This window comes from Populus alba, chromosome 15 (assembly GCF_005239225.2).
Source record: "Populus alba chromosome 15, ASM523922v2, whole genome shotgun sequence".
Classification (NCBI taxonomy): Eukaryota; Viridiplantae; Streptophyta; class Magnoliopsida; order Malpighiales; family Salicaceae; genus Populus; species Populus alba.
This window is the reverse complement of record NC_133298.1, coordinates 12343113-12415201: the sequence shown is the minus strand read 5'-3', so window position 1 is coordinate 12415201 and position 72089 is coordinate 12343113. Positions and strand designations below refer to the sequence as shown.

At 31.5% G+C, this 72089-nt stretch overlaps 6 protein-coding genes and 1 pseudogene across 6 annotated transcripts; 3 read left to right on the top strand and 4 right to left on the bottom strand.

Annotated features, from left to right (window-relative positions):
* Positions 1–5232: 5232 nt before the first annotated feature.
* Positions 5233–6573, bottom strand: LOC118033424 (uncharacterized). The gene is made up of 3 exons (XM_035038409.2): positions 6154–6573; positions 5953–6038; positions 5233–5659 (listed from the first exon to the last, which is right to left on the bottom strand). The coding sequence occupies exons 1-3, from the start codon at positions 6458–6460 to the stop codon at positions 5363–5365; spliced, it is 690 nt and encodes a 229-aa protein (XP_034894300.1). The 5' UTR covers positions 6461–6573; the 3' UTR covers positions 5233–5362.
* A 7561-nt stretch (positions 6574–14134) lies between these two features.
* Positions 14135–16557, bottom strand: LOC118033421 (uncharacterized). The gene is made up of 3 exons (XM_035038407.2): positions 15177–16557; positions 14963–15081; positions 14135–14879 (listed from the first exon to the last, which is right to left on the bottom strand). The coding sequence occupies exons 1-3, from the start codon at positions 16275–16277 to the stop codon at positions 14546–14548; spliced, it is 1554 nt and encodes a 517-aa protein (XP_034894298.1). The 5' UTR covers positions 16278–16557; the 3' UTR covers positions 14135–14545.
* A 13044-nt stretch (positions 16558–29601) lies between these two features.
* On the top strand, positions 29602–34106 carry LOC118033419 (uncharacterized). Its single transcript, XM_035038404.2, has 3 exons — positions 29602–30934; positions 31286–31422; positions 32994–34106. The coding sequence occupies exons 1-3, from the start codon at positions 30270–30272 to the stop codon at positions 33878–33880; spliced, it is 1689 nt and encodes a 562-aa protein (XP_034894295.1). The 5' UTR covers positions 29602–30269; the 3' UTR covers positions 33881–34106.
* A 3134-nt stretch (positions 34107–37240) lies between these two features.
* On the bottom strand, positions 37241–39569 carry LOC118033426 (probable UDP-arabinopyranose mutase 1; annotated as a pseudogene).
* A 9307-nt stretch (positions 39570–48876) lies between these two features.
* On the top strand, positions 48877–51605 carry LOC118033427 (COBRA-like protein 4). Its single transcript, XM_035038412.2, has 6 exons — positions 48877–49104; positions 49203–49282; positions 49424–49880; positions 50154–50301; positions 50613–50890; positions 51124–51605. Exons 1-6 carry the CDS (start codon positions 49035–49037, stop codon positions 51408–51410), a joined length of 1320 nt encoding a protein of 439 aa, XP_034894303.1. The 5' UTR covers positions 48877–49034; the 3' UTR covers positions 51411–51605.
* A 1150-nt stretch (positions 51606–52755) lies between these two features.
* Positions 52756–55553, top strand: LOC118033429 (COBRA-like protein 4). The gene is made up of 6 exons (XM_035038414.1): positions 52756–52959; positions 53085–53164; positions 53760–54216; positions 54308–54455; positions 54635–54912; positions 55016–55553. The coding sequence occupies exons 1-6, from the start codon at positions 52845–52847 to the stop codon at positions 55297–55299; spliced, it is 1362 nt and encodes a 453-aa protein (XP_034894305.1). The 5' UTR covers positions 52756–52844; the 3' UTR covers positions 55300–55553.
* A 178-nt stretch (positions 55554–55731) lies between these two features.
* Positions 55732–58850, bottom strand: LOC118033428 (protein COBRA). Its single transcript, XM_035038413.2, has 6 exons — positions 58575–58850; positions 58026–58105; positions 57414–57870; positions 56837–57002; positions 56432–56709; positions 55732–56338 (listed from the first exon to the last, which is right to left on the bottom strand). The coding sequence occupies exons 1-6, from the start codon at positions 58675–58677 to the stop codon at positions 56046–56048; spliced, it is 1377 nt and encodes a 458-aa protein (XP_034894304.1). The 5' UTR covers positions 58678–58850; the 3' UTR covers positions 55732–56045.
* Positions 58851–72089: the final 13239 nt, after the last annotated feature.

Below are 72089 nucleotides of genomic sequence, written 5' to 3'. Positions count from 1 at the left end.
TATGAAGGATAATTTTTAAGTTAAGTCATGCTTGCATATCATCAACATCATTTCTAGTTTATGCTTTTAAGTTTATATGATTGCTCGTATTTTTTATGTTGTTCTAAATAATTGACTTGTAGGTTGTGTTCACTTATGTGCTATGTTGCATTCCTGCCATAGATCAAAATTATTTGTTACCATCTTCTTCACTTCAACTTCAACAAAACCCTAAAAAACAAAGGCTTCATGGGCTTCTTGGTCTTTCAGTTTTTAATAGTAAAATAACTAAATTACTCCTAATAGAAAAAAAAATCCTAAAGTTATTGTTATGATCTTTTCTATATTTTCATTATGTTTTTTTTTTTTTGTAATTATCACGTGGGCTAAAGGGTGATTTGGTAATTTAGCAAATTTAAATATTATTAAAAAATGGTTGTCGCATGCATTACACATGTCAACATGTGGGTGTGTTCGTGGGTTTCGAGTGGCGTGTATAGCTTTGCCGATTGGCCAAACACCAGATTTCAAAGCAGTATTGGAAAGTGACACGATCAAAAGATTGATGCCTTCTCCCAAGTGTAGGAGTGTTGAAGTAATAAATAACCCGGCAAGACTAGGGTCGAACCACAAGGAGGTTAACTATATAAATTATAAATAATAATAATAATAATAATTAAGAAGAAGAATAATAAGTTGAAGAGGACTTTGAGATGTTTGATTAATGTGAGGATTAAACAATGATAAAAACAAATATCAACGTTAGAGGATCTACTAATGGTATTTCAAACAAGTATAGTATAAACTCTTATTATTCAACTGGAAACCACACACAAAGAAGTTTCCAATCGGATGATTTGTCATTAATAGCTCATTATAAATTGTTAACATGATTATATTAATTATCTTATTTAAGTAACACCAAACTTTTAAATATTGTCAGGAATTCATGATGCTAACTTATATTAACAACAAATCAAGTTTCTTTCATAACATAAATGTAGGTTATACCATACGGTTGGGCTATGAGAGTGTCAAGCATTTATTGTACCAAGTGTTATACAACACAAATCTAGATTAATCATTCAACAAGCAAGGTATTAAAAATTAGTAAGATAAAAAGATAAAACATGTTAATATTAAACATTAAGGTCCATGTTGAGTTTACATTATACTTATTCTTACACAATTAGTGTAACCTTTTCACCTTAACATAATAAACTTAGCTAAACATAATGAAGAAGAGAAACATAAATAAACAAAATAAGAACATAAATAAGATACAAGTTAACTAAATAAAGGAAATGAAATGAAAAGCATAAACAAGATATTAATGAAAGCAAAACTTAAGAATTACAAAAAATATAAAGAGAGAAAGCAGGAGCAAGTTCTTGATCTGAACAATCAAGCCCTAAATGCATGGCAAATGCCTCCTTTTATAGGAAAAAATTTGAAACTATTGATTTGATGACTAATTGTTGAGTGGGTGGCCAACTCTTGACTTGGTGAAAATTCTTATCTTCTTGTCTGAACAAAACGTCATTGATAACATCAGAACTGGAACCAACTGTACTCATGAAAGTTATAGGAAATTATCTTATCTTTCCAAGGAAAAATAATTAAGGTCATTTAGACTTCTAGAACTCAAGATATGGGTTGAACACTGAACAGTGTCTGAGCTGCAAGACAGATTCGGACTTCTCCGTTGTTGCTATAATTTGGACTTGAAAACAACATTTTTAAATATTAGACTCCACATGAAAGTTGTAGGCCTATGTATTACCTTTCCATCCATTTAAAGAAAATCTAAATTCAAGATCTACAGCTCTAGATATGACCCAATTACAGAACAGTGTTCTAGTTTGGACTGCACCAACATCTCTTTTAAGTTTGGCCATCTCTTTGTCCTTTCAATTTCAGTATTTAAACTCATCAATCAATTCTTTCATTTATGTGATAGGCCTGCATTTAAGATGAACATTTACCATAAATTAAAGGTTCTTACATTATTAGATATGTTATTATAAAATATGCTTTAGTTAAGGAGTTATTGATACTTCAAGTGCAAAATAAAGATAAAAAACCTTTATAAAAATGCACTTTTAAGTACTAATTAGAAAGTGCCCAGCATCACCTCCATGCTTGAGCGACATTTGTGAACAACAGACCACTGGTTTCTCACCGATGACCTTTTCTTCTTTTATTTTTCTTCCCCCCCTCTCTCTCTCTTGATTCCCATGCCTTTTAACTTAGTTTTTCTTTGAATTTAGTCCCTGTTATTTTGTTTAATATTTTTTTTATTTGAATTAATTTATAGAATTAAAATATTTTTTTAATTTCATCCTTATTTAAAATTTTCATCTATCAAACTTGGTCCCTATTCTTCTAATTACTATTTTTTAGTTTTTTATTTTATTTTCTTGATTTATTTTATTTAATCCCTTATTGTTTTATTTCATTTAATTTCTTTATTAGATTTGATCCTCATTCTTCTGATTGCTATTTATTTTGTTTTTTTAATTCTGGATAGCTAGGAATTTTGCATCATGACTTTTTGGGCTTGCCTTTTATGGGGTAATCCAGTCTCATGAGCTAAGAGACAAGTTTCGAAGGTTAACCTAATTTAACTTTGATTTTTTATTATGTTTTTTTTTTCATTTTCATCATTCAATATTATATTGATGGGCCTTCAACTTCATGAGTTTTTTTACTTTTTTTTCTATAAAGTTATTCTTATTGAGCAGGAACATGGTTTTTGAAGATTAACCTAATTTAACTTTGGTCTTTTATTATGTTTTTTAATATATTTTTTTCAATTTTATCATTCAATATCTTATTTTTGGTGACACGATCAAAAGATTGATGTCTTATAGTAGGTGCATGAGTGTTGAAGTAATAAATAACCCGACAAGACCGGGGTCGAACCACGTGAAGGTAAACTATATAAAATTATAAACAACAAATGAAAAGGAGTTGAAGAGAACTTTTGAGATGTGATATTGATGTGAGTATTGATCAAATATAAAAACAATTGTCAAGGTTAAAGGATCCACTAATAGTATTAGAAATAAGTATAGTATAAACTTTTTTTATTAATTGATTAGAAACCACACAAAAGAGGTTCCAATCGGATAATTTATCCTTAATTCATTATAATTTTTTAACATGATAATATTACTTATCTTATCTTAGTAACACCATAGTTTTAAATATTGTCAGGAATTTATGAAGTTAACTTATGTTAACAACAAATCAAGTTCCTTTCATAGCACAGGTGTAGGTTATACCATACAGTTGGCTATAAAAGTGCCAAGCATTTGTTGTTCCAAGTGTTATACAACACAAATCTAGATTAACCATTTAACAAACAAGGTATTAAGAATTAATAAGATAAAAAGATAAGACATGTTAATAACAAACTTTCTTGGATATAAACATTGAAGTCCATGTTGAGTTTATATTATACCTATTCTAACATCATTAATGTACCATTTTCACCTTGATATAATAAATTTAGCTAAACCTAATGAAGAAGAAAAATATAAATAAACTAGATAAGAACATAGTTATGATAAAAAGCATACACAAGAGATTAATGAAAGCAAAACTTAAACATTACAAAAATACAAAGAAAGAGAGCAAGAATATGATCTTGATCTGAAAACCAAGATGTCTAAATGCATAACAAATACCTCTTTTTATAGGCCAAAATTTGGAACTATTGATTTGATAACTAATTGTTGAGTGGATAGCCACCTTTTGACTTGGTAACAATCTTTATCTTCTTGTTTGCAGAAAACGTCATTACTAACATCAGAATTAGAACATATAGTCTTTATAAAAGTTCTAGGAAATTATCTCAACTTTCCAAAAAAAATAAGAATGAGGTCATTTGGACTTCTAGAACTCGAGATATAGGCTGAACACTAAACAATGTATGGATTGTAGGACAAATCTAGACTTCTTTTTTAATGCTAAGATTTGGACTTCCAAATGGCAGAATTGAGTCTTGGACTCTCATGAATATTTTAGGACTATGTCTTAACTCTCTAGCCATATAAACCAAACTGAAATCCAAGATCTACAACTCTAGATATGACCCAATGACTGAACAATGTTTCAATTTGAATTGAATCAGCATCTCTTTTCTAAACTTAGCCTTTTCATTGTCATTTCACTTTTAATAGTTTATCACATCAATCAATCTTTTGAATTGTGAGATATGCCTGCATTTAAAATCAGCATTTACCATAAATTAAAGCTATCTTATATTATCAGACTTGTTATTATAAAACATGCTCTAGTTAAGGAGTTATTGATACTTCAAGTGCAAAATAATGATATAAAACCTTGATAAAAATACACTTTTAAGTACTAATTAGTTAGGCCTTCAACTTCATGAGTTTTTTCGCTTTCATGTCTATGATGTTTTTCCAATCTCATATCCCTAATCATAGATTGGTCGAGTTAGCCCGAGTTAAGTAGATTTTTTTTTTCATTTTTAATTATTTTGTTTCCTGATGAGTTGACCTCCATTTTTTTATATAGTTTTTTTTTTCTTTTTTAATTTTTCTTTTCGTTCATCCTTCACTGTTTGCTTTGTTGGTGATTGAGTTTTGGTTATATTTTTTATTTTTCTCTTTATAATATTGTTTTGTTCTCATTTAATGTATGTTTTGTTATCAAATACGATCATTGAGATTTTTTTAAAAATATTTATAGGTGTCTTTTCATAACATTGAAAAACACTTTTTTTTATTGATCATTGTTGTTGACTTTTTATTTTACAATTATATTATTAAATTAATCAATTTGAATTTATTTGCATCAATGATCCGGATCTCAAATTTTTCTTACTCTTTTAAGAATGATAAACATTTTTTTTATGTTAAGAAAAATTTAACCCGACCCAATGCAAAGGACAATTATCTAGTGTAATACTATGCTTTATTATTGTTATGGCATGCTTTATCATTTTGCTAACTAGCACGAGTAAAAAAAGAAGAAAAAATAACATATGTTCATGTGTTGCGTTATTGGAAACGACGTATTCTATATATTGTATTGCAACTTCAAATTTTTTTGAAGTGCTGATAACAATGTAAATTGTATATTCAATTGTTTAAAAGAATGTCTAATATATATTTGAACATTTAACATTTAAGAAGAAGATTGTGATGTTCTCAACAATTCAACCAATATATATATATATATATATATATATATATATATATATATATATATATATATATATTTTAACTTTTAGACTGTGCAGTTGCAAACAACACAACCTATATAAATGCCCCCTGAATTCATCGAACCGGCTTCCCAGAATCGATTATCTTAATAATCATACGAAAGCAGGAAAGGAAGTGAAATAAATCTAAGCCAAAAGCCAAAAGTTTTTATGACGCTTGGTGGTGATCAAATAACCTCCAAGTTTTTTGCCCTTCCTCCTCACTGCAATTGTCATGCAGGAAGCATTTTGGATGCAATACCCCACCGCCCCAGAGCCGCCGCCGCCGCGGTTCCCCTTCCCTGCCCATCTCTTAATAAGGCGCCACATTATCGATCGTTTTCTTTGCCCCATCACAAGCAGTGATACGCTTCGTTGTTTTGCTTCTTCCACTATTATCGGACCCCTTTCTTTACCCTCATGCATAGCCACCTCCACCTGCACCTGCATTCATACAAAATAATTGAAATCAGCAAACTTTATGAATTTCTATTTAATGTTGTTAAGGCAGCAAGACACTCTTTTTTTATACATTTTTCAATAATTTTAATCACTTTTCCCATATTAGCACAAACTAAATATATATTCTAATATTTGGTATAAAAAAGTTATTATGGTTGGCAGTTGGCACTAACGATGGTGCCCCTTGGAAGGGCTTCATTGACTTTAATGTCATGCTGTCTTTTGTGGACTTAAGAACTTAAGCTTAAAATTAATTGAATGTCATTGTCACTTACCCCTGGCCTTCTCCTTTGACACATATTTTTCATGGAGTGAAGCGTCTCTTGAGACCTCAGATTAAGCTTCAAGCTAGATTCAGGGCCTGAATTAAAAAATAAATTACCTAATCATCAGTATGATTGCTACGGTAGTCGATCCGTTTGATTAGTCTCATCAATTCAGTACGTAGCTATAGTTAATTACTAGAGTAATCTGACCTTGTTTGGATGACTTAGAAACATAAAGAAGAACAATGGTATCTTGGTTCTGAACCGTGTGCGACAGCGCCCATTCAAGAGCACCCATGGCTTCACGGCTTGTATCGACTACCACCATAACCTTGTTGCCATTTCCAAAACCATCACCACAAAAGCTCTCCTTGCCACTGCCCAAAAACTCCATTTTTGAATCACCTTCACTGGAACTAGAGGTGGGTTTGGACCCAAGGGAGGGAGAACGGATCCCAACACGAGCGATGGATCGACCAACACTAAACTTTGTTAGTCTCCGACGTGACGGAGCCATGTTGCACTGAGCAGAATTTTGGGTGGGAAACTGAGCAATATATATTGAGAGGAGCAGTGCTAGCTAGCCTACCTACTTGCAAGCATGTCTTTTTCCTCGGGGCGTCGATAGTTTTGACATACAACTTCTTCTTCATTAATCAAATTTCTTGTCTGTTTCTTTTCTTTTCCAAGTGAGGTGGCCTCGTCTTCTACGTGCTAACCATTACCAGGCTAGCACATGGACATGGGCTCCATCACCATAAGTTACTTGTTGAATTATAGGATGATATCTTAAGCGGTTCCACACTTTGGAAGACAAATCCAATCATAAATATATCGACGATAAATTCCTTGGCCTGTTACATGCATTGTCACTAATTCTTGCAATCATTGAGGTTAGGACGAGATGCATATTCTATGCAGTACTTCCCTCTTGCAATCACTAAGCGGGATTGGTGGAGATGCACCAGGAGAAAAAATTAAATAAAAGTTGGGTGGAGATGCACCAGGAGATATCTAGTACTTCCGGCCTCTTGCAATCACTAAGCGGTTCAAGTAACAAAAAGTATAAATATATCTATTAAAACATGTTTTGTTTCATTAATCATATCGAAGTCCCCCCGTTGAGATTGAGTTTTTTTAGCATAACATGAACTTAATATAAATGTATCTCCCATGAAGCAATTTGATCCAACATAGTTAGAATTTAATGTACAAATTAGTTTATCAAGCACACGTGTACAGAAAATTTAATAGAGAAAAATACATCAAATCTTCTCCTATCTCTCTCAAACCAGTTTCTTTCTCTTCTCCTCTCAAAGCTCACGACAAGGGGTCTTCGGTACATAATAAAAAACGCGTGAAGGTCAGCACAAAATTTCATTATACTTCCGACAAATAACAATTATACGGCCATGGAAAGATAGCGGATCGATCACGATGCAAGAATTCTATAGTTATTGGTATCCAAAGTATGCCTGTTATAACAATCGAAGAAATTGTTAGAATATGATGATAACTACGTGTGTCATGATCGACATCATGGACTATTTTCTTTTTCTTTTTCTTAAAATTCCAAGTCTTAAAATGTATTTTAGACTAATAAAATATCTCTTGTATCAAAACAAAAATCTTCAACAACAGGAAAAAAAAACAAAAAGTTCAAGGCAAAGGATGTTCCATCAGGGGAACAGAGAAATTCACACAAGTCAAAGTGGAATATGAACATAACAAAAGTGATCTACATTTCGGGACCGTTGTTAGTTTACAGATTCACATTCAAGTTTCTTAGCTTTATGATCACTGAATGCCAAATTGTCTTTACTGGTCGGGAAGAATTAATGGACTCATCGCCAGCCGGCCCCCACTATCATCATACCGAAATATCTCTGTCGACACAGACCTCTCCTCGACTGAACTACAAATAGCATTCCACTTTGTACCAAAAAAAGGGTTATTGTCTGAGAGAGACAGTACGAGAACATGAAATTAACCTAAGAGATTGCATCTTGAATAACTTGTTTATTTAAACAAAAGCTATGTATCAAATAAAATCATAATTCCTTAATAAAAAAGGATAATAACAATATCTTAAATTGAGCCTCAAGTCAATCACATAATTATGGCCAATTTATGACAAAAAATTAATTCAAAGCCGAGAGAGTATTGTAGAAGTATATATAGAATCGACAAGAAATTACGGCATAAATAATGGGAAGACCCAAAAGAAACCCACTGCTGAATAAGCACTATAGAGGTGGAATCTACAAAAACTAAAGCAAAAAATGAAAATAGAACACCGAAGAAACTCTAGAAACTAGTTTGATTGAACAACGTGGATAACTCTCTCCTGAGAGGGGGCGGTACTGCAAAATATTCTAGTGGAGAGTGAGGATACGTGGAACCTCTACAAAAATGAAACTTGGACATTGAGAAATCCATTGGTTTGGGATGTGTGTAAAAATAAAGATACAACTTTAGGATTGAAAAAACGACACCAACTTTGCCGGTGTAGATAGCTACATAAAATATTTCAAATGAAAACACAAAAGCTTGCTAAATTATATATATATTAGGCTATAGGAGGTGGCCTCGCTACCATGATATAACATAAAAAATATAATGATATAATTTATATTATAGGAGAAACTGAAACCGCAAGAAACTATATCTTGAATAACTTGTGTGTTATTTATACAGGAAGGATATATAGAGGAAATATAATCATAATTTCTATTTAAGAAGGAAGTTCCTAAAATAAATGAAAATAGCAATCTCTTGGATTGAGTCCTAAGTCATCCTGTAATCATTATATAATATTATATCATAAATTAATATATAATGTTTTAACAAATAGAATGATGAGGTACAAAGCGTAGAGTTCAACAAATCTTAAAAGAACAAACAGTCTTTAACCTGTTGCATTAAAAAAAAAAAATACTTTTCTAGGAGCACTAATTATTCTTGAAGCCAAAAATTATGTGCCATGACATCTAAATCTATTCTATTTTTCTTTATTGTATAATCACTAACAACATCACAAACAAAGTTCATCGCTAACAACATCCAGACCAAATTGATGATTTATTGAAAGAAGTCGCCAAACATGCTTGATATTAGCTATTTTAGTCCAAGTTTGAGCCATTTTTATTCTTCGGCCACCCTCCTTAAAAGAAGTATAACAAACATAGGCCCAAGCCAGAGAGAGAGAGAGCAACTTTTCTAAAAGAAGGCAACTAAAATACCCTTAGTCCTCTTAATAATATAGCGAGGGAGAATAAATATAAAAGATCAATAAACCTAGATGAAGACGAGAACTGATTTTATTAGTTAAAGACACCTAACAAAAATAATAGAAGCTAAGGTCCACAGCTTAATCCCGGAAAGAATTTGCTCCATCAAAGGCTTACAATTAGAGTGACTCTGTTTAGTAGATATCAATGGGACACCCAAATATGTTATCGGTAGAGAACACAACCTAAAAGATCCTACAAAGAGGTCTTAAACTCATCATCAACTCCTTATATATATAAAAAAAAAAACCTAGGCTTTTTTCTAGATTTATAACAAGACCAGACAACCCTACAAAATCATCCAAAGCCTTTCTCACAATCCTGACCGAGTCCCTATTTGCCCAACAGTGGATCGTAAGGTCATTAACAAAGCACAATTGAGTAATGACATTATGCTAGCACCATCAGTTATAACAAAACCTCGAGTTTCATGAGGCCTCTTTAAGAATGCCTCCTAAATCTTCTACAGCCAGAACAAATAAATCAAAGACCCTTGGAACATGGAAAGAAACCATGGCTCTCTCCATTCATAGCCACAAATAAATAAACCGTAGACATGCAAACCTTAATCCATCTAACCATGTCACCAGGTACTCCAATAGCTCATAACCCCGTAAGGATGAAACCCTAACTAACCATATCAAAAGCTTTCTTGATGTTAATTTTCAAAGCACATCTAGACATAAAAACTAGCTAAGTGGTAGTTATGCATTAACTTTTGAGTCAACAAGATAGCATCAAATGTTTGGCTTCTCAGAATAAAAGCATTTTGAGTAGGTCCAATAACCTAAAAAAAAAAAACCCTTTAATCTATTTACAATGACTTTAGATATGCATTTATTCATCACGCTACAACATAAGATAGGTCTAAAGTCATTCATAGTGGTTGGAGTTTGAACTTTTAGGACCAAGGCAATCCTAATAACATTAACACATCTAAGCAAAGTAGAGGAATAAAAAAAACACCTCACAACAGTAATTCAGTCTCCACCATTAATGTTCTAACTTCTCTTAAAGAATAAAAAGGTATAACCATCTGGTATAGGAGTTTTATCATTTGGATGAAAAATAAAGATTATTTGATCTCATCATCAGTGATGCGTGACTCCAAAAGAGTAACACTATCATGAGCAATCCTATCAGATAAGAATCGGGAGGCATCCTCTATAATGATTATCGAGCATTAAAAAAGTAGCCCTTAGAAGTAGCGAATTGCCAACTAACCCAAACCTTGCTAATCTTGAGCCCGAGATCTTATCACATCAGTCAACAAATAGATCTTACTCCTCACTTGTCTATATAATGGAGATCTATGAAAAAATTTGGTGTTCTTGACTCTTAAGTTTAACAACTAAATCTGAGACCTCTACTTGTAAAATGCTTCCTCATCCTTACTCAATTAAAAAATCTCTTTTGTAAGCTCTCTCTTTACCCACTAATACTCATCAATTTGAGAAGAACTATCAAGTACAATCTGTGCTATAGTCTATCTAGTATTTGCCTTAATCACATGACTAGTTATGTGGCTAAGTGTTGGTGGTGCAAAGATTTTAACTTAGGCTTTAGTAGTCCAAGTCTATTGGTAAACCTATACATAGGGTTACCATCCATAAAACAAACTACCATGTATTTGCAACTAAACCCAAGAACACCAAATTCTTTCATAGATATCTATTATATAAAGATCTATATAATAAAGATCTCTATTGTAACGAATTGAACAATCATAACATCGTGATCTAAGTAGCCTCTAGGCATGTGTTACCAAGAATCTAATCTAGCTAATTTTTTAATGAAGGAATATGTATATAATGAAGGATACCAACTAATATTTGTTTTTGCTTCTCTCTCTCTCTCTCTCTCTCTCTTTCTCATGAATATGACTATTTTTATAAAAGATATCTAGACTTTCACTTAAGGGGGTGTGTTAGAAAATAACATAAATAATATCTTGGGACCTCACCTAACAACTTAAGTTATTGAATTGAATTGGTTCTTTGACATTCTATTAGGTTTTGTGGTAATTTTGACCAAATCAATGCTATAAATCTTTTGATGCTTTCATCATCCACCAAACTCTGCCTAACCATCTCTTGTAATCAGCACGAGCGGTGCTTAGTTGGATTGGAATTAAGTTATTCCATTGTATCAAGTTTTTTCTTCAAGTTTCAAACATATATCACTATTCATTTTCACGTTGTTCAAATTAATAATAAAAAAAGTCTTTTTAAGTCCCTAAACTCTAAAAATTTAATCAAATAAAACTCTTAAAATAATTATTGAGATCAAATTAATCCTCTATTCCAAGATTCACATGATACCATGTACATTATTTATATTTAAAAATATATGATACAAAATTAAAATTTTTCTTCTATTTGATGAGTTATTAGAAAGCCACATGATAGTTTAAACTTTCTCTTTACATATAATTCTTGATACGTATTGTACTATTCTTTATGATGATGCACGAGTTATCATTTGGAATTGAAAGTCAAATATAGAATATCATGAGTTATTTGTAAAATGGTCTATTTGATCAAAATTTAAAAAGTTAGGGATTGAAAAAAATTATTAGTTGATTCGATATTGAAACTTCAAAATAAACATTGATATAATTGAAACATCAGGGAGAAAAATTGATTTAACCTCAAACATTAAAGGGTAAATTAAAATGAATCTAAGCAAAATAAGTTTATTTTTTTCCTAACAGAGAAGCGCAATAAAGAAAACTAATACTCGAGATCCTAATTTAATGGATTGATGATTTTTTTGTCTAATTACACAAGACCAATTCCCTAGATGCTTAAACTAGATTTTATATAGTGGACATTCAAATCAACTTGGTGTTCACACCCACTCACATGTACATGCTCATGAACATAAAGAGAACCAAACTATTTCGAAGACCAGCTAGCAAAACAAGGTGTTTAGAGGAACATGAAATCATTACTTGGTTTTGTTCAAGGTAGTCCAAAAAACTAATGAACAAAATCAAGTTTGTTAAGGAAAAAAATAGAAAATAGAAACCCCATAAATAGCTTGCTTGAAATTCATCAACTTGTAGGATAAATCACAAGGCCAAGAATCACATGATGAGGTATAAATATAGATAATAAAAAAATAAAGCTATCTATCCACAAACAGTCTTTTTTAAAACAAAAAATCGAATAATTATCATCCAAATCTTCTTTTGAAAAGTTTGATTATCTTTTAATGATGATGAGCTTGTGTTTATATATATATATATATATATATATATATATATATTAAGTAAGAACAATAGTTATTTACTACTAAACAAATAAAATAAGGTTAAAATCAACCATCAGTCAATAGTAAAATCAGCCTTGCTTTGGAAGAGCCCAAATCAATTAGGAAAGTTAAGTAGTGATGTACTAAAGGGTTAAAAGTCATGATGGATTATGAGAGCTAGAAGACGTGACTGATCAGGAAATAACAACTAACGAAAGAGATAAAAGTTCACATGATTGGCTAGCAAATCAAATCTTATTCATAATAGTTGTCAACATATTAAATAGATAAATATTATAAATTAGTTAGGGTTTATATCACTTTTAGAAAGAATATTCATAATAAGAAATTCAGATTATATTAGAATTCATTATGTAATCTTTTTATATGTTGTAAATAGTTTGTATAGGGTTATGAATTAAAATTTATCTAGGATTTATTTAGTTACAGGAAAGCGGCCAACACCTTATAAATAAGTTCATTATATAAGAACAATAGTTTTTTATTTGTAAAAAACCAGAGAAAATAAGATTAAAATCTATCACCAACTAATAATAGAATCAACATAATCTTGGAAAAGCCTAAATCAATTAGAAAAGTTACAAAGTGATCGACTAAATGGTTAAAAGTCATGATTGATTAGAAGAGAATGAAAACATGCATGATTGATCAGGAAATAACAATTGACTATAGAGATAAGAGTTCATATAATTAGATAAAAGATCAAGTCTTATTCAAAATAATTTTCAACATGTTAAAACGACAAATAATATATATTAGTTAGGGGTCATATTGCTTCTAGGAAGAAGACACCCATATTAGATATTCAGATTGTATTAGAATTCATTATATAAGTTTTTTATATATTATAAGAAGTTTGTATAGGGTTGTGAATTATAATTCACATAGGATTTAACATGTATAACAATATAAAAAGGCTATCTAGTTATTGAAAGATGATCAGCATTATATAAATAATTTATTTCTACAAGTTGCCTTTTTATTTGTAATTTACCCTTTATTTTTTATTTTATTTTTTTTTATTTACAACTTTTATCTTTCTTTCTTTTATCATTTTTTTTTATGTTTTTGCCTTATTAGGTTATCCATGTTATTTCTAATATGATAAAGTCTAGAAGAGATTCTTACACTTTGTTTAATTTACAAGGCTACTATCTATATTGTCACGAATTTAATTTCTAATTATAGTTTCTCCTAATTAAAATGAAAAAAATAAAGAATAGATACCATAATTGATCCAAAATTATCTTGATAAATTACACCAACGAATTGATACAATCTATTTGTTATCAACACATCAAATTCAAGAATGTCTAGCAGCAAGTCTTTAAAGGCTCTTATTAAGGCCATGTCATGCAAAGTGATAGTTTTCATTCCATAACTAAAAAAAAAAAAAAAAACACATTATTGGATTTTTACCAAAAATAAAGAAAGAGTGCCCAAAATAAATTATTTGATGCTTTCATTGTTCACCAAATCTTTGTTGCACCCTGCCTAACCATCTCTTGTAATCTGCACGAGAGGTGCTTAATTAGCTGGATTGGAATTGGGTTATTCCATGTATTAAGATTTGCATGGTCATCTTATAAGGGATTTTTTTTTTTTTAATGTGAAGAGTGGAGTGGTGGTATTTCTTTTATTGATTAAGATCGGTTGTCATGTGATGGATTTAATATTTCTTCAATAATGCAACATAAGAGAGTGTGAATGTATGTGAGCTTAGGATTCATATTGTAAATATTGCAAGAGGAATTTCATTTGTAAATATATATATATAACCTTTCATTATTAAAAAGATTTAAATATATAGTCTTAATTCAACTCAGTTCTACTTTGAATTTGTTCCAAACACAAGTGAGGATTCAAAAGGGGTTCAAATAGGGTGTGAAGAGATTAAAAGAGAGAAACATATGCCTTCTCCATTAGATAACATTAGAGCCGAGTTCCCACATCTGATCCATTGCCCATCAGCCAACTGAAAACTAAATACACAAATCCAAGAACACAGAATAAAGAAAGATCATCAACATTAACTCTCAGCGATCTTTGCTCAATTTTGTAGTGCATTCCATTTCCACTCGAATGACTCCCTCATCATCCATTCGTCCAACATCATTGAAAGTTTGACCACTCATCTGATCGGACGCTTTCAGGATGGATGCCACAGCTCCCGTGGCATTCTCTTCAATGGGGATCACCATCTCCTCCTCAGTATCTTTATTTAAACACTTTCTTCCGGTACCTCCGCGCTCCCGTGCAGCGTTTGTTTCTTCAGCAATGTCCTCTGGCGTTGTCAACTTCCCTCTTATGCTGTCCTTAAAGGACCCAAACCCAAGACTGTCAAAGATTGTCTCTCTTGTTGTAGTTCCTCTAGAAAAAAAAAAAAAACGCAAGAGCAATTAGATTCATTAAGGAAAAAAATGCTTGAGCTCGGCTAGCTCGATCGCCTGTACCTTTTAGCTTCAATGTCTTTAGCTTCTTTTTGGGCAGCTTCCTCTCTATGTTCTTCACCTCTCAGCTTGATCCCCTCCGTTTTCCTCCTTGCCGCCTCCTCGGTTTCACTCAATTTCTCCTGATGAAGTACCAAAAATCAACAGGATTTGATTAATATAGTAATATGTCGTCAAACGAGAATCGTTGTTAAAATTATCCACATGATTGACAAACCTTGGTTGCCTCTGTAGTCTCTGCTGCTTTCTCTTTCGCTTCCTCTTTTTTACCAGATAAGAAGTCCATTGCTTTTGTTGCAGCATCTTTAGCCGACTCTGTGAGCCCGCCGAGCTTACTAACAGTAACATCCTTTCCTTCTTTTGCTTTCTCTGCTGTATAATCCTTTGTTTCCTTTGACTTCTCTGCAGCGTAATCCTTATACTCACCTGTCTTCTCTAAAGCAGAATTCTTTGTTTCCTTAGCTTTCTCTGCTGCATTCTCTTTCACTTCCTCTTTTTTACCAGATAAGAAGTCCATTGCTTTTGTTGCAGCATCTTTAGCCGACTCTGTGAGCCCGCCGAGCTTATTAACAGTAACATCCTTTCCTTCTTTTGCTTTCTCTGCTGTATAATCCTTTGTTTCCTTTGACTTCTCTGCAGCGTAATCCTTGTACTCACCTGTCTTCTCTAAAGCAGAATCCTTTGTTTCCTTAGCTTTCTCTGCAGCGTAATCCTTATACTCACCTGTCTTCTCTAAAGCAGAATTCTTTGTTTCCTTAGCTTTCTCTGCTGCATAATCTTTGTACTCATCTACCTTTCCCATCACCGAATCCTTAGTGTCCTTGGTTTTCTGAGCGGCATAATCTTTGTACTCTTTCGCCTTATCTTCATACTCTCCAATCTTTTGCTTTGCTGATTCCTTTGTCTTCTCAACCTTCCCTTTAGCTGATTCCTTGGTTTCATCTATCTTACATGCAGCAGAATCTGTAGTCTCTTTCGCCTTCTGAGTTGTATAATTCTTATAACCCTTTGCCTTCTCTGCAACAGAATCCTTATTCTCTCTAGCCTTCTCTTCTGCTGCATCAGCAGTTTCCCTTGTTTGCTCTGCAGCCTCAAAGCTCTTACCAACAACAGCATCTTTAGCATGCCCCAAAGTGTCAGCAACTGATCTTAACACGGATCCAATAACACCTGGTCTTTCTTGTTGTGGTTGATCTGTGGCCATTTTGGCTTCTCGTTCTTCATAGCATTCTCTTTCTCTATTAACGTCCCTGAGATCAGATGCTGCTTGCCATGCTGCTGCCTCAGCCCTCTCCTCCTTCTCGTGCCTGGATGCCATGACTCAATCACTGAAAACAAAATGTTATACAGAACTGGGTGAACTTTTTCTCTTTTTAACTTCTCTTATAACTCTTGCTCGCTAGTTTAGATTAGGTCTTAGAGTTGCTCCGATATATATATTCGTGGCTCATAACAGTAACATCTTATGTGAAGATGACGAGTAGAGAATTGGTTTATCAGGTGACTGACACGTATTGGACCTGCTGGAGAGATGAGAGACGTCGTTGTTCATGCAAAGCGGCGAATATGTCGTGTAAGTAAGGACAGCTGCTTTGGTGTTGAAGGCTAAGCACTTACACCTGTCCTGCCACATGGAACATGGAGATAGCTCTGTTCTGCTGTTATAGCCTGAAAGGTCTTTCATCTTGGACCAGGGACCTTTCTCGGCCTTCAACAATGGCTTCTAAATATTTTCCCAAGAGAACAACGCAAATATAGAGAATTAATTTCATGGCAGGTTAATTTTTTGCAGATATTAATTTCATTGTCCTTAATTTGATCTAATTTTCATGTTTTAAAGAGAAAATAGCTTCAGAAAAAATGATTTTTCATTTTAAAAAAAAAATCAATTATTAAAAAGAAAAGAAAATATTAGAAAATAAATATACCTCTATAAAATAACGTTCAAGAACTACGAAATTAGAAGGATTTTAAATTATTAGAAGGGAATTTTTTTCTTTCTTTCATTCATGCCTGCCTTTCCTTTCAACACCAACAACACAGTCTCTCTTTTTCTACATCTTCTTTGCTTTTTTTTATTTGTCTTTATTAAATGTTAGTGATGAATTTTGCGTGTAACAAGTTTAGAATTTCTAGGGTTTGTGTATGCAATTTGATTTTACAAATTTCTTTAATGTCTCGTTGATTTGATTTATTTATAGGTTATTTTTAGCTAGGATGTAGAGGTTACTAAGCTGGTGAATGGCAGGCCGATCAATAACTTGGAGTTTATGCAGTGGATGAAGTGTTATTTTGATTCTGTCAACAGAGAGCTTATCAAGTAATTTCATGGTTTTCTTATTTTTTTTTTTAGTTTTTTCTATGATATTTAATTCAAATAAAATTTGAAAATTATTATTCCGCGATTTTGTTTTAGTTTATGCAAAATCCTCAGGAAACTAAACTAATACTGGGCCTTTTTGTTTCTTTATTTTGAAATTAGGGTTTCACATGTTTTGTTTCTAGGGTTTCGGCGTTAAGTCTTACGGTCATAATGGGTATGGGCTGGTCTGGCGAAGGATGGTGTGTAAAATGAGGGCTCGTCGATTACTGTAGCTAAAAAAAACAAAGGAAAGGCACTTTACTGGTAAATTCATGTCTCTTCAAGATCACTAGGGAAGGCCATTCCTTCGACTTGAAAATCTACGAGGGACCATTTTTCCTAAGATTCCTCTCTTTGAGTATCCATCCTCTGATAAACTAATCAAGATTTACGTCAATCTGCCACACAAAAAGCCACATATCACAGCAATAAAAGAGATTAACGCAACATCTAAACAGAAGATTCTAATAAAACTGCAAAATTTATAACTTAGACCTCATATCACTTGCTAATATTGATCTTCAATTTCTCTAGATAAAAAACACAGCCGAGAGGCATGTGGTTGCCCATTTGTGGTTCTTTTCTTCTTCTTTCTTTGTTGTTTTTCATGAAGTCTATGGTCACCATCTGCGTAAAAGCCTCAAATCACCTACTAATGTTAGACATTTTATCTCTGGAGATTTGTTTAATTTGTAGGATGTCGTCTTTATTTGTGCACCAAGCAAGTAGGGGTGAAGATTGTAGTGGTTTAATCATTAGAGTTAAACAATTGAAAGATCCTATGCAGATATTGTTTTAGCACACAACCAAAGATGGAACTATTAAAGACTGATTAATTAAACAAAAAATCTGGTTCCTGCAAGCTATCACCTGGCCTCTACGGCATATACAACTATTGCTTACAGCAATAACTAAGAGTGTTTAGCAAATTTTAGTTTAAAAATGAATGTCTTTAGTTTATGAATAAATAAGCTATAGAATAAATATGATTGCCTTTACTATGCCAAACAGCTTAAAGAAACAAGTTAATAGAAAACATAGATGTGTGGCATTGTGTCATTTCTTTACAAGCCTTTTGGGTCAAGCATGGAGTTGAGAATTTGAGACATAAGGAAAAGATGAGTTTATTCAATCTCATTATAGAGTTTGTGTTCACCATATACTTAAGTCAATTATTATTCGTGTCGCAGAGACAGCTCGGTGAGCTATATATAAGAGGTTTAAAATAAAATAAAATGATGATAATTAACAAATATCATACTATGTGTTTGCCACCATCCTTACATCAAGTTCTAATGTTTTAATTACTAGATGGATCAACTAAACTAGTTAAAGTAAATGATAAATCATTCATAGTTAATTTAAGAGATACCAACATATGATCATATAGCGATAAAGTCAGTTCAATTAAATTTATGGTAATGAATAACATGGGTAAGCACATTGCCTTCTCAAAAAGTAAAAAGATAACACATATAAAGTGATTTATAGTATATTTTTCTAGGTCAAATAACTTGCAAAGAGGAAAATGGCTAAAAAATTAAGACATGAGATTAAATAAATCATTATAACTTAATAGCATTTTTTATGCTTTTGATGAAGCCTCTAGAGATATTGGTCTCTAAAATAGAATTTGTTCAATAGAATTAGAACAAGATTATTAATTGATCTTACGTGTATAAAAAATCTTCTTTTACAACCATAAAAAATAGATGAGAAACATGTTGAAGTTCAACACATGTTAATATAGTGTTAGTATTTTAAAAATCTAAATCTTGCAACTCTAAAAGATGAATACATATGCCAATGGTTAATATGTTAATCGATACAATATTTATAAATGAAATAATCAGCTTTATAAATGATCATTCTAGTTATAACTAGATTTTCAGTATTGAAAAAGATATTTCCAAGACTGTATTCTAATATCCTGGTTCTTATATTATATATGAATGAGTAATAATGCTATATGGGTTGAGAAATGGTTATGAAATATACCAAAAGGTAATGAACTTGATCTTCAATGTGATGATCAATCACAATATAGAAGTTTATATTGATAATATTATGGTAAAGTCAAAATCAAAATCCATCCATCTAGATAAACTATGTGTTGTCTTTGAATGGATGGCGATGCACAACCTAAAATATACATTTGGTGTGCGACTAGGTAATTTTTTAGGATTCTTAGTTCATCAACGAAGCATAAGGGTGGACAAGAATAAAGCACACTCAATCATGAAAACATAACCTTCTAAGAATAAAAAGGAATTACAAAGACTTATTGGCAGGATTAATTTACTAAGAAGATTCATTTGAAATATCATGAGAAAGATTAGACCATTCATCAAGCTATTGGAAGGAAAGAGCTTTGATGAGTTTTAATGGACTGAAAAGCAACGAGTTACCTTTGAATATATGTTGATTTTTCTAGCTAAACCTCTAGTATTGGCCCTATAAAGACTTAAAAAGCCTTTAAGTTGTATATTTTAGTAATATAAGGATCAATAAGTAGGATATTAGTACAAGAAAATGACATTATGCATGAACATACTATGTATTACCTGAGTCATGTACTCTTATAGGCTACAAAATATATATATTTGTATTTTGTTAGTTTTAAATTATGTTGTTATATATTATCATTTGATGTTTACATAATCAGTAAAACATACTTAATTAAATATATGATGTCAAAACCTTTTTTAAGAGGTTATATTGGAAAATAAATGTTAACATAATCTAAATTTAATCTAGTTTATATACCATAAAAAAATAGTTAAAGACCAAACTTTGCATGATTTCTTAGTTGATAACTCATGCAACAATATCAACCATGAATTGAATTGTATGACTTCCTGGGAGTTTGAGTTATCTTTTTGTACCAATTGATTGAATATATCTTCTACTCTCTTGATTTCAAATGAGTACTATTTATTTTCACGAGTCATTTCAGTCATTGTTGCTTCTTTACCAATAGATTTGTTAGCCTTTTTCAGTTTTTTTTTTTAATCCAGCAACCTCAAATGGTTTTTTATCCTTAAGTTCATCGTCTTATATAAATTATAGTATAAATTTTTCAAATTCCTAATCAGAGCCCAAATCTACCGTGAACGGGCCATTATGATCTCATTCAAATAGCTAAAAGGGTATATTCCCCTAAATAGCTTATTGTTTGCTTGCTTTGACATCTTGTTTTCATATCGAGCAACATCAAATATAAAGGTATAGATATTAAAATATTTGTTCCCACAAACCTTTTATTTTTAGTTTCTACTATATCCCATCTAGAATTAACATAATGCATTCTTACTCATTATAGTGCACATAGTTATTAAAGTTTTAAAACTAAGAGCATACATTTTTATGGAAACTCCTAGGCCTTGGACTTTCTTGGTCAAGTCAGCCAATGTCACTTCTACATTTATTTTATAGAAGAGCTCATATAAACTCTCATCTTTTCCTGAGATAATTCTGGTCAATGATGAATAAAATAACATGAGTTTCAAGAAAGGATTTACAATTAATTAGTAAAATTGGCCATGTATTTCCTTGTTGAGTGGTTATTCTTTTAAGAAAAAGTTTAAAGTCAAATAGTTTTATTCTTTCAAAATTGGATGCAGCATATAGGTGTTCGAGATATAAAAATATTAAGATTGTCAACTTATAGGCTATTGAATTACCTAATTATAAGTTATGCTAGTTATATATAAGGTTGTTGAGTTATGTAACATATAAATAGAATTGGTGGTACCTTATTTGTGCTCATTCCTAGATTGGATTGATCATGTTATGATGCTTGCTTTATAAATATGTAATATTTTAAATGAAGTTAAGAAGCTCTAAACATTCCTATCAGAGTGTTTGGTTTTTTTACAAAATTTAGTGGGATTTTCCCCTAGGTGTCTAGATAAAAGAAGTTCTAGATATGCTTTGTCAAAACTCATTCTAGATTTGATTGAATTGATCAGTTTTGTCTTACATGATCTTATTTACTGACACATTATTATTGTGGTAAATTATGATGGTTGTATTTTTCATTCTCAATATGATATCTATTAAATCACGTTAAATGGGTTTTGATTATCATAAAAGGACTTTTTTCTTGTAGAAAGAGCCATTACTAGTTGATTGGAAAATAAATTATGACCAATGAATCATGGTACCAGGTCCTAAAGATAAGTATAGGGTTATATTGGAAACATAGAAGCACTAATATATCAATTAGAAGTTAGTAAAGGTAATGATATTTGAAAAAGTGGGAGCATGAGCAACTATATAGAGACACTAGTTTTTTCCCCAAATGCAGTCTTTTATTATTATCGGAAATTAGTCAATGAAAAGCTATCATGTGGAATGTATGTTGAATGGTCTCTATTAGTTTTATGTACTTACTAATCATCATTTTTATAGCGATATTCTTTCTAGTTAGTCTTTTTAGGATGATTACAAGTTTATTAATGATGTTACCAAACTTGTACCAAAAGATATGTCAATCTATTTATTTATTTATTTGACATATAATCTTATGATTGGTTATCATCAACCTACTCAATTATTGATTTCTCGAATAATACTTTATTTTTTCTTCGGTTTTTCCATCCAATGAAGAAAAACTATACTTAGAAACTTAATTTTTAGGGAATGCAGATAACAACCTCACTAATTAAACATAATGTGAAGTTGTAAAGTTGATCCTAACAAGTTTAAAAGAAAAGAAGGGTAAGGTCAAGATTATAAACCAGGAAAAAACACAAAGTAAAATAAAGATACTAAAAAGTTATAAAGAGATGTGTAAATTGTAATAAAAAAAAAGTGATAAATAGTAGAAAGCTTATGGACAAATTAAAAAATAAATTGTGTATATGAGATTGATCATTGTTCGAAGCTATTAAAAGACCTATTTGTATTTGTTACAAATATAGAATTTCATATAAATATAAAAATATAATATTCTACAAATTGTCTAGGATAAAGATTATTTTATCTCATTTTGCAAAGTATTTTTATTTATTGAGAATATGGGTTGCTTTTTTATTTTAAATTTATTTTTCTTTTAATTGTAAAAAATATTGAATAGACCAAGTTTTCTTTAGATGAATCAAATATGGAGAAAAAAAATATATTTTACCCAATAAAAAAATAAACAAAAGCTAAAAGAGGAAAGGACAATCCTTTTTGCATGCTTTAATTTCGATAGTGTTCACACATTTGGGACAAAAAGTACAACCAAAATGGATCAAATAATTCCAATATTTCTTATCAGATGAGGTTTCCTAATTCTTGCGCTTTGTTATTGTTATGTGACTCAAAGCTGTCCACGTCTCTTCAGAAATAATTGTTCCCCAGCTCGTAATATTCAAAGAGATTACTTAAACAAATTTGGCCTCTCCATAGACCCATCCATGTCGTGGGTCCATTTTTAATCAATGGAATTCTTCCCTGTCCACTCAATGCTTATCCTTCCCTTTCCTTTTTTCAATAATAGAGTTTTTTTTTTTAATTTTTTGTTTATTGTTTTGATGGGTTAATGTTAAAAATAAATTTAAAAATAAAAAAATATATATTATTTTAATATCTTTTACAAAAAAAAGAAAAAAACACTTTAAAAACTATTATTACACAACTCTCAAAACCCTATCCTTTTTTATCATTGAGATACGTAACAATGGAGGAATAGTCCATCGCTTTCACTCAATGGAAGATAGTGGGGATTGGCAGCTTTCTTATCTGTGTCCCCGAGCTCCCTGATTGGTGGCATCCACGTTTCTTGCCCCCTCTTCACCCATCAAACCGCACATTTTGGCTTTCTTACTCAAGAAGCAAGGCTAGTAAATTTGTTCTTCTTCCCAGCTCAGTATGTTTTTGCTTCTAACTTTTCGAGTTTAGGTGCGTTTGCTTTTCATTTATTTTTTTTGTTTGTAGAGGTATTTGGTAATTGTAAAAATTATATTTTATTATGTAAGAATTACTAAAAAAATTGAGTTTGAAATTTAATTTTTATGAAGCAATTTTTATATTTTTTTTAACTGAATTTTATAAAATATTATTTTTTTTACGTTTCAAAAATGCTTTTAAAAAAATTGATAATTTTTTATTTTTTTTCTTTAAATTAATATTTTTTGGTATTTTTATATCATTTTGATACGCTGATATCAAAAATAATTTTTAAAAAATAAAAATATATTATTTTAATACATTTTCAAGTAAAAAGCATTTTAAAAAGTAACCACAATTACACAACTACCAAATATTTTATACATGTTTTTTGTTATATATAAATCTTAACTATAATTTTTATCAAACATGTTTGTAAGTGCCCTTTGATACTGTGTGGTTATATTGTTTTTAAAATTGTGTTTTGAAGTGACTTTTAAATAAACATATATAAAATTCATTTTTTGTTTTTTTTTTTAATTTTATAGAAGGTTATGATAAAAAGATAAAGAAATCTTCAAAAAGCATTTATTAGATTTAAAAAAAAAAAAAATGAACCTGTATAAAGCATATGTATCATCACATTATCAGAAGAGACCTAACATCTTTGGAAACAAGTTAACAATTAAACTAAATTTATTTCTTGAAGTAAAACTAAATACTAACTCTGTTTGAAAAAATCTCATGTAATTGAATTCAATAAAAACCTTTTTCTTTAATATTTAATGATAAATAAAATGATACCATGCTTTTATCATGTTACCCTTATGACCATCTTCTAACAAACAAACAAAAAAAGCTTTGACACACGTTGCATTTTAAGATAATCACTAGTTATGGACAAGTGCTCATCCGTGAGCATGGTTATTAGCATGAAAAAGGAAAAGACTTAAAAATCAACATGAGTAGCATGAAAAACTTATAATGCCAGTAATCAGGGTCGGGCAACCCGAGTTCTCCCATTAAATCTATGTTCCAAGTCATGAAATTGATATAATCCAATAAAAAATATGTGTACCTTTTTGTTTTCTTATTATTTTTTTTATATTTAGTCAAATACCAAATTGCTCGTAAGTTGAGATGATAATGATGAAAAAATCGTTATAAAAAGACAAAAAAAAAAAAACTTTAACATCAATTTTAATTTTTTTTTTTCTTGTAAGGGTATTTTGATTATTTCACTATGCTTTTTTTTTTAAAAAATATTTTTATATTTAGTTAAACACCAAGTTTCATTTTAGCTAACTTGATAATAACAAAAAAATTATTTTAAAAAATAAAAAAATACTCGTTGATGCCAATTTAAATTGTTTTGCTTCCAATGATATTTTGGTTATTTTAATAGCTAGTCGTGAGGGAGGAGCTGAATGTGGACTGCTCATGATGGCCTTTTATTTTCAATTTATGTATAGTTGGCGTTGGGTTTTGGAAGAGATTACTACTGGGAAGTATGTTGTTGCTGTGTTGAGGAGGTAGCGCTGCTATAAAAGTAGTTGGGACTGTGGTGGTTTATGTATGGTGAGGTGCTCTCACTTTAATCCTTCATTTTTTTTCCTTGTATTTTTGGTTCCCTTATTCATATTTTTTTTTCTTATTTTTTTTGTATTTCATTCTGTTTTTTTTTTTTAAAAAAAAAAACAACAACAACATTGACTCAATGAGAAGAAGTAATCAATGATTTTGAAATATGTGCATTAATAATTGAACATGTTGAAAATAAAATTTTGAATTTTGAATTATTTTGAAAAGATGTTGAAAAATGCTTAAAATAATGCAAATACATCAAGAATATATATTTTTTATTTTTTTATTTTAAAAATATTTAGAGTTACATGTGGTCAAAATTAGGTTATGATTAGCTTATTTTAGTAAAAAGCTCAATAGTACAACATTAAATTATCCTACTTATTATAAAGAGCTTTACACTTTGGTAAGAACTTTATAAAGCTGGTAATATTACTTGTGGCCTAAGGAGTTCATGATCTATACCGATCATGAATCATTAAAATATTTTAAGGACAAAGGAAGTTGAACCATCAGCATCTTAAATGGATAAATTCATTCACACATTTTTATATGTGATTAGCTACAAGCAAGGTAAGGAAAATATAGTGGCTCATGCACTATTACGAAGGTATATACTTCTTTCAACTCCAAATATTAAATTATTAGGATTTGAGTTTGTGAAAGATTTATTTATCGAGGATGTTGATTTCGATCAAGTATATGTTTTATGTGAACATTTGGCCTTTGATAAGTTTTATAGGATTGATGGATATATATTTAAAGAAAAGAGATTGTGTGTGCCTAATTATTTTATGCATGAATTGCTAGTTTGTGAAGCTTATTTAGGTAGATTAATGAGACACTTTGGGGTTGCTAAGATTTTAGATGTGTTGCATTGATACTTTTATTGATCTAAAATGAAATGAGATGTGCAAATATTTATGATAGATACACAACATGTAGATAAGCTAAGTCTAAAGTTTTACCTCAATATTTTATATACTCCTTTGCTAGTGCTTAGGGAACCTTGAGTTGATATATCTATGAATTTTATGCTAGGTTTGCCTAGGTCAAAAAGAGGTAAAAATCCTATTTTTATAGTTATGGATAAGTTTTCTAAGATATAATATTTCATATATTGTCATAAAATTGATGATACAACTAACATAACAAATTTATTTTTAGAGAGATGATTTCACTCTATGAGGTACCTAGAAGTATTGTGTCTGACCATGATATTAAATTTCTTAGTTGCTTTTGAAAAGTTTTGTGAGGAAAATTGGGAATTAAATTGTTATTTCCTACTACTTATCATCCACAAATAGAAAGTCAAACTAAAATAGTTAATAGAAATTTAACTATATTATTAAGAACTATCATTCAAAAGAATTTAAAAAATTAGAAAGATTGTCTATTATCATTTGAATTTGCTTATAATAAGAGTATGCATTCTACTATTGATATTATTTTTTCTTAAATATAACATGTTCCTTATCATAAATTTCTAAAAATCAATTAGGAATTTTAGTGATTATAATATTAGGTGGCGATTTATTTTCACAAGTTTAACCATTTCTAGAAAGAATACACCAAAATATATTCTTTCTTTTCTCTAATCATCATGAAATCAAGTACAGACAAATATTTGTTTCATATGCAAAGGCCTTTTAAATTGTGGAAAAGAAATTGAATTACTTTAGGAAAAAATTCAAGAACTAAAGTTTTTTTAACAAAAAAAAAAAACTTATTAGTCAATAAAAAATTAGGGTACAACCTCTTGAATTTTTATATTATAAAAAAAGGAGTTGAACTAGATGATAGAATGAGAGAAGCTCTAGGCTCCACACAGCCATCTGGGTAGATCACCTGCAAGAACACTTTTCCAGAAATTGAGGCTCAAGTCAGAATGTTAACTATCTAGTCATCGTCTCTTCTCCTTTAAACGAGTAGAAAAATTAAGTCGCTGCAGAGTCAATAAAAAATAAAAAGAAAAAGAAAAAGAAAGAAAGAAACAATGGCACTACAAGACAGGTTACCGAGATCGCAGGAAGTATCAATAATGTAGAAATAGTTGGTCCCAGTGGGTCTTCTTAAAGGTATCTGTAAAATGTCTTGGAAAATGCTTGCTTCCCCAAAGTAAGTTACTTAACGTGTTTGCAGTTCGTACAATTTAGACCTTTATTATTATTATTATTATTGAAAAAAAAAAACATTTAAAAGTGCGGTTATATTACTTTAGTTACACCCACTTTTTTTTTTCTTATATCTTTTTTAATTTAACCTTTCAACAATTTATTTTTTTTAATTTTATTATTTATATTAGATTATATTTATAATTTTTTTTTTTCTGTTTGTTATATAACAATTTCCTGAATTTAATGTTTTTTTTTCATCGAATTCAAACTTTCATATTAGATTTATTGGAAAGGAAGCCTTATAATTTTTTTTTATTATTATTATTTTATAAATTTATTTTGATCTTTGATTCAGGTTGTAGATTTAATATGTTAATCAAAGTTGTTCAGGTTGTAGATTTAATATGTTAACCCGAATTGATTCAGGTTGTTTTTTAGGCTGTTTTTTAATTGTTTTTTTAGGTTGTTTTTTAATTGTTTTTTTATTTCATCCTTCAATATTGAGTTCGTTAAAAATTGAGTTTTATAGTTTTTTTTATTTGTTTTTTATAAGATTATTTCGAGCTCATAACCCGATCTACGGATTTGACATGTTAACCTGGATTTATTAAACTAGTATTTTTTATTATTTTTTTATTATTTTTTTAATTTTATCTTTCAACATTGAATTGAGTATAGATTAACTTTCATAATTTATTTTGATTTAATTTCTACAGGATTATTACTATCTCATGACTCGGATTATGGATTCAAAAAATTAACTTGAATCAATCTAACATATCATAGTTTTAATAATTTTTTTTAAAAATATCATTCAATATGTCCCTATATTAATATTTTTTAAAAAATATCATTTAATATGCAACATATTTTAAGTTTATGATTAAAATTTATTTTATTAAAAAACATATTATTTGGATAATTTTATTTTTTTCATTAAAAAAATTGATCCCAATAATAGCGCAGTGCCTACATGATCTAGTTAACAACTGAAGGTCGAAGGGTCTAGAGCTAATCCTTCATCTTCCTAAATTTACATTTTGATAGGGTGAAGAAATATTTTTTAGTTGTTGGTTATATAAGTTGCACGATATAAGTTGTCAGTATCTTTCTTAAAATAATCAAACTAGAATTAACAAAAATGTTGAATAAGTGTTATTATCGTTATTAAAATTTAATAATATAAATAAAAACAATATTTAATTTAAACAATCTTTATATTCTTTTATTATTTAAAAGGAAAATAGTTGTAAATGGACTAGACTACCCTAAAATAAAGAGAGTAGAAATTCATTAGATTAAGGAAGGGAATTTTTTAAGAAAAATAATATGACCTTTGATTTCAGGTTTTGAGTCGTTTTTTTAGGTTTACTGAGATCATAAATAGTTTTATCAAGATATTTATGAAGTTTTTCATGTTTTGATTTTAAAAATATATTGAAAATGAAGTTTTTTAGTAAAACAAAATCCAAGCCCTAATTTTCCAGCCACTTTCTAGTCGTTGGATTCTACAAGGATAAGATGACGAGTCCTATTTTTTTTTTTTTTTAAAAGAAAAAGATAGGGGTAAGTGATATGTTGTTTGACCATTGAAAAAATTAAAGAATATATAAAATCAGGTCTAGAAACACAAGTTAGGCTAATAGGGACACAGTTTTGAGCTTTTTTTTTAAGGCTCAGGGCTTCTTTTTGGATTTTTTTTATTATTATTTTATATTTTGGTAAAGATTAAATTTATTTAAAAAATCATTAAACTCATTTTGATCTTGATTGTAGGTTTGATAGATTAATTTACAAAATTCATCTCGATCTAATATTTTTTTATAAAAAGAAATTTAGATTGATATATTTTTTTAAGCATTTTTTTAATTTTTCCTCGTGATGTATTTTTTTTTTGTGTGATTAATTTGTTGAAATCTAATTTTTACATGGTTTTTATAGTCTAATGATTTAGGTTGCAAGTGTAATAATTTGACATGAGTTGACCTAAGCCTCTTCAATATGTCATAATGTTAATATTTTTTTAAAACAAAGAGTTATTTTTGTAGATTTTTTTATTTCATTACTTTATTTTCTTTGAATTTCATCATTTAGTTCTTTTTAAATAACTTTTTTATCCTATAATTAAGAAAAACATATATTAAAAAGAAAAGGAAATTAATTTCATTGGATTCCATGGCCAAATAATGAATTTGATATTTTAGATTGCAAAGATTGAATCGATGAAATATGTTGTTATATAATTTTTTTTTAAATAAAATACTAAGTTTTTTTTAAGCATTCCGTTTAGTCTTCTATTTTTTGTTTTGGTTTCTATAAGAATAATTAGTTTTAATTTATTTTTTATAACCTAATCTTTTTCAAATGCAAACCATATTATTATTTATTGAATAGTTTTCCGAGTTTAATGAAGTTACTAAAAAACAAAATTCAAACAATCTTTATATATTTTTTTTTTATGTTTCAAAAGAAAATAGTATAACTTGCAGCAGCGAAGGTCGGTAAATGGAATAAACTACCTTAAAGAAAAAAGAAAATTAGAAATTTATTAGACTAAGGAAGGGATTTTTTTTCCTTTAGAAATTCAAACATATCGCGTTACAGTGTAAGAAATGGCATCTAGTAACCAACTTTTATAATATTTAATTTATATTCTTGATTTGGTAACCATATAGTAACTAACTTAATTACTAAACAAAGTAAAAAGAAGTTTGAGAATCATTTGTCAATTGAGTCAATGTCTGTTTTCTCTCTCCAAAATGAGCAACTACTACTGGCTCTGTTTCATGGAGTCTCGGGGAACACAACTATGAAAAATCATTTTCAGTGAATTGGGTCTGCCTAAAGGTAACCAACCACCTCATTTCGCCATTCCACTTCTCCACTCCAAACTATTAAAGCATAGACATGTTTTCAACTAAAATTGCTTTCTTCAGCAGCCCTGCTATCTGCAACTTTTCATTTCCTCCATGTTAAAGATTTTAGTCTAGTTCTGCACAGTAATTCTTCTTTTTCAAACCCATCGTCTTTGGTTCAGTGTCATTTTTCTGCTGTTCTAATCTCTGGAATTTGAGGCGTCTTTCATGGGTTTTCTTATGTGATGCATTTGATGTCTCGGGAACTGATTTGTTCCATAAATCGGAGTCTGGAAAGAGTTGGGCTTTTTTTAGTTAGAGTGCGCAGAGCTCGGCGAGATTCTTGAACAATCAGTCACACGTGGTTTGGTTTTTGTTTGAAGCCCCTTGTTGTGGTTTAGGAGATACAATTTAACTTGGTTTTTGCCTTTTTTTAGTGATAAAGTGTTAAGGGGATGATTTTCTTGCTTAATTTTGAAAGTGGATTTCAATAAACTGTGGTTTTGTCATCTGTAATGGAGTCTGGGAGCTATGTTCTTGGAGGGAAGGGTCATGTATCCAATGAGCCAACATCATCTTCTGATACGTTTTCAAGAAGCAAAAATGTTTTGATGAGTTTTGATTCAGAAAATCAATGTAATTTTGAATATAACTTCTTAGCCTCAGGTTCACAAGCTAATGAGAATGGAGCTCGAGGGGAGCTAGGTTATCAGCAATTGATAGAGAAACATGTGCCTGACACCTCAATCAGGAATGCCTTAATGAGTGAGGTGTCTGTTAGAAAAAACATCAATCCCTTTGTGGTAACCCCAAATTCATTCTCCTTAGAAGATGAGTCCACTTCCAGGCTTTCAAGCACTGCAATGGACTCTAATTGCAGGGTTTCTGCATTCATTGATTTGAATCTTGGGAGGTTTGGTGATCCTAGAGATGCACAGAATTGCAGAGGAATTCCCAAAAGCACATCTATCGTGTCCCCATCCAAGTCATCTGCACCTCCAAGAAGGCATCGAGCAGGGATGAATTCCCATACTGCCTCTTGCCAAGTTTATGACTGTAACAAGGATCTCAGCTCCTCAAAAGAGTATCACAAGAGACATAAAGTATGCGAAGCTCACTCCAGGACTGCCAAAGTCATTGTCAATGGAGTAGAACAGAGGTTCTGTCAGCAATGCAGCAGGTTTGTCATGCTTACATTATGCTTTTTTTTTTTTTTTTCCACTGGTAGAAGGGTTGAAGCTGTACTTGTTTTCTTGTGTCCCTCTCTCCTCGAATGTTCTTCGTCTGCATTTTTTCTCTCTTTAAATTCTTGCATTTCCTCTTCCATAAAGGTCTATGCGTTTTTTCCCAATTCAAACATCTCAATAAGTTCAGATTTATGTTTTAGCTTTTGCCTGTTAGGGATCTTTGTTTCAGATATCATCATTGAAGTAAAAACGTAAATTCTTAATTCCTGTTAAATATTTTCACAATGGCTCTATACTAGTCGATTATTCCCACTATAATGCGCACTAGTTTTTGACTTTCCTAGGTTTCATTTGCTCGCTGCATTTGATGATGGTAAGCGCAGCTGTCGCAAACGCCTTGCAGGCCACAATGAGCGAAGGAGAAAGCCTCAAGTTGGTCTTCAATCTGGACGAACTGGAAGGCTACTTCACCCTTACAGTGGTAAAACATGCATAATATCTATTACTATCTTTACTGTATTTTCTCTGCTTAAGTTTATAGCAGCAGCTTACTGCTTCAGCTGTCAGTTTAGAGAATGCTATATTTGGTTGTGGTCTGGATGTCTCGTTAAGGTCATCTTCACCTTAACTTCTTATCAAGCTGTAGAAATTTTTTGATATGTTAGCCCTTGTGTTTTACTTCCTAGATGTTCAGTTACTTGTATAAAGTTAATATCAGAAGTTGATATATGCACTACTTGATAATTTCTTAGGTAGTTAGACTTTGTTCAAGGAAGTGAGGGTGAAATTATGTTTCTTTCTCAGCTTGAATCATGGTAGTCGGCTGTGATATTGGAGGAACTCCCTGCCATATCTATCCATTCCAAGAATTCTTGGTTTTGTTATCCTCGTTTTAATGTGTACAAAAGAGTTTGTAACATGTCGATCTTAACTGAGCTTGCTGTTTTTTTTTTTTTTTCCCTACATTTTCTTTATCAAAATTGACTCGCTTTTATGTATTAATTTTTTTTTCTGATGTCTTGTTTGCTAGTAGATAAATAATGCAGCTTTCTCTGATTTCATCCTAGTTTATGCTGGAATATTTTGGTCTGTTTTTGGGAACCTGTGTACAAATGTATGCCTTTAGAAGCATGTTCACGGAATTAACATCAATATTTTGTTTCACTTCCTGGAAGAACTTAAACTGCCAGGCTATGCTTCACTCTGCAGACGTAACATGCGATCCAACCTTTTGGATACCCAATTTGAATGAAAATGAAATCAGGAACGATTTCTTCTGAAAACTTGTTTCTGATTGCTAAAATTAAGTACGGAATTTTTACCATATTGGAAATTGTTATAGTCACCTTCAGATGCTGCATTTCTTCAGATATCATCCAGATAAGCTACAGCAGGGATTGTTCTTCCCTGAAATGTCACTCCAAGGTTATGCTCATCAGTCATGAAAGGTTCATTTGTTTATCATAGCCATGCTGACTCAATACTTGATTCTTTTGTGTACAGACTTGTTTTAAGTATCCCAATGGAACCACATAATTGCTGGGAAGATAAAGAGAAACTGAGCCTTTTGGACTGCATGGTTTTGATCTTTAGAGCATCTAATTTAGGATCATATGCGGAACATCCTTCCTAGACCTTAGTTAGGTTGTGCTAGCACTTGGTAATTCCGTGGTAGTAAGAGCCTTGCGTGACCTGCAGATCAAGTCATACGCCTATATTTTACGCGTTATTAATGTAATATAGCATTTTTAAATAACATTCTCGATGGTTCTAACCAAAATCAAGAAAAGAAAAATATGACTATTGGCTAGCTTCAGCAAGACACATCTATTGTAAGGTTTTGGATCGTTTCTGTTTCCCAGGGACATGATGAAACAATGGATGCAGTATGGCTTGCCTCTTTGTAGAGAAAAGATAACTTACTGTTTCTGTGCCAAATTTTCTTCTAGAATCAGAACATCCTAGTGCAACAATTTCTTGTTTTATATCCTTTTCTGATTTGTTAGACGTATTATTTTGGAAACCTGAAATCTTTTCCCCAACGTGGTGCAGGCTTTTCCAGCAGTAGGTTTCATGGAACTGAATTACCACCGACAACGTCTTTTATCTGCCAAGACATACTCCAGAGTGGCCTATCGCATCCTGATAAATATGGAGCAAATGATTGGTTCAAGCGTGTAAAAATTGAAGATGGGACTGGTTTTAGTCCACCATCAGCAATTCCCATTACAAATGCATATCTGCACTCAAAGCCCCTCTTCCCTTCTAACAATTCTGAGAAAATGTTTCCAACTTTCCATGAAGATGGAGCTAGCACTGCATCAGGAAGCATTTTCAGTGAGAGCACTGATAGATATCCAGATTTTATGGGAGGCAGAACTTCTAGCTCACATTCTTTTCTCCAGGATACGTCTTTGGGAAATGATGAATTCGCTGCTTTCGATGCAGCATCAACCATTCAAGAGTTATCGGGGATCACCGCGTCTGGCTGTGCTCGCTCTCTTCTGTCATCTCAATCGCAAAATTCTTCAAGCCATTCATCAGGAATCCCTATGGCCCAGCAGCTGCTAGTTTCATGCAGAAATACATGTTACAGCATGGATCAAATCATAGGAGTTAGCTCTCAGGTTTCTTCAAGCACTGGGGTGCCAAATAAGTTCCCTTCATGGGTGACGAGTTCCGTCAAGGGGAGTCATTTGGGTCCGGTTCCGATACCTGAAAATAGTCATGTCATCAACTTTGATATAACAGATGGGGTATACCATGGATTTAACGCCAAAGATCACCTTGGCAGTGAGGATGACACGACTATGGACTTGCTTCAACTGTCGTCACAGCTTCAGCGAGTGGAACATCAAAAGCAATCGATGCAAGAGAAACAGGAAATGATCCTTTCAGCTGCCCCGGCATCACTCAACAAGGCCAGTAAATTTCTTTGATGAATGGAATAAAGACGGGCAATCTCCATCGTGCCTCTTGAAATATTGTACGCTCTTGTCACCAGAATGACAGTGCAACACTGAAACTGACAAGTATAATGGCTCAAGAGGCAATAAATTTCCCTAAAATTGACTTGTTTTCTTTTGATTTGGAACTCTTGGACACGATTGTCTTCTCTTGCAAACTCTCCTCCTCTTGAATGAGAATCTTCTCTTCTATTCTCAACGCTTTGTTTTTTGACATTAGTTGCATTCATTTGCTTACTCTAGTGGTGTTTGACATCAGCAGAAGGAAAGGATCCTTAGCCATCTTTTTTATTTTTTAGTTCTTACCTGATGTACTCACATCTTTTTAAAAATAACACTAGTTTTATTCAGAGTTTATGAATGTCTCTTCCAATAAATACATTTCTTGAAAATCAAACTTTTATTCTTATCTTTACAATAATATAACAATGTTTTAACCGCTAAATCAACACTTCATTGATATGCTTAATCATCTTTGCATATTGTCATTTTACAACGCATAATGACTCGTTTATTTTGGAAATTGGATTCCTATAAAGTGTGTGTATATATATTTTATATATTTGATAGTATGATGAAATATATATTTTATATATTTGATAATGTGATGAAAAACAAACTGAAAAGTATTTTTTAGTGTTTGATTATCCTATAAAAAATAAATAAAAAAATTATTTATTAATGTTCTTATTTTTTTCACCCAAAATAGCATAAAATCAGTAAAAAAAATTACCAAATTAAAAATCATTTCTTAGCTTGAATCTGTTTTTTTTTTTTTTTTTTCCAGCAAGTTGAAAGTTCCAAACCATCAAAATCAACCCTTTTCATTGCTATAATAATGACGATCGAACATTTTTTGTTTTTGATGTTTTTCTCTTTCCTACATCAATTTAGGAATAAAAAAGTAAACAAAGTAAAATTTAGGATTTAAATATACAATAGGGACCAATTAAATATACAAGTTTAAAATCTTAGAGATCAAACTATAGTTTTTCATGGCTCTTGAACAATAAAAATAAAATGCATGTTTTTTCTATAATTCTGGTCCTTTTTCTTTCAAATTTTTCCCCGGAAATAAATTAAAAATCTTTCATAAATTTAAATTTCAATTGATAGATGGAACATTCCGAGACACTTCTAGCATGAAATAGAATGCAAATGAAAGTGAAACAGGGTTCTGTTTTAGTGTTTTTATTTTATTTTAATTTAATTTATATTTTAATAAGTGTTTCCATACATTCCGGTTTTTTATGGGCATGAAAAATGCAATCAGCATATTCGGAGCTCGAGACCGGAAAAAACCTTCACTTTCCACGGATGCATTGACTAAAGAGAATCATCAACAAGGCCACCTTGAATGAGGCATTCTGCTACATGCTTGTATCTATGAAATTATTGGAAACTTTTGCCAGTAATAACAAGTCTTTTTGAGATTTGTTTTTTAATATTGTTGAATTGATTGTTTTTTAAAGTATTTTTTATTTAAAAATATATTAAAATAATTTTTTTAAATTTTTTTTTTAAAATTAACATATTAAAATAACATGATAATATTAAAAATAAATTAATTTAAAATAATTTTTTTAAAAAAAATATTTTTGAAACAAAAACAAATAGAATTTGAGGCAAAACTCATCTCACAAATAACAAATATTTACAGGGAACTAAGTAGATTTTTTTCTCTCTCACTTATTTAAACGTGTAGGAGGTAATATTGACTTCAAAACCTATTTTATTAGGCCTCATTTGTTTTCCTGGGAATGGGCGGTTCAACCTTATTAAGACTTTGTTTGAGAGTATAGTCTAAATAAAAATATTTTAATATCTAATATAAAAAATAATGCTTTCTAAAACAATTATTTTAATATATTTTCACAATAACATACAAATATTGTATTACTTTTATGTTTTTGAACACACTTATTTTAAAATTATTAGGTTTCATTTCTTATAAATAAAATTGTTTTTGAAATAAATATAATATTGTCTAGAAAATAGATATTCTCATGAAAAATATGATACATGCTTTTAGTTTGACGGGTATTTTCTTCTTTTTATTTTAAATCAGCTCTTGAAAAATGAGATACCATGTTAATGCTTTTAGGTTTTATTAAATAAATGATAGAAAAACATGTTATGTTTTTTTGTTTATGTTAGAGATATTAATCAGAAAAGAAAGATTTTTACTACAATATTATTTTATTTAAATATAATTTAAAAATTTTTATATAAAAAAATATTAGTGTCATATAATGAAGTTAATAAAAATAAAGGGCTCTCTATAGCATATGATATGATATATTTATTTGTATCTATTTTTTAACATTGTAACTTAGTTGTTAGTTAGTGTTAAGATCTATTTTAAAAATTATTGGTGCATATAATTCCTGATTTATTTCGTTAAACATATATCTCAGATTTTGAGTTAATAATTAAGATTTTTCATGTTGCTAAAAAATATATTAACAACATCTAAATATTTTTTTATATTAAAAAAAAAATTTAATCCACAATGTAGTGTGAACCAATTATCTAATGAATTACTATTACTATATACAGTAGAAGATCCAGGGTCCATTATTGTTCATATAAAGAAATTTTTTAATTGCAATTCATCCTCCTAAGTCACACTAACATGGTTTTATATATTAAGAATATTAATGTATATGTCATGTAATCAATTAATTAATTACATATGATACCAACTTTGTTTATATAAAATCATACTTATTATTAATAAAGGTTTTTATTATATATTTATTTATATTTAATTAACAAGTTTAATATTTAATTAATGAATATACGCGCTATTTAATCTGGATACAAATGTTAATTAAAATAATAATAATAATAATAATAATAATAATAATAATGAAAGACTCTACAAACTATGAAGGCTCTTTGCACTTCTATAATCAATTAAACCTTCTGTTTGGCCATAAAAATAAAAATAAAATCATTGAGAGGACTTGTGGGGTATCAGTGTCCAACAAACTACGAAGGCCCTTTTGTTCATGCAAGAATGATTAATCAATTATTCTAAACCAATTATCTGGCGTTGAATGAAACGTTTTCAATGCAATCCTTGTTGGCTGCCAATAGATTAGGTTTGCCTGATGTGAAAATAGAGGGATAAATCAGACCCTTTTATTTGCCGATTGATATTTTTACAAGTAAGATGCCACACGTCTACCCATCAGCTCCAACGATATATACTTAGAAAGTACTAGTTTTGTCGCTTACGGTCTCGCCAAGGGCCGGACAATTTTGCATTACCCATCAATATATTAAAATAATTAAAAAAAAACATAAAACTTTTTTAGATAATTCCAGAAGGCATTAACTCTACTCAATCATTGTTAATTTAGATAATTTAACCATTCAATCTAATTGGCTACAGAAAGCATAATTTCTTAATATTGTTCTAAACTCAATACTAATATTAAGATAAATAGGGTCATATTCCCTGCCTGCAAAATAAATAATCCAAGCTTCAGAGGAAATGCCTGGACATGAAGAGAAGAGCTGCTCAAAACACCAGGCTACAACTATGGATGAGAAGATAACATCCATGACCTGATAACTACTGTCACCTCCTTGCATTATCCATGAAGTCTATTTTGCAGCACCGTCGGGCACTTCACTGGACTTTCCGGTTTGGTTCAGCTCATCCCATGCCCCAACCCATGTGACCATTTCATCTGCTAGCTTGATAAAGTATTCATCCACTTTACCAAGTTTTGCCCTAACTTGCTTGGAGAGTTCAATTTAGCACTTCTGAGCAGCGGTGCAGTCCTTCGGAAGGATAGCAGACTGGAAAAATGGGATCAGTTCTTCTTACCAATAGATTCCTTTGCATTCTTTCTTAAGGTTCACAAATGGGTTGCTTGCTTTACCATGCCAGATGTAAGGCAATCCTGTCTTGACTCCCCAGCCCATGTGGTCGCAAATAACCTACAAGGTTAGTAAAACATCTCTTATTTGAGCTGCAACAGATATGAAATTTGCTGGCCATAGAGCAAGCTGATTTAAAGCCTAAAGAATAAACATCAATGGACAGTGAACAACAACACACAGAGAAAGAAAGGTGCTCTGTAAGATGGGTAGAAACCTTGGAGCACCAGCCATCCCACATATCATTATAGCGTCCAATTGGCTGACCATCACCCATGAGACCAAAAAGTACATTGCAGGACCAATCAACTCGCGGTTAAAGGCCAGATTCATGCCACACATTGGGAAGAGGGTTCCTTTTGGTATTGTCATAACAGCATCCACAAACATATGGAAAGTTAATATTTCTATTAAATGAACTTACAAAAATGACTTAGAGGTGCATTAAGGATCTTCCCACCGAGTGTTCTTCTCAAGAGGCTTGACAAGCTGCGTGGGAGCATCGTAATGTGGGATGTTGAGCCAAAGGCCATGAGATACAGCAGTGGGGACACCCTCGCGAAGGCTGAATGGATACCCACGAACAAAATCTGTACCCTCTCGGTACGGGTCATATAGGGTGTTGAAGAAAAATGGAGTGGATGGAGCCAAAAGGTTCTTTATGTGCTGCTGAAGAGCATTAATTTCTTTGCCAGATGGATCTTTAGCCACCTGCAATCGCATAAAGGATGTTCAACTTTGGATCTTATTTCCAGTTTCAAATTTTAAAGCACATATCCTCAGTATGCAGATCTCTCTATGCATAATGCATCCTTCTAAGATTTGAAAACTTAAAAGATATGGATAAAAATTTGTGAGAAAGCATACTGGTGCAGGGTTAATAGGCATGAATAAATACAAAATAAAATTGTTTAAAGTCATATATATAGAAGAGTGTCTTCTATTGCGAAGTTTTAAGCTTCTTATTTGATGCACAAACTAAAGGTCGAAAATAATGAGCTGGTAGCAAAGCTAGAATGTCATTAGTTAATGCTGAACTTAAAACCATAAAGAATTCTCAGCTTGGGTGCAAACAACAGATCTAGATGACGAGATAAGACATGTTAAATGTAAGAGAAACATAAAATGATTTAAGGTTGGGTTGCAATCTGATGGGTTGGTCTGTCAGCATTGAAAAAAATCAATATACCAATCAAAAGCCGATCTGTTAATTATTCCATGAGAAGATTGCTACTAGCTATAAACAAGAAAACAGATCCCAAGTCCAATTTGAACATGCATAAAGATCCAAAATTGTACCCAAAAACACAAATGCATTCAAGAAGAAGAAAAGAAGAAGAAAGAAGAATCATGGTATAAGACTTACAAAGCAATCATCATCAATAGTGAAGATGTACTTCTTAGAAACCAAGTAACCAAAGCACCTACAGGCAGAATCCTTGAAGGAAATGCAAGAGGCTTTAGGACCCAAAATCCTATTAATATCATTCCTATTATAAAGCTCATAATCAAAGCCTCCAGGGACTTTGATGATTTTTGAAGGGTCACCATCTTGGACGATGATAAGATGGTATGGTTGAAAGAATGGCCTCCACATCTCCAAGAAATCAAGGTTTCTGATTGTTGGGATTACAATGTCAAGCTCATCTTTCAAAAGAAGAGTCGGAGAGGCACTGGTCTCAGCCATTGTTGCACAATAGTAAGAGAGGAAGAGTGGACAGATTTGGGGTTTTTCTTATGCTGATGACCTTGTACTTGCAGAGAAAGAGAGAGAGAGAGCGCGAACAGCGTAGATATAGTGCGAGTTTAGAATAATAGTGTAGGATGTTATTTTTAAAATATTTTTTATTTAAAAATATATTAAAATAATTTTTTTAGTTTTTTTTTTAATTAATACATTAAAATCATTAGAAAATATTAAAAAAAAAATTATTTTTTTAAGAAAAATATATTTTTAAAATATATCCAAATACAATAAAAAACACATTTCCAAACAAACATTAATCAAGAATATTCATGGTGTTTATGTATTTCACTAAGGATTTTTCAATAATTAATGTTTCAAGTTAATTTTCATTTTCATTTTATATATAATTTATTGTCAACACTTAAATATATAACTATAATATTAATACCTAAATATTTATAATAAATATCATTTATTTTTATTTAGATATTATTTTTTATGTTTTTTCATAATCCAACAATAAATGGTATCCTTAGATATACATTTTGATCGGGCTTAACAAGTGTTTTAAGAGCATTAAATAGCTTTTGCCTTTTAAAAATCGAAAATTCAATTGTCTTTAGATTTAAACAAGGCTCAATTTTAATTTTGTTCTTTCGTTTTTTTTTTTTTAAATTACTTTAGAAAAAGTGTGTTAAATGTTCAATGTGTTTTAAAATCTTTTGTTTTTTTATACGCTTGAGGATATTGATTTATGAATTTTAATACAAAGTGAAGTTTGAATGTTATCATCTTATATCTTTTATTTTAAATTATTTATCTCTAGAATAACTTATTATTTTATAATCCTTGTCTTTAATATTTTATTTATTTTAAAACAATTATATTAAAGGTTTATTTGTTTGAAGACAAATGCACCTTCTAATATGTTAATACTAAATAATTATGCTAACATATATGTTAATGTGATATTGTTTTCTATGCTAGCTAAAATTGATGTAAAAAACAACCATATAAATGTGTGTTCTAATTCTTGATCCAAGCTGATCCATCTACACCGTGACTCGATTATTTTACCCAACCACCATGTTTAGATTGTTCATCACTAACTCAAAAGTATTAATGTAGAGATGGCAATGATTAGCCATGCTTACAACTTTAAAAATAATCATAATCATAATTAAAATAAAAACTAATAATCATAACTTTTAATTATCCATTCAATTAACAATTAACCATTTATATTTATACTTTTAAAGAAACCTAAGCGGATAGTTGAATTTAAAAAATTCAAACAATAACATATCAACAAAAACATTAATAATTAAAAATATAATAATAACAATAATCAAATAGCTTTGTATATAAAAAAAACTTATTATACAAAATATATGTTTATAATAATAACCAGTATGAAAAATAAACATAAGTCAAGTCTCAATATCATGGTAAGAGTTTAAAAATAAGTATTCTTAAAGCATGAAATGAATTGTTAATTATTTATGATATAATTGTAATATTTCAATATTTATAACAAACATATATAGAAATAAATGTTCTTTTAGTTTAATACTAATTATGAAAATTATAATCATAATCCTAACAATGCTACATTTCAATGTGGATAGTCCCAACTTCCAACTAATCTTGCTTCATCATTAATGATGTCAGATATAAACATACCTACTGAACCAATTCAAATCCACTTATAAAAATAAGATAATGGATTTATTTTAACTTGAAACCCAACATGTCTTAAATTCTAAAATAACCTAAAGTTTTTGGATTGAATCAACTCGATCGGTTGATAATTTGAGAGCAAACCATTATGTTAAATTTAATTTACAAACCCAAAGCTTACTAACTTAATAAATAAATAAAAATGTCACTTTAAATCTTTTAATTTTTTCTTCTCATGTCAATTCTTAATGGTAAAAATGAAAAAACAAACAATTCAAATTTCCTTTTCTCATTTTCTACTCATATTGCAAGAAAGTAAAAGTCATCTTTAATCTATATCCATTAAGGTTTGCAGTTACTTCTTATGTTGTTGTTTTATACCAATCAAGCTATTCTTACATTTGCTCATTATGCTTTGTTTGTGTTGGTGGTTTATTTAAGGATATATAATATTTTTAATAGAATTTATTTTAATTTATAAATATAAAGATGGAATTGTCACTTTATTTATTAATAATAATATATTTGGATTATCCAAAAACAAATTCCCAACTTATACTTTATTTCATTTCAAGAGATAGTTTTTTATATAACAATGAAAATGCATGCATAATGTGTTTATTCTATGTCAGAAAGTTCAATGTCTTTTAAAAAATAGCTATTGTACGTTGTGTTTTGTTTTTCAGAATTTATATTATTATTTTTTAGAAAATCGAGATGGAAAAATTATTAGACAAAAAGGTTAATTCATTCGCATCTCACTTTAAGCCATGGGTAATATAAATATATATATATATATATATATATATATATATATATATATGTAATTTTGATAATTATAATAAATTTATGAGATTTTTATAATTCATTCATGTATGTATATTTTTATTTATAATAATATTTGAAGTTTTTTTATGTAATAAAAAAAAAATCTCTCACACCTCCAAGCATATTTGAACTTGCTCAAACTCGATAGGTTCAAGTAAGTTTAAGCATGTGCTGATTTAAATGCAAATGCAAAGACAATTCATATCCCAAATAAAAACTCTATTCACTCTAATTAATTAAAATACAGCACATATTATTATCTAAAGAAACAAGACAAACTTTTAATCTTCAATTTAGATGCAAATTTTTGTAGTGTTTTTGTTGTTAATAATTTCTATTAAAATCAAATTTCATACAGAAAACTTTCTTTTAAGATGCATATTGATTATATATAATTTACATTCTTATTATTTTCCAAACACATCATTATATATTTAAAACAATATTTTGTTACGAACAATGTTTTATTTATTCACTAATCTTGATATTTATTTATTATTTTAATCTTGCACTTTTAATTTTTTTCTTTTAATTTAAGCAAAATCTAAAAACCATCAAAACCAAAATAATTACTTTCTTAGCATATAATATTTATTTCTATATGCTATACTTAAATGACTCTAAGAGAATTTTTTCCCCACATATGGTTAGTTGTCGCCTATACTTTGACGCTGAAGTTGAAACCATAAGAAGTAATATGATTTTATTGATTTCCTTGATAACAAAGAGACTATAAAATACAAAATTTTAATAACATACTTTTAACATAATCTAAAGAGATTATTATAACAAAACAAAAAATATATTAAAATAATTTTTTTAATTTTTAATATTAACATATCATAATTATCTAAAAACATTGAAAAAATTAAATTAATTTTTTTATATATAAAAAAAAACATGGACCGGACCGCGCAGATAAACAACGTCTAAAACTTAGCTGGATTTCATAAATGGTTGATTAAGTTTTGGCTGTATTCTATCATGTTTCTATGCCTGGTAAACGCATCTTTCGAACGGAAACAGATAATGAGCAGAGACATGGGAGGTGGCAAAAACGCAATTCGATGATGGTGGGACACCGGCCTCGTCGGCGAGATAAATGTAATCCGATTTGGATTTTAGAGGGATGTCTTGCTTGCTGTCGTTTTGAATACAAACTTTTTTGATTTTTGACGTGATGTGATTTCAAGTACTCAAAGCCAAAGGAGTGGAACACAAAAAGGTCAGCCATGGCCTGCTCCGTGCATATTACCTGTTCCTCTCTACTCCACCGTGTAAGATTATAAAATTTGTATCTTTTCTTTTGTACATCTATTTTTTCCACCTGGAAAGCCGGCTCCCGGCGATTAATTAATTTATCAGATGCCTGTTAATTCTATCTCCTTGTACTAGCAGAAGAATTTTATTTTTTGAATAGACCATTGAAGAGAATTTCTCAACTAGATTGATTTTAGAAGTGTATTTTCAATATCTTTTGAAGAATGAACTTAATCTCAAATGATTTATAACAGACTCGGGATTTGCACCTCTTAATGAGTTTCAAATTTGCATCTTTAATCACCTAATCCATGACGTACAACATAAGCCAAGACCCACACTACCTTCTAATCCGAAGCATGATAGGTCGTGAATCCTCTCCGAGCATCTAAGGTCTCATTGCAAATCAGTGGCTCATTGCTCTACCGAAATTTGTTTTTGTGTTGTGAATTTTATTTTGATGTATTTTAAAATTATATTTGGTTTTAAAAACATTAAATTGATGCAATTTTTTAGTATCTTCTGATAGTTTAAATATGTTGATATCAAAAATAAATAAAAATATTTTTGAAATATATTTTATACTACAATATTAAATACACACTAAATCTAGAAATTATGCCAAAAACTTTCAAGAAGCCTTATTAACCTAATAAGCTTATATACAACAAGCTAGTCTCTAGATTGGGCTCAAGTGTTTACATAGCCTAACAAGACAACACTCTAACAGCTAAATCACAAACAAATACACCACAACACTAATAGTTCACCTTGAAGTACCACTTGAACTACTTCACCTACCCTCCATATAATTGATATCAAGTATTAAATGCTCATACATTCGCGTATCATAACTAAACCTTAAGATATGCTTATACCTAATGAATGGCCCATTGATATCATTTTTTCCCAATTAACGGTGAACCATAGACCATTAAAAACTTATATTTAAAAATATTGTTCATAGATAGGTGCCACAATAGTTTTCCTTCTCCATCATTGCTTCCATGCAAGCTAGTGAGGTTCACGACTAATAAACTGCAATGACCTAGGTTTCAATTTCTTGTCTTCCATTCTTGTCTTCTTAAACCAATAATCATAAATTTTTTAAACTTTGTAAATACATACACAATATAGCCTTTAAGACTTCTCTCCTCTAACATATGTATTGAATTTGTTTTTTTTTTTTTAAATCCAACCCTAGAATTGTTTTGTTTCATTATTTTCAAGTCTAGCAATCCATTTTTAACCTTTTAGTCCAATCATCATATTTGAAAAGAACATCATCCTTGTGAGGTTTCCAATTAATGTTATTGATGTTTAAATTGATTAAAAAATTCCTTTTGTTATCAAATAAAATGATAAGAATTTTAAAATCTTTCTATTGTTAGTGACACTTGTTAGTTTCTTTGTCCAACTTATTATGGAATTGAAAGCCGTATATGTTAATGCGATGGACTAATATTTATGAACAGTGAAGTGGACTAATGTTTATGAAAATTTAAAATTCAGGAGTACTAACTTCTTAACATTAAAAATTATGCTTGTCGCAAATTAAAAAATCATAATTCTAAAAACAATAGAGCTCGTCTTTCTCTTCTCTGATTCTTTAAACATGATTTCCCTTCTTTTTTAGAGGTTACGATTGGTTATATATGTGTGAGGAGGTGGATAAATTTTCTAGTTAACAACTAATTTCTAATTGGACTACTTTAATGTGTTCTTATATTGATCTAATTTAATGAGTTGTGCATTGAGTTTGACCTTATAGAGAGGTTTTTTAGTCATGTGAGACCCTTACCACATTATTAATAAGTTTTCATGTTAACATCCCAATATGGAAAGATGGGCTAGACTTGTGCTAGTTTGCTTGCAAATTTTAGACATGACTTTAAACATGTCGTTGTCTCTCATTTGAACAATTTAGTAAGCCTATCATATATGGATAAAAATCTTAAGATGTTTAATTCTTCACTTAACTTGATTTGTAGAAATATTCCATTTGAATCTTTAAATATGGTTCAAAAAGTACACAGGGATCCAGTCTATTAGGTTTGTTTTTACCAATCCTAATTCCTTTAGAGTTCTTTGTTTAAGTTTGATTCCTAATGAAATTTGGATTTTCACTTCTTAGTAGGGGTGTGCAAAAAAACCGGAAAACCGAAAAAACCGAGAAAACCGAAAAAAAATTAATCGAAAAAACCGAATCGAAAAAAAAAACCGATTAAACCAATTAGAATAGTTAGGAAAAATCCCGGTTTGGTTCGGTTTTGTAATGTAGGAACCGGTTAACCCGGACCGAACCGAACAGGTTCAAAAAAAGCACTATAAATAGAAAAATTACCCCCCTCTCACTCTTACTTTCCAACCCTAGCCGCAGCCTCCTCTCTCTCTTTCTCTCCATCTCCCTCCCAGCAGCCCCCTCTCCCCTCCCCCTCTTTCTCTCCCTCTCCCTCCCAGCAGCCCCAGCCCCCTCTCCCTCTCCCTCTCTCTCTTTGCGCGTGTGATTGTGTGTTCTCTCCAACTCTCAGCATCTCCCAACAATCAGAGAGCCCTGACATTATATAGTGTGTTGGCTAAGCAATATTGGACGATTCTAATGGCTTTGGAAAAGCAAAATTCCTCTCCATGGTTTATTATCTATCACCTTGATATTTATTTAGATGGCACCTCCCACAAAGGAACTCAGCTTTCCTTTCTTTGCCGTGATTTGTCGTTGGGAGGACCCAGCAGCCCCCTCCGTGATTTTTGGCATTTGGGTATTTGAAAAATATAGGAAAAACCATGTTTATTTTGCAAGAAATTTTGGATTTGATTTATAGCAGAGTTTTGGATTTGGAATGAAATCAATGCTGTTGATTTTGGCTTTTAATTTGTTTGCATATAGGTTGTCTTGGTTTTTTGAAATAAAAAACCGAACCGGACCGAAACCGGTCGGTTTGCCTCGGTTTCGGTTTGGTTTTGATTTTTTTTCAAAAAAAAAGAGAGAACCGGTTTGGTTGTTTTTTTCAGTTCAAAACCGAACCGAACCGAACCGAAAATGCTCACCCCTACTTCTTAGCTCTAATAACTTATCTCAATGTGCTCTTTCTAGTCCTTTGTTCTAAATTGTGCTAAAAATTCTAAAATATATATTTTTAATGTATTTATGTTGACATTGGCATTTTCAATATCTTTTCAAAAGAGTTAAAAATTCTAAAATTTACTTTTAATACATTTAGTTTTTGAATGCACTCATTTTAAAATCATAAAAAAAAAATTAAAATACAAAATATATTTGGATAAAAATACCAAAGTGGAAAGATAAAAAAAAAAAAGGATCAAAGTGATTTTGGATTGCTTGGCCACCGAGTTTACTCGGTGACAAAGCAATTAGAAGGAAAATGATAAATTTATTTTGCCAATAGACAGCTGTGCCACATTAAAAAAAGAGAGGGGGGGGGGAATTAGTTAGAACAAAAGCCATTTCACACTAAAAAAGGAGAGACAATTAGGGGAGAAATTAGTTAGAAAAAAAAAAAACACTCCCTCATATAAAAAATAAATAAATAAATAAAGATTCTCATAAAATAACATTACCACGCTCATAGTCTCTAACACGTCCATTTATAAACAAAAAAATACAAAAGAAAAAGCCTCGTTTCTCAGCATGCCTTTTTCATAGCAATTAAAAACCAGTCTCCCTCATCTACTAGCCTCTCATTCTTCTTCACTAGTGACCAAAGCCACAACCCAGCACACTCTCTTAAAGCAGAAGAAAGGTATTTCCCACAAGCTTTAATTTTGATTGCCAAAACCAACAGCCATCACCCACCACCGTGAGTGGCAACCTCATACCCACGGCCATTAATCACTAAAACATGAATTAACAAAAATAAAATGTTAATAATTAATTAAAGACTTTAATATTTAATAGTAAAAAAATTATATTATAAAGTAAATCTCTAGATATTAAATATATAAAATAAAATAAATACACTGTTAAATTTCAGATTTTAGAATTGTTAGGTTTTAGATTGATAAGATAGAGACCTTTTTATTGAATAGAATCTTTCTTAAACCTTGAATGCACTAATGAATAGAAACATGATTTAAAAAAAAAATCAATAATACAGCTTATTATAGGTAGAGTGTACTGAAAACGATGTGTTTTTTCATACATAATTAGTCTTTTTATTCAAACTTTTATAAACCAATATGTTTTTTAATAATTATAATACTATTTAACGACTCATTCAAATTATAATATTGTAATTAATCCTAACACATTTAAAATCTCCTTGATCAAGGAGACTCCTTATTCAATGATATGCATGTCATTACAAAATACAAGATCAAAAGCATCAAATATTGGGCTAAGAGGGATGTATCTATAAGTAATTACGATATGTTTGGAAGTGTGGTAACTATTAATTTTTAAAATATTTTTTATTTAGAAATGTATTAAAATAATATATATTTTTTTATTTTTAAAAAATTATTTTTGATATCAGTAAATTTAAATGATTTAAAATATAAGCTGAAGTAAATTTTTATTTTTGATAAAACACAATTTGCACAACATTCCCAAATTTTCTTTTAATCCATGCAAAACGTCTCAATTAATACAGGAAGTGGAAAAGGACAACAAACTTAATTGCAACCACGGGCACGTTTTCCACCTCCGAAAGAAGAAGAATAATTAATTATTATTGATTGATTCTATTCATTATCAATCTCTTAGTTTTCAACTGAGTTAGATAGGAAGTATCATTCGACGTTCCTTAATTAATTGATCAACTACCGAATAACATTTATATTTAATTACAAGTTTTTTTCCTTGAGAAAGCTATTCTATTCTTAACAACAATATCAATAAATTCATTCACAAAATGTCACCTCCCATTCTCTTAAAAGTAGTTACTTTGGCACTTGAGGTCTTGACCCAGCGGTTGAAGGGACTTGTTCCCTTCCTCTGTATCCTGGGTTCAAACCTCACCGTGCACGCCTGTCACCCCCGCGGTGCCTTACATGCTCATTGAGTTTGCAGGATGTTCAGTGAGCCATGGGATTAGTCATGGTACACGCAAGCTGGCCCGGACACCCACGTAAATAATAAAAAAAAAATAATAGTTACTTTGAGTCATTTTTTTAGTTTAACATAATTATTTTTACAAGAAGTTATTTACCATAAATAATTTTGAATTAAAATCAATCTAAAAACAACAGTATGTTTTACATAACTTGATAAAATCATCCAATTGACCATGAATTTGCAAAAAAGTTTAACCCATGTGGCCTGAGAGAGCTGTTGACAAGTCATTCTCATGAGGGGAGTTGACTGCTTGTTCCAGCTCCTACCAAGATCTTTAGCACCCTCATACAGACAAAACTAAAGAGGAAATCATTTTTAAAATTAATCTTGTAGTTTTGAAAGCTTCTCCTACATTCATTGGCAACAATGTCCCTCCCCTACATCCAGCCTTGCTTGCCGTCTGAGCTATGAACTGGTATCCATGTAATTTCAGCTATGCAATGGCCATTGGAGGGTTACATCAGATGAGGTTTGGTCAATCCTAAACAAAGAATCTCTGTAACAGACCTGGATGGACACGCGCATAATGTACAAAAGTAAACCTGTCAAGATAATGACATGAACTTGCAACAAGGCTGGTTGGTGAGGGTTTTATATAGGGAGTCCATGAGAATGAACTGGTTCAAGCCTTCATAAGCTTGATGCTACTTCCCCTTCCCTTGTATCTTCTGCGTCAAGGTGTCTGATACTAGAGAGCTTGAGGCATGGATTTTGATAGATTTTCATCCCCATTTTTCTTTGCTGTTTTCTTTTTTCTGGTTTTCTCTCGTGCAGGTACTATAGCCTCTGCTCAGGGTTTTCAGCTCTATTCATGCTCTGATGCACTACTAATTATTTGTATCTTTTGAACTGTAATTTATTTGCAATTTCAGAGGCATATGACTATCTGGACCCAACTGGGAACTTAACGCTCAAATGGGACGTTATCTCATGGACTCCAGATGGTTATGTGGTAAGTAACCATCTTTCGTTAACATTTCTTAATGCTTATTAAAATAGCTGCAGATTAGGCTTTTAGCGAACAGAATTGTTCGACAGATTGCAGTGATATAAATGCTTGAGAAGATTTAAAATTACCTGTGTGACTTTTCAGGCAGTGGTGACAATGACCAACTTCCAAATGTATCGTCACATCATGAGTCCTGGCTGGACCCTAAGATGGACATGGGCTAAGAAAGAAGTTATCTGGTCAATGGTGGGAGCTCAAGCCACTGAGCAAGGAGACTGTTCCAAGTTCAGAGGGAACATCCCGCACAGTTGTGAGAAGAATCCTACTGTCGTTGACTTGCTTCCAGGGGTGCCTTACAACCAGCAGATTTCCAATTGCTGCAAAGGTGGTGTGGTATCGTCATGGGGACAGGACCCTTCAGCCGCAGTTTCTTCTTTTCAGTTGAGTGTTGGACGTTCTGGTAGCACTAATAAAACAGTAAGATTGCCGAAGAACTTCACTTTGCTCGGTCCTGGACTAGGCTACTCTTGCAGCCAAGCAAAAATTGTTCCACCTACCGTCTTCCTCACTTCCGATGGCCGTCGAACAACTCAAGCAATGAGTAAGTCTGCTTCTCGGGAAAGGAAGTTTTATTGACAACCAAAAACACTAATCTATTTTCATTACAAACCAGAAGATTCATTGTTGATAATGATGAAAGTGTTGGTTGATGATCAATTCAAGTTGGGAAACTCAATCAGCTACTGTGTGGCGTTGCACTTTTTTAATGAAAAACCTTGGAATCAAAACATTTCAATTGCGTAAACACCAAAGCATGCAGTTACAGTAGCTTTCACAATTACCATCATTTTAATCCTTCGTTTGTTATTTGCAGTGACATGGAATGTGACATGCACATACTCGCAAATGTTGGCGTCTAGGAATCCAACCTGTTGCGTATCGATGTCATCTTTTTACAACTCTACCATCACTCCCTGTCGAACTTGTGCTTGTGGCTGCCAGAACAACAGCACTTGTGTTCCGTAAGACTCTTTCAAACCATCAAACACACAACAAGCTGCATTACAGAGTCACATATACATTTCATCTACTAAATACTATATTTGTGCACATGTACACTGCATCTTTGTCCGTATATATGTGCGTTCCTCGGAATCTGCTACATGGTTTTGCAGTGTTCTGACTCTACACAGCAAATTGCATGTCTGCAACCGCTAGATAATGTGAAGAAGATATTGGCAATTCGATGTTATTAATTTCCTGAAGACTCATGAACATTTGCATTGATATTTTAGGATATCTTCATAATAAAGAACTCTCTCACATAATGCAGGAGTGATTCGACGATTCAAAGCGTTGTAGGACTAAACACAGCAACGAAAGATAATACCCCATTAGTGCAATGCACGCAACACAACTGCCCTATCCGTGTGCACTGGCATGTGAAATTGAACTACATGGAGTATTGGCGAGTGAAAATTTCCGTCACCAATTTCAACTACCGCCTGAACTACACACAGTGGACACTTGTCGCACAGCATCCAAATCTTAACAATATCACTCAAGTTTTTAGCTTTGCCTACAAGCCACTCTTGCCATATATATCAGCAAGTAAGTCCATATATAATAACACTTGAACAAGGCTTTGAAAAGCTCTTTGACTACTAGAATTATTATGCTTATGACACCATGCATAAACTAGGAAATACTTGGTATCTACACACGGTGTAAATGTCTAACCATCTTACTTGTAGTGCTTCTTCTGACTTGTAATTTTCCTTCCTTATTTACTTGGTATTTGTTGAAATTAGGCTGAGTGTTGCTGTATGATGATATTTATGCAGATGACTCTGGAATGTTTTATGGTGTAAAGTTTTTCAATGATATCCTAATGGAAGCCGGCCCCGATGGAAATATCCAGACAGAGTTGATTCTGCAGAAGGATAAGAACACATTTACACTGAACAAGGGATGGGCTTTCCCGAGAAAAGTCTACTTCAATGGGGATGAATGCATGATGCCCCTTCCTGACGATTACCCATACTTACCTAATTCTGCCCCCAAAAATGTGATTGGGTTATCATTTGTTATTTCTGCATTTTTCCTTCTAGAGTTGCTAGCCTTTTGGTGATCATTGAACCGTAACAATTAATTCGAGTTAACAGGTTGAATGTTCGAGGCTATTTCACCAACAGAGATCTTCGGGGAGGTGGGAACTTGAGGATGCAACTAGTAGTTAACAAGTTTGTAAAATGCACCTTGTATAGAGAATTTAAGACTCGTTTTTTCCTTTTCTACAATGGAATCCACTGTTCTCTGGAAACAATCATTCTACCTTCCAAAATGGGAACGTACAAGTACACATCAATATTCAGAAATCCAATTCTCTTGAAAAAGATGTTCTGCATTCCAAATTCCTCTGAAAAGTTGAGATTTCGTAATTGGCAGCTGAAAGATTCAAATTCATGGAATGGAAAATCCCTTGCATAATTTAGGTTGCTTAGAAGTTAATTTCTTGCAGTTTTCCCCTCTAGTATTTGATTAGATGGCCTAAATTGATCCCATATTGCGGTTTGGTGTTATTGCATGCATTTCAAGAGGGGTTTTGCCATTTATCTGGTCCTTGTACTCCTTGAATTATTTTGATTGGACCCTCGTATTCTTTTTGTATTGGTTAAGTCTCTCTATATATAGCAAGTGCTGTGCATTTAGGATGAGGTTTTGACAGACAGACATATAAACTGCAGCGTGTTACAACGGAGAAACAGTAATGAAATATAATGAAGAGTAGAAGAACTCAATCAGAGAGCAAGGCACGTTTCAATAATAATAAAGAAGCAAATGCTACTAGGCCAACCTCACACCATGCGTGATGAACCCTAGCAGATATACGTACGTATGATAGATCTGATTACAAGTTCTGGTGCATCTTATTTCCACAAAAATCTTAATGCGGTGGCAATATATATATATATATATGTATATATGTATGACTCCTTGGTATTGGATGGTAACAAGCAACCAGCTTGGTCCTATTAATTTCAATGGCATGGGTGGGTAGACCTTGCCTGCGTGTAGTAGAGGTTACTCAAACAACAAAATCGGAGACCCAAAAGATCCAGAGTGGTGAGGGCGGTAAGAAAGTCACCATGTGAACAAGAACCCAGGAGAGAAATGGTAAGAAGTCACTGGAAGAGAAGACTTGTTTTCAAAGCAGACCAAATTAACATGCAAGTATGAGACCAACAGTAGTACTTTGAAAGGGAAGGACAGTTGAGCTGTTGTGTTCGAACCTCATAAAATCTCTCGCTCCAGCTTTTCCATCATTTTCTCGCCAGAGCTTTGCTTCAAGATTCAGGAAACCTAGTGTAGAAAAGGTGGTGTGTGTGTATCTGCTGAATGGCCTAACAACCAGTAGGTGAGACATCAAGAAGCAAAGCATTCATTTTCATTTTTAAAAGCCCACAATTTTCCTTTTAAACATAGTGCTGTTACGAAGTTCATCTTATTCTCGTGCCTTTCAAATCATTGGTGAAGAGACGACTGGTCAGGTGACCTTGACACCATGGAATTCGATGAGTCTGCCAAAGATTGTTATCAATCCCTGCAACGCTCCTTGTTGGCTGAAATGAAGTTCATATTCTTGACTGCTCTAGTTTTCGTGATGGTTTCTCGTGCAGGTATAGACTCAAGGCTTCTTTCTCAGGATAATAAACTTGAAAGATGGATTTTCTTCGCTGTTTTTCATGACATCAAGTCCTGATCTATATTCATTTTCTGTCTCGCTTTGTTGCCACGATTGCAGCTGCATACGACCCATTGGATCCAAATGGAAACATAACAATCAAATGGGATGTAATGTCCTGGACACCAGACGGTTATGTGGTGAGTATCATCTCTCTCTCTCTCTCTCTCTCGTGGTGAGTATCATCTCTCTCTCTCTCTCTCTCTCTCTCTCTCGCTCGCTCTCTGTTTTTCTTATACAGAACACTCTGCATATGCATGTTTTTGACTGGTCAAGTGGCAGTAGCACTAAATTCTCCTCTGCTTCAATTTCTCATATTTCACAAACCATGTTACGCAAATATCTCAAAAAGACTTGATCGAGGAAACAGAACAAATCCAGAATAATAATAAGCCAGCCTTTCTGAAGTTTTGAAACGTAGCCTGAATTAGGTTTCAAGCTTTGATTTTGTCTCCTCTGCTCTTCAACCATCAACAATAGAAATCAAACAAGAGCACGCGCCACCTTCAGGATCTCATTCTCTTTCCCTATTTCCTTGCTTTCGTTGATCACAGAAAAAATGAAAGGACGTTGCTTGAGTATCTGTCGACATTTATTTTCCACACTCTTTCGGAGATCCAAATGCAAGCTCACTCTTTCTTAGATAAACATGCGACTTCAAGTAACCGTTAAGATATTTCATGGGTGTCTAAAAAACTAAATGAAAATAACTCACAATCATGTTTTCTTTCACAGGCTACAGTAACCATGAGCAACTTCCAAATGTACCGGCACATTATAAGCCCTGGCTGGACTCTATCATGGTCATGGGCTAAGAAAGAAGTGTTATGGTCAATGGTGGGGGCTCAAACTACAGAGCAAGGAGACTGTTCTAAGTTCAAGGGAAACATACCGCATTGCTGTAAAAAGACCCCCACGGTTGTCGACCTGCTACCTGGAGTCCCTTACAACCAGCAATTCTCCAATTGTTGTAAGGGCGGTGTGATGGCGGCATGGGGCCAAGATCCTACAGCGTCAGTCTCAGCCTTTCAGGTGAGCGTTGGACTTGCCGGAACATCAAATAAAACGGTGAAACTGCCCAAGAACTTCACTTTGCTTGGTCCAGGACCCGGGTATACTTGTGGACCTGCAAAGATAGTGCCATCTACGGTCTTCCTAACACCTGACCGTAGACGAAAAACCCAGGCCCTCAGTAAGTTTATCTCCTCCAAGCTTGTTCTGAACATCTTATGTTTTAGTTTGTTGCAATTTCCGCATTACAAGTGTAATTTTTCTTTATGTAGTGACATGGAATGTCACCTGCACCTACTCACAGTTTCTAGCCTCCAAAAATCCAACCTGCTGCGTTTCATTCTCATCTTTCTACAATGAAACAATCACTCCTTGCCCAACCTGTGCTTGCGGTTGCCAGAACAAGAACAGCTGTGTCAAGTAAGGCTTACAGATTTTGTTTCTCCGCGTCACTCTCGTCTCTAGTTGCACAATGACATTAACTGATATACTTGTGTGTAAAAACAAGTATAGCTGCATGCTAATGGAGCTAATTATGAAAGCTGGTATGTGTTCATTATTTGAAATCTAAATTTGCTGCTGGATATAAAAAAATGCAGGAGTAACTCGAAGGAATCCCACAAAAAGGGGATAAACACGCCAAAGAAGGACAACACACCATTGCTACAATGCACACATCATATGTGCCCTATTCGAGTGCACTGGCATGTGAAGGTCAATTACAGAGACTATTGGCGCGCAAAGGTTGCGGTAACTAATTTCAACTACCGGATGAACTACACAGAGTGGACTCTTGTTGTTCAGCATCCAAATCTCAACAATGTCACTCGAGTCTTCAGCTTTGATTACAAGCCTCTCGTACCTTATGAATCCATAAGTAGGTGCATAAAATTAAAGTTCAGATAAAAAGCTCATGAAGTTCTTCTGATTTTGAAACTCCAGAATGAAGTTGATATTCACATGGAACTGATTTTGTGCAGATGATACTGGTATGTTCTATGGCATGAAGTTCTACAATGACCTTCTAATGGAAGCTGGCCCTTTTGGAAATGTCCAATCTGAGGTGCTTCTTCAGAAGGACAAGAACACTTTTAGCCTGAAGCAGGGATGGGCATTTCCAAGGAAGGTCTACTTCAATGGTGATGAATGCATGCTTCCCCCACCTGACACATATCCATATCTGCCTAATTCCGCATATGCAAATCCAACTTCAATTCTGTCAATGGCAGCTTCATTGCTCTTCATATTGCTGTCAATGGGGTGACCAGCAGAGGAAAATTACGACTTTCAGATGTTCTTGCAGAAGATCATATACATGGTGGTTTTGATAGCCAGACAACTTTTTTGCAACAGGTACATTTATCATCATTAACCCTCACCTGTGAACTAGAAGTTATAATCAGGTGTGGGAACATTCAGCTGTACTATTCTTTTGTACGAGTGATTGAACTTGTGATGAACAAACTAGAGCTATATTTCACTCAAATACATAAAGATTTTTGGTGTGTTCAAAACAAATCGTTTCCTTTCTTACTTTTCTGTCTGAACATGTTTATTACCACTCAAACTTTTAGCATATCATTCGTGTTTGGCATACAGCAATGACAATAAATATGCACAAGGACTTCAAAAATAACTACGAATAAAAATCCATTTATCAGCTGTAAATTCTTAGTGGAGTTCCTTATTACAAGGATACGAACAAATAATATGTTGATATTCCACAAACAAAATGATCACGTGTACAACATAAATACACATGTAGAAGAACCACTAATTCCCAATATAAAAAAGAGAACGTGACAAAAGATTTCTAATTGCCAATTAACATATTGGTGGTAACATGGTTATGGTGCTCCAAATCCACTTGCATTGCCATAACTTGCTGATCTTACACATTCAAGCCTTTGACTGGATTCCCTTAAATCCCAGCACTGTAACTCAAACAAGATGGGATTTCTTGATTGCTAGAACAACAGATAGTTTAAAGACTGGCATAGACACGATTCATCACACATGAGCAAATAGGAATGCCATAGACAAAAACAATGTCATGACTGGAAGAAGTAGAGAGATAACTGGGCGAGAACTATCATTTGGTAACCATGGGTAGGCATCTGGGGGAGGCATGACACAATTATCACCATTGAAGTAAATCCTCCTAGGGAAAGCCCATCCCTTTTCAAAAGTGAAAGTTGATGTGTCCTTTCGGAACAGTAGTTCTGACTGAACATTCCCGAGAGGACCAGCTTGTGAGAGAAAATCATTGTAGAACTTGACACCCCATAACATAGCTGTATCATCTGCAAAATAAAATCATATAGATACATCTCAGACACAAGAAAAAAGAGAACCATACAAGCTTACACAAAGGCGGAGGAAGTTTGGTGACTTACTTAGCCCTTCGTAAGGAGTTAGTGACTTGTACTGAAAGCTAAAACTCTTGGTGAGGTTATCAAAGTTGGGGTGTTGCACAACCATATTCCACAGTGAGTAGTTCATTCGGTAATTGAAATTGGTGATTGTAACCTTCGCCCGCCAATACTCCTTGTAGTTGAGCTTAACATGCCAGTGGACTCGGATTGGACACATATGGCTGGTACACTGAACCAAAGGTGTATTGTCAGATTTTCCAGGAGGTGAAATAACTGAGGCTAAGTGTGGAGTGTCCGGGCTGAAAAAACACATGAAGAGAAAAATATCAGGGGAAGAAGAATGTGCAGAGCAGAACTAGGTTGAAAAATTTGGCAGAGAAAACAGGAATTCAAGTTTTCAATAAACTGGCAAATGAGGAAACTTACTTCACACAGGTTCCACTCCCAGCTCGAGCAGTACTATTTTGACAGCCACAAGCACAAGTTGGGCAGCTTACTATTGTGTCATTATAAAAGGAGGAGAGAGAAACACAACAGGTAGGTGTCTTTTGAGCAAGGAATTGTGAATAAGTGCAAGTAATGTTCCAGGTCACTGCAATAACATACAATGTTAGATAAACTTAGGTTGTTATTCTTCCACACTGAGAATTATATTAATTATATGAGTGTGATGGTTCATAGTAGTGACACCATACTTCAACTTCTAGTCCATGTCAAGCTTATTTATCACTATAACAACACAGGCTTATTTCTGGGGAACAACTACAATCAAGAAAAGTTTTGGCAAACAGATACTATGCTAGTATCACATGACGTTTCGAAGCTAAGAAAATCCAAAACTAGAGATTTGTGGGAACGTTTTTGATAATCACGGGTCACCATAATAATATCACACGCTAAAAACAGGCATTATCTTGGTAATAGATCAGTTGTCCACACCAGAAAATGCATTCAAAGTAATGAACCCCTAAATCACTCTAGAAGAATTGAGACAATAACTTACTTAAAGCTTGAGTGATTCTCCTTTTGTCAGCCGATATAAATTTAGTTGGTCTCACAATCTTTGCCGGCCCACAAGTATATCCAGGCCCCGGTGCTCTCAAGGTGATGTTCTTTGGCACCCTAACAGTTTTGTTAGTGGTTCCAGCTGCACCAACACTAATTTGAAAGGAACTCACCGCATTGGCTGGGTCCTGTGCCCACGAGTTTATCACTCCCCCTTTACAGCAATTGGCAATCTGCTGGTTGTAAGGTGTTCCTGGCAACAAATCCACAACAGATGGATCCTTCCTACAGCAATGCGGTATGTTTCCCTTGAATTTTGAACAATCGCCTTGATCGGTGGTTTGGGCTCCCATCATGCTCCAGATCACTTCCTTCTTTGCCCATGTCCACCCCAAAGTCCAACCCGGCGCCTGAATGTGGCGATATTGCTGGAAGTTATACATCGTAACAACTGCCTGCAAATGAGAACAACATACATGAGAAAGTCCAGGGAAAAGATTCCGGGGAGGAACTTCAAGAGACTGGAAAAGGTAAATCATTGGAGTGCTTGATTCTGTTATCCAAAAATCCACTAAATGTGATATTGCATCATGTACTAGCTAGCACTTACAACATAGCCATCTGGAGTCCACTGTATTACGTCCCATTTGATGGTGATATTCCCATTTGGATCAAGAGCGTCATAAGCTTCTGCAAGTACATCAAGCAAAGATGAAAAATTTAGCCCTTAAGGTTCTCATTAACTCAGACAGATACTGTATAAAAAGTAGATCAAAGTCTGAATTGCAGCGGAAGAGAGAAAAATGATGGCAAGAGAGCAATCTAAAAGACATCCAGGTCCAAGACAAAGATTATTTTAGTTTCTTGTGCATCTTTTAGAAATTGGAATTACAACAAACCAAAGACTAATATTTAATGAACTACGCCACCGGCAACCATATCTTCTTATGTGTTAAAGACAGAAGGAAACTCCAAGATCTTTAAGTTCAATGTATGAATAGAACCACAGATTTGTGCTTCTTAGACATAAGATTGCAGTCTTTCAAATTTTACCAATAATTCCTAGCAAGATAAGCAAAACCCAAATAATAAAAAGGAACGAAAAGCGATCATTTCCAATTCAAGAAACAAGAAAGTGAAGCAAAAGAAGAAAATTGACCTGTGGAAGGGAGAGTTGAGCACGAAATCAAGAAAAGAAGCAGAATGGTAAGAGTGGTGATCTTGGTAACGGATACAGTGACTAATGAGGAAGAAGGCTCCATTTCTCGATGTGTTGAAAATGGGATGCTTATGCGTCTGCTTCAGCTCAAGATCTGCATGAAAGCAGAGAGAGGGAGAGAGAAGGAGACAACTGTGGATGAGGGTGTAACCTTTTTTTTTGTCACAAGGGAAAGGAAGAGAGAGTTCAAGCGAGCACCAAGTAGGAGTATTAAAAATCCGAGCGAGGTTAAACACTTAATTATTGGCTGTCAATGGAAGGGAGGGGACTAACTGTAGTTCGTTAAAGAATTCCAAGCTTGAATTACCATTAACGAAAATTACCATATTAAAGAAAGATAAGTTCAATTAATGGACTAATTATACGATCCTCGAAGCACTTAATTAACAAGCATTTTTCCCTTTCTCCGAGCTATTAAAAAAGAAAGTCACTTTCTTAATTTGGGTAAAATTAAAGGTTAGCTAAGAAAGTAAGATTGCTTGTTTTTCAAGTTTGGTATACCCATTTCATGTTATAAAGAAGATTATTTAAAAAATTAATTTTAATTAACACACAAAACTATATAAAAAATACCACCTAATTTAAAAATATATTCTTACATTAAAAACCCCGGTAGAAGACTTAGTATGTGTTTAAGAATATTATTGCGGTTGTTTTTCAAAATATATAAAAAATACCATCTAATTTGAAAATATATTCTTACATTAAAAAATATTTTTAAAATACAAAAATAAAATATTTTTACTATCATGTAAATCAACAGATAATAAAAACAAAATAAAAAGTTTAAATATGGAGCCATAAAAAAAGACTGAGAATAATAGTCACCGACAGCAATGGCTGTGGCCCATGTGCGCGCGCATAGTCTCCTACTCCCTCTCTGTCGGTGGACAGAGAGATCGATGGCTTGTTGAGCTGGGAAAACGAAGTTTCTGTGCCTCCGTTGATTTTCTCTAACCACCGTATTATTTTATATTTAGCCTTAATTAATTAATTGGTCTTCTTCGTGGAAGATTTTCCAAAGAGATGAGGGGGCATCCTTTTAATTGCTATTTAACAATAATGAATTTTCTTTATGACAATGTGATGAAATAAATCTGTGCCGACATTAATTTTCTTAATTAAACGTATTGTAGTGGCCTTCACTTCCTCCAAGTTTTCTTACAAAATCATGTACAGCTGTATTGCACTCCAGGGAAGAAGAATTGATGCCTCCAAAAATCTAATGTCAAAATCATGTAAATATTTTTTTTTTATAATTTTAATACGATTAATATTAAAATTATATATTTTTAATATATTTAAAAAATAATATTAAAAAAAATATCTTGCACCACTTAAAAGTAAGGAGAATATAATGGTTGATGCACTATCATAAAGGTTTTGTTAAGTAAGTATTTTATTCAATAATTGTTTCTTTTTAATCTATCAAGTGTGGCAACTTAGCATAATTTTGTAGAATTATTATTTTTTATTATTTTTTATATTTTGGGTCTTATTTTAATTTGGATTAATATTAGCTTTTTTGATCAACTAAGTTTATTTTCTTTCAAGTATAAATATTATTTTGTAAGACACTATTCTTTTTTATGAAGTTGAATACATTATTGTCACAATCTATTGTGTGAGAGAAAATAGTATGTTAATTTGGTTCTTCATTGAAATGCTTTATCTTATTAAAAAATTAATCAAGTTTCGTGATGTTTTTCATACTTTTTTGTTTGTATCTCTTCATAAATGTTGGGTGGGAGTTCAATTTCTATAATCTTCGTGTCTCGGTATAGATCATAATTATGTCAAATTTAATTATAAGCTTAAATTTAACTTTTCTGGGAAAAGTAAATTTGATTATGAATTTTTTAATTTTTATATCCCAAGGTTCACATTCTCGTATAACTTTAGCAAATTAATGTTGTAAGATGTAAAACAACCAAAATTAACAAAAACATAATGAAAAATTCTAGGTTGTTATCAATGTGTTTATTTTTTTATCATATAATATGAAAAAATTAAAGTTTTTCTTTGTTTTATGCTCTCTTCTTTCTTTTCTTTTCTTTTTCTTTTGTCTCTTAGTCTCTGTTATTTATAGGTGTACGAGATGTTGGAGTCATGAGATTAATTTTTAGTATTTAATTATGAGAATCAATAACAAATTGCTGAATTTTCTAGGCCAAAATTCGTGGATTTAATTCTAAGAATCAATAAAAAAAAGTGCTGAATTTTTTGGACTAGAATTATAGAAATTAATTATGAGAAATAATCAAACTCGGATGGATTATTCAGGTTGAAATTCTAGGATATCAATTGGAAAAAAAAAACAAAAAAAAAACAACAACAACATTTTACTTCTTGTTTTATTATTATTTTCACTTTATAAAAAAAACATTGTTTTGGGGAAAGGGTTGAGATTCCAAATTGATCCTTGAGTTTCTCTTTCTTTCTTTTTTTTTATTGGAGTGCTTCTCTTTTTTATATTTCAATTTTAATTTAATTAGGGTTTTAATCTTAGATTTTCTTTTTAATTGCACCATTAAATGAATTAATTAAATCTTTTAATTTTGTTATTTTTTTCAATTTAATCATTAGTTTCCAAAATTATGCGTTGTTGGTCAATTTTTTCATTATTGGTTTCTTTTTCAATTTCATTAGTAATTGAATCAATAAAACTCTTTAATTTGACTATTTTTTTCAATTTAGTTTTCTAGTTTCTAAAATTATGCAATTTTGACCCCATTCTCACGTTTTCTCTTAAATTTTACCCTTGAATTAATTAAATTAACCCTTTAATTTGGCTTTCTTCTCTAGTTTGGTCCTAGGTCCTTTAATTCTTATAATTAAATCCAAATTAACCTTTTTCTTAATTACTTTTCAATTGAGTCCCAATCACACCTAAAATTATTCCTAAATTGTTTTCTTTCTTGCACTTAGTCTTGGGGTAGTCAAATTCATTTATTTGTTTGATTAAATCCCCAATTGTTTTTCTTCTCTTTGTTAAATTTATATTTTATTTATTTATTTATTGATATACATACATACATGTGTGTGTGTGTGTGTGTGTGTGTAGGGGTGTGTGCGTGTCTTATGCTTTTTATGATTATCTCTAATTTAATTTGAAACATAACTAAATAAATTAAATAATGAAAAATAATGAAATGACTAAAATTAACTAAATTTATTGAAATGAAAATTTTTGTTCTATTTTGTTTTTAAATAGAGGTAAAAAATTAAATTATGACATCTTTTATTTTGACCATGTAAGTTTACATGATCATAGGGGACTGTCTTGTGTGAAAATGATATCCATAATCATGAAGGAGTGCTTGATAGATGTCAAAATTATGAGATATTAACCTCACAAAAATTGATATTAATAAAAAGCAAACTCAACCTTTCCAGCAACTACATATTGATCTCTCATGCTTCTTTATCATTTTAAAACTTTAAGGATGCTAGGAATTATTAAGGTCTCAACATCTTAGTGGAACTCTTCGCAATCATTAATATTGTGCCCCAACTTTGGTGAAACTTGTATAAACGTCCTATATACAATGCATATTATATTGCTTTTAGGCTATTCATATAGCTGGTGACTTTCAACATATCAAACAAAGGTGTCATCAACATTTTCATAATTGTTTTGTCTTGATCAATCACTGTATCTTCTAATACTAATATATTCACACACTCATTATTTTGTCTTATATGATTTTGAAGAGGGTTGGTGTTTATATAAGTTGAATTTAAGTTCCTTTTAAAAGCTATCCACCTATGTTTGATAAGTAAACCAACTTGTTTCTTGAATGCATTACATCTTAATGCTATGTTTCATCGCCCCCGAAAGGTAATCATATTTATTCTCTAACTTGTACTAGTGTGGGTAATGTGATTGTACCAAACTATAAGGTATAGGGAAAATTTACCTTAGATTGATTACAAGTCAGTATAGTTGTTTTAGGATATGAAAAAGAAGTGGTAATTGCTCTTGGTCTCTAGTTATGTATTGATTACATGGCTAGTTACTATAGTAAGATTGTGTATTTTGATGGTAGGGTTGTTATTGGTAATGATCAAAAGGTTGGGTATTTTGGTATTATAGGAATTGTAAGGTTTAAAAGAATGTATCAGACATTGTTACAATTGATATTTTTTTTATGGTGGTTAAATAATATATGGGATATGATGGTAGATATAATGACTAGACATCATTGTTTGTTTCATTTTAGGCAAACTAGGGGCGAAAAAGCTTATTTTGATTATTTTTATAATTATTTAGATAATAAGTGTAATAATCCACTTAATACATCTTTGGATCCTTTTTCTTCGCAAAGATCTATCCCTTTTTAGATTCAGTTGCTTCATGTACTTTTACAGTCTTGATGGCCTATTATAATCGTTACGCTACAAGCACAATGTCTATAAAACTTGCAAACCTATTTCCCAATAAGTACTTATATAATGAGTTTTTAAAAGTGTTGATAATAAGAGTGATCAACTTTTTTTCCAGGAGAGGGGGTTAGATCCGAATTACAATTGTTTTACCAATATTAAGTATTTTCTTTCACTAATTCTTTAGCCTTTTTCTCCATTACTTGCAAGTTCGTTCTGTTAAAGACCATTTTCAAATTAAACTTGTACTCATATATGAATGCACCAATCATATCCTTTCATTTTTTTTTTTATCTTACTCTTATCTTGGCTTATATATAAAGAAAGTGTTTCACTACTTAAACTTTCGTGGAAGAAATCGACGAGAAGTTTATTATCTTGGATTATTTTCACAATTTTGCTATAATAGATCCACTACCAGGAAATTCATAAATACAAATGAAAATACTGATGAAATATTTTCGTCGATAAATTACAGTGAAATTTACCCACGAAAATATTCTTTTTGTATACACCAAGGGAATTATGGTGGCAAAAAAAAAGCCAAAAAATATCATGACGTGTCATTTATACCAATGAAATTACCGATGGAATTAATTTTGTTGATAAAATCTCTTGGTAAAATCATTGGTAAATTATTTACTTCTCCCTGATATTGTTCATCATATCAATTATAAAGAGAATCACTAACAGAACATTCTGTCGGTATTTTCTAAAGAGTTCTAGAATTGTTTATTTTCTAATTGCACTATTAATTACTGTTTTTTATAGAAAAAATCATCGACGGATTGAAAAGTCATCGGTATTATTTAATGAGTTTTTGAAAATTTTTAAGTAAATTGAAAATTTAAATTAAATATTACAGATAAAATTATCGACGGATTAAAAAGTTGTAGGTGATATTTGACGGTTTTTAAATTAAAAATTTAAATTAAATATTACAAATGAAATCACCGACATAATGATTACAAATATTAATATTTAATTATCCGTTGGTAAAAATCTTTGGTGAAATGCCCCAATAAATAAGATCCCTCATTTCACAACAAACGGGCCCCTTCTTCATCTTTTTCTTCTTCCTCTTCCACTTTTGTAAAAGACATCAACATTCATTTCTTTCTTTCTCTTCTCTTCTCTCCTCAACTCCTCTTCTCCTCCACTCTCAGGTATGTCTTCTTCTATTTTTTTTTTCCTTTCTTTTCTAAGGTATTTTTAAATTAACATACTTTATAAGTTTTTTTTTTTCTTCTCAGCTTCACTCGTAAGTAAATTAATGTAAGAATTTTCTTTTTTCTTCTTTTTTATATATGTTCTTTTTTGTTATATTTTTTTTAAATTTATTTTTAAATTTTTCTGTTCTTAATAATTGTATGAATGTTGTTGTAGGATTTTTTTTTTCATATGAGATCAATGTTGTTATTGTTTAATTTTTTTGTGTTATTTATTTGTTGTAAATTTGTTTGAGTTGATTTTCTTCTTCTTCTTCTTTTTCCAAGCAACTCAATTCTGAGTATTACGAAGTGTTGATTTATATTAATTTAATTATTTTTTAGTTTGTTAAATAGATTTTTTTTAAAATATTTTTAAATAATCACCGACGGAATTGCATACAATTTTATTTTTTTTTGTTATATGACAATCTTCTCGAGGGAAATACTAACAGAATGAAGCAGATAAGTTTTTTTCACGTGCTTTTCCCGTCAATAAATATATCGGTAATAATATTTTTTTTATCACTGAAGGACTAACAAACAAAAAATTAATGACAAATAATTCATTGATAGAGCATTTTTGTTTGTAATTTTATCAATATATTAATTTTCAATGAAATAATAGTACAAATAGTGATGAAAAATTCTCTCAATAAATATAAGAATTCAGGAAGTGATCCTCGGAGGGGTATTAAGACATTTAACATCAGTATACTTGGTGAATTCTTTTATAGGACAAATATATTCTATACCCGACTCATTTTAGAGGCTTTCATGGAATCATATGAGTCCATGTTTTCAATTGCTTTCATGTATTCTTTATTAGCAGATAATTTCTCATCCTCGATTTCTTTCTTAGGATTCTCATTCATACCATTTAATTTATTCAGTTGGCTTTATAGTAGGGGTCGATGTTGCTTGTTGATAATATGGAAAGACTAATAGATGATTGAGAGCTTGTAAGAACCGCGCGAGTCTCAAGTGACATTCATGGGAATCCAGTGTTCATAGCGACCTCTAGCTTAGTACTCCCCACTACTCCGAGCTTGTCTTTTTGCTTCTATGACAATTTTAAGCTTTGTATCAATCGTTGTATCATTTCCCCTTCATCATCATCTTGTAATTTTTATTTTTTTTACTTTATATTTCCAAGTCCTTTTCAAGGTTTACCACATCTAGCCTTTTCAGTTGTCCAGTATCTTTGTCTTCTTCAATAGGTTTTGGTATTCCTAACCCTACAATGACCCGGTGCAAGTAGTTGTTTATGTTGTTATGACGCCATTAGATGTACAACTCTGAAACTGTAGGTTCTCACTCAGCCACTGCTTGTTCAACCAACCCCTGAGTCATGATCCAGTCCTGTCTTTTTCGCCCTAGTGTAGCCAACAAAGCTGTATCCTTGAAGCTACCATAAAATTGAGCCAAACTAGTGATTCTTAGAACATATTATTGATATCTGAATTGCCTTGCTACCATGGAAGGGGCATAGCTAACATACCCAATGACTCTGATTGAAGGGACCCAAAGACGATGGCCATAAAAGTAAGGTAAGGTGCTGACCTCACCCAAACTTTCCTCCAACTTAACAAGTCATAGATATCTTATAAAACAACTGTATGGAATCAAATCAGCTACAAAAGGGAATAATGTCAAACTAAAAATGCCCAGAGCTAGTATCTTATTTGTCTCTCAAACACTGTTGTGATCATTCGTCTTTTGATCGAATAACTCCTCCCAAGTTTTCCATGGCCAGCTACCAGCAATTCTTTTTTCCTTGGATTTATCCATCCTTTTATTGACATTCAAAAGTTTGGCAACCTTCGATACAGCATTTTCAGGCCATTAGTGAAAATAAGTTGTATACACTAGTTGGGGCTTCCATAACAACTATCAATATTACTCTTATATTGTAGGTACCATATCCACCTCTCCACAAAAGAAACATCTATAAGAAGGGTGCCAAAAGTGAGTGAGAGCTCTTATCACCATCTTCTGCAAAGCTATCTCTTAAAACTAGGGCTAAATTCCTATACTTTTGAGTGAAATCATGCTTGTCTTGACGACTTAACCTTTGTTTACACAACAAGAGCTTATCAGTCTTATTAGTAAGCCAATTTATAGGTTTTTAGTTAGGTAGCTTAGTGTAAGATTCTTGGATCAGGCAGTCCCCCTCTTCTCTTGCTGCAAGGATTCAGACTTTTATTTGAATTGTTACGGAGAGTATTTCCGAATGTTAACCATCTTGTCTCCCATTTCCTAAAATTTCATGATTGAGATAAGATTTCAACTACGTACATCAAGCCTTACCTAGTGACATTATCAAGGAAATTAACACCTTAATGGAAGCTTCTAGCCGGTAATTAAGTGTTAAGGTAAGTTAACTAACTAGTTGATCTCCAAAGATTTCTTATTGTTCGGTTAACAATTTTCATAGGCTGAACCAAGGCGTAAAAGGTTTAAAGAGTATAAATCAAGGTGATGCTCATCAACTACTAATAATGGCCAAGTAGACTAACCACAAGAGTTGGTTGATTTCATGAGTGTTACCCAGCTTAAAGACCATCAGAGCACTGCTAGGTCTCTACGCAAACGTAAAGATAACGTGTGTACAAAATAAAGTTTTGTGCAGTGAACATACATCCATATCAAGTCTAGACAAATAGAAAGCAAGAAAAACATTGATGCATGAAATCCAGGCATTCATGAATCTTATCAACAAAAATCTAAACACTAAACACACATTAATCAGTTTACACAAGCTTGCCAAAAATGTTCAAATCTTATAATAAATCACTCGAAGCATCTTATCATAAAAAATAAACAAAGCTTAACCCTTAATTTCCAGTAGTTTATATTCTATAACGTGGAAAATCCTGGTGAGTAAAAATATATAAAAAAGGTAAAAAAAAAAAAAAAAATTGTTGTCTAGTTTTATGATAACTACGAGCCCTAATTTTTCTTTAAATGTTCTAGATAAGGGACTTATTATGATAAATGAAAAATTAAAATCACCATAAATGATTATATCTAGAATAAACTGAATTATCGTTTGTTTTTAATGATAAAAAATACATATTGTGCTTACATACAAAAATTATTATCTAAACTAAGTGCTTGTTTTGTTTATAAGGAAAAGGCATAATAGGATTTAAAATAATGATTCGAGACCCAGATGCAACAACAAGGGGTAATCCTCACTCCTCATCAAGAAAAAACAATATCTCGACACTTAAAAATAGATTCACAATATAAACTATCATTTTGTTGTTATTATTATTTTTTACAGAAGATAAAAATAATGAGTCCTTATTATTTATTTGTCAACATCGTGGACAATGATGAGATGACTCATTTTATCCCAGGCTAGCTTTATGGATAATAAAAATTAATATTATACAAAAAACAATTGTGGAAAACCAAATAAAAAGAGATATTATGTTTTCTTTTGTTTGAAAATAATTTTGAATATGGTAAAAATCAAACTATGTGTCAAGCAAATTTTCATTCACATGTCAATATTTTTGAACAATACCCGATAATGGTTCATTTATCCCCAAGTTGGCTTTATGAATCACATAAAAATTCAAGATTGACCTTTTAAAAGTTGTTGGAATTGATTGGAACTCAATTAGAAGGGTTAGAACAAGGAAAAACAATGCTTGAAAAGTATATGCGGAGTGATTGTCTGGCTTTTGAGGCCTCATTCCATGCATAGTTTGGGCAGTGAAACACGTGAACAAGTTCGCATGTTGCTTCTTCTTTCTTTATGCACCAGTGATATTTTTTTCTTTTTTTTGTGGGGTTTTTTTTTGTGAATTTATTTTGCAAGAGTATCCTCATTTTTTCTTTGTTCTTTTTTATCTTTGTGTGTGTCCCCTCTTGCTTGGTCGTCGGAACCATTAAAATATAATTCTAACTTAATTATTACAATTATAATAAATTTAAAGTATGATCGTGAAAACCACATCGAACCCTAGAAAAATCATAATAAAAACTTACACGTCATTGCATAATTTCTTTTTTTTATTATTATTCTTTATATTCCACCTGGGATTTCCTCGATATATATCGATGGATTGTTTCTATCAGTATATATCGATGATTTTAGCAATGAAAAAAGCTTTATTAGTAAATGTCACTGCAAAATATCAATGAAAAATTACTGTTGGTATCTCTATTTGTGTTTGTTGAATTTCTGATAATGAATTTACGGTTAGGTTTTCTTTTAATATGAGGACAGATAAATGGATGGGTGGAGAGAGTATGGTCAAATGTTTAGTTTTCTTACGACCGGCATGCGAGGGGTTATATTTATATAGTTTTGTCATTTCGCTTTCATACTAACAAAAACATAAAATTCATGTTATGAGGATATTGCCAACTGTAATAATTGAAAAGTTAGGAGATCAAGTGTTACCCCCATCAAACAAACTACAAGATGTAAACATTTTACCCATTATTGAATCAATGATATTTTTTTATTTACTAAAAAAAAAAAAATTATAAACTAACCTTTATTGTTATGCTTTAAAACACATAATGCTTGCTTTTGGTTTTAATTGGTTTAGAAAACACCTCACTAAGAATGTCATTGACAAAGAAGAACACTCGAGTCTATCATGGATCAAGAGGCAAGTTCTTGGCAAAGGAAGAGTTCTTGAATTGCAAGCAATTATAAACTGAATTGTTGTTTCTTGGCAACGTAATTAATAATTACGCAAAGCAATGACCTCGCACTAATATAGCGTTTCTCATGATCCAAAAGTCTTTTCATAATTCCATCAATTGACATCCTTTGATTTTTCCTTTTTTCTATTTTAAATAAAAAATAATTTGAACTATGGGATTATGTATACATAATTGAAATAAAAAAATTGATAAAGAAAGTCATCTTCACCTTCTTGTGTCCACTCCGCAGCTGTACAGCAAGATTACACCACTCAACACGTTCTGGCAATAGCCTTGCACTCAGGATGCTGTGGGATTGGTCATCCTAAAAGGTCTCCATCTTTCAGCATCAACAATAAGGGAGAATTAATCTTCATTTGATCTGTCCTTGACCTCCAAGTCTTCGGAACTGAAGGCTCAGTTGCAAATATTTCCTCACAAAAGTGAGCGTTGGAATCAAGGCAGTATTAATTTCCAAAATTGACTAAAAGATACAGTTCATGTTATGATTAGAACTTCAGCCCGTTTGATGGTAACTGAACGGGTTTGATATCAACATATCATATCAATATAAAAATAAATAAGGAATATGACAATATTGATCTCTTATAAAAATTAAATTTTTAAAAAATAAAAAAACACTAGAATATTGTTTTGATATATTTCTAAATAAAAAAATATTTTGGAAAGCAACATCCACCATACTAGCATGCTTTAAGAATAGAAGCACGACAATATTGATTTTCTAAACTGATTAAATAGTGTTTAAGGGGTTGCTAATTTTTCTTAAATTAACCAATCCTATTAAAAGTAATTAAATAGTTATTTGACAAATTTTGATCATGCTTATTTTAGTAATATTGTTTTTTAAAAAATTACTTTTCTTTCTTATCAATCTTTTAATTGATGTACTTTGATTTTTTTTTCTTTTTTTCTTTTTCTATTTTAAATAAAAAATAATTTAACTATGAGATTATGTAAACAAATAATTAAAAAATATATATGCAGTAAAGAGAAGAGATTGTTAACTATTTATGTGGAGGTTCAGGGAATATTTATAGTCCCTGAATCTTGTTGTTTTGCTAGAGTAGAGAATCTGAAGAGTCATTTCATTCTTATAGTAATAATAAATGATAAATATCTTTTACACGACATTAAGTGAAGAACAAATATCTCTTGCACAATATTATTGTGAGATAAATATCTGTTATAAAATATTAATGGTGATGAAAATATGGTAAGTTTTTAGAAGATTTTTATACTCTTAGGGATATAGGAAGATGTTACTTGAAACTAATGAATTAATCCCAACTATTCAACAAGATGTTGACATCAAAAAGTTGATTTTTCAAATCTAAATTATCAATGATTTGAAATTTATCAAACATGAGATGGTACCAAATATTTAGGAAGACTCCTATACACCTAGAGAAAAATATCATTTGCACAATACTATATATTTTTATATTAAAAATCATAAAAATAAACAAATAAAATCTTGTAGCCCAACATGAGGCCTATAATGCTAATTAAAACTTCCTTTTTAGCTCATCTAGTGGTAACTATAAAAGTATCAAATTGATGTTTTTTACATGTTTTTTTTATATAGTTTTCAATGTTTTTAATATGTTGATGTGAATTTTTTTTAAAAAAAAAAATATTATTTTGATGCATTTACAATTGAAGAATATTTTTTAAAAAATACTCTACACTGCATTATCAAATACATACTTAGTGGTAGATTTTTGAACATGAAAGAGTAAGTTATAATCACATTCATAAATCAGGGACTAAACAATAATTTAATTATAAATAATCAAACATTACATTGGAATGAAACTTTGCTATAAGAAAATAGCCATTCATATGGAGTTTAGACTAGACCCACTCAAGATTCTTTAAGCAGGAAGGAATGTTTATTTTCAACTAGCTAATAGAATTTTTATAGCAGTGGTTTTAGCAATGGGTTATGGTGATGTACATCTTAATATTAATAAAAAATTTAAACTTTCTTTTCACATACCTTTTGTTCCAAATGGGGTTAAAGAAATATTCAATTATGCATATTAATTACCCAAAACTGACATTTTTGTCGAGAGTAGATAATATCCCCTACATGTGATGCTTGAGACTCCAAGAGTTTGGAACTACGATGTTGCTCCTCCTGTAATCTCAAGTTTCAACCTTGTGGTTACTAATATGATGACCACTGAAAACTTACATTGTCGTTAACTTCAAGGCCTGTGGGATTAGTCGAGGTGCATGTAAGTTGCTCGGATACCCATATTAAAAAAAAAAAAAAAACATCTGATGGGTTTGTTACACTTTTTAATAGTCATTTAGACTTACAAGTTATCAAAATTACTCTATTTTTCTTGCAAATATTGTTGTTGTCATGAGAACATAATCTATCATTCAAGTGTTGTTCTTTTAAATTTATAAGAATTATTATGAGAACAGAATTTGTCAGGCAAGGGTTTCATTTAAATTTATAAGAATTGTTTTAATTTGCTTCCACACTTGTAGGTTTGTAGAGCTAGCAATGTATTTATAACTCTATAAATCTCAAAATACTCCTAGAAAGAAAAAGAAATTGATTTGAGTGATCAAGAATAAGGAAATGTTCATAACTCTATAAAACACCAATAATTTTATAGTTAACATAAACTATTGCATGCTTGACCTATTATATACATTGATTCTTTTTCACATAAGTAACGCCCACTTAACCTTGAATGTAAAACAAGAAAAGAAAAGAAAAGGGAATCATGATAAACTAGTTTATCTTTGATATTATACTAATGTAGATTTGATGAATCCATCTCTAGGAGAATTGGTTCCACTAGCTAAGGAGAAGATATATCTCTTAAATCCTTTCTCTAATGGAAAACATGCTATTCATTTGTTATTTGTAAAAACTTTAATTTGATACCTTTTCCTTTTCTTTTGTGACTATGATACTTGCTTCCTTTTATTATTATTTTTTTGTAAAATTGATGAATTAATTATTATTCTTTTCATGATTTGATATGATATGAAAATTAAATAATATAAACATGATTAATTATGGGCATAATTAAAAATTTAATTTGATATTTTTGCTTTTGCTTTTGTGGTTATATTAATCATATTATTATTTTTTTAATTGTAAAATTAGTTAGCTAGTTATTGTTTTTCACATGATTGGATC

Coding starts and splice junctions, on each gene's coding strand:
- LOC118033424 (XM_035038409.2), bottom strand. CDS start 6,460: ATGGCTCCGTCACGTCGGAGACTAACAAAGTTTAGTGTTGGTCGATCC. Junction 6,039..6,153: donor TTCTAAGTCATCCAAACAAG/GTCAGATTACTC, acceptor TTTTTAATTCAG/GCCCTGAATCTAGCTTGAAG. Junction 5,660..5,952: donor GTCAAAGGAGAAGGCCAGGG/GTAAGTGACAAT, acceptor GTATGAATGCAG/GTGCAGGTGGAGGTGGCTAT.
- LOC118033421 (XM_035038407.2), bottom strand. CDS start 16,277: ATGGCATCCAGGCACGAGAAGGAGGAGAGGGCTGAGGCAGCAGCATGG. Junction 15,082..15,176: donor AGACTACAGAGGCAACCAAG/GTTTGTCAATCA, acceptor GTACTTCATCAG/GAGAAATTGAGTGAAACCGA. Junction 14,880..14,962: donor AAAGACATTGAAGCTAAAAG/GTACAGGCGATC, acceptor TTTTTTTTCTAG/AGGAACTACAACAAGAGAGA.
- LOC118033419 (XM_035038404.2), top strand. CDS start 30,270: ATGGAGTCTGGGAGCTATGTTCTTGGAGGGAAGGGTCATGTATCCAAT. Junction 30,935..31,285: donor TTCTGTCAGCAATGCAGCAG/GTTTGTCATGCT, acceptor TGACTTTCCTAG/GTTTCATTTGCTCGCTGCAT. Junction 31,423..32,993: donor GCTACTTCACCCTTACAGTG/GTAAAACATGCA, acceptor AACGTGGTGCAG/GCTTTTCCAGCAGTAGGTTT.
- LOC118033427 (XM_035038412.2), top strand. CDS start 49,035: ATGGATTTTGATAGATTTTCATCCCCATTTTTCTTTGCTGTTTTCTTT. Junction 49,881..50,153: donor TCGAACAACTCAAGCAATGA/GTAAGTCTGCTT, acceptor TGTTATTTGCAG/TGACATGGAATGTGACATGC. Junction 50,891..51,123: donor CTTGCCATATATATCAGCAA/GTAAGTCCATAT, acceptor ATATTTATGCAG/ATGACTCTGGAATGTTTTAT.
- LOC118033429 (XM_035038414.1), top strand. CDS start 52,845: ATGGAATTCGATGAGTCTGCCAAAGATTGTTATCAATCCCTGCAACGC. Junction 53,165..53,759: donor GGACACCAGACGGTTATGTG/GTGAGTATCATC, acceptor TTTCTTTCACAG/GCTACAGTAACCATGAGCAA. Junction 54,217..54,307: donor ACGAAAAACCCAGGCCCTCA/GTAAGTTTATCT, acceptor TTCTTTATGTAG/TGACATGGAATGTCACCTGC.
- LOC118033428 (XM_035038413.2), bottom strand. CDS start 58,677: ATGGAGCCTTCTTCCTCATTAGTCACTGTATCCGTTACCAAGATCACC. Junction 56,710..56,836: donor GGGAGTGGAACCTGTGTGAA/GTAAGTTTCCTC, acceptor GTGTTTTTTCAG/CCCGGACACTCCACACTTAG. Junction 56,339..56,431: donor AACTCCTTACGAAGGGCTAA/GTAAGTCACCAA, acceptor TTTATTTTGCAG/ATGATACAGCTATGTTATGG.